The 71,883-nt window shown below is 44.8% G+C and overlaps 2 protein-coding genes and 1 pseudogene across 2 annotated transcripts; 1 reads left to right on the plus strand and 2 right to left on the minus strand.

Annotated features, from left to right (window-relative positions):
* The first annotated feature begins 19,615 nt into the window (after positions 1 to 19,615).
* Positions 19,616 to 23,318, plus strand: LOC133051709 (doublesex- and mab-3-related transcription factor C2-like). Its single transcript, XM_061136297.1, has 5 exons — positions 19,616 to 19,830; positions 19,914 to 20,071; positions 20,725 to 20,861; positions 22,154 to 22,301; positions 23,272 to 23,318. The coding sequence occupies exons 1-5, from the start codon at positions 19,616 to 19,618 to the stop codon at positions 23,316 to 23,318; spliced, it is 705 nt and encodes a 234-aa protein (XP_060992280.1).
* A 10,321-nt stretch (positions 23,319 to 33,639) lies between these two features.
* On the minus strand, positions 33,640 to 37,342 carry LOC133052231 (doublesex- and mab-3-related transcription factor C2-like). The gene is made up of 5 exons (XM_061137004.1): positions 37,128 to 37,342; positions 36,887 to 37,044; positions 36,097 to 36,233; positions 34,657 to 34,804; positions 33,640 to 33,686 (listed from the first exon to the last, which is right to left on the minus strand). Exons 1-5 carry the CDS (start codon positions 37,340 to 37,342, stop codon positions 33,640 to 33,642), a joined length of 705 nt encoding a protein of 234 aa, XP_060992987.1.
* Positions 37,343 to 65,202: 27,860 nt separating this feature from the next.
* LOC133052750 (elongation factor 1-alpha 1-like) lies at positions 65,203 to 66,775 on the minus strand (annotated as a pseudogene).
* Positions 66,776 to 71,883: the final 5,108 nt, after the last annotated feature.

A 71,883-nucleotide genomic window follows, 5' to 3' on the forward strand; every position in this document is an offset into this window, starting at 1 on the left:
TGTATGTAGAAATATAAAGTGAAACAGCATATGTATCCACTCCCAAGTGGCATGGAATTTTGTTGATTTCCTCTGTCATTGCAAGCATATTTAGGTAGCTTTCTACCATCCCATCAGCTCTGTGAATTTTAGTAAGAGTCTAAGTCTAGACCTGATGTCTTCCGCCTCTCACTTGTGATCCTTAGCTTTGGTGAATGGCAACCCCAGAGCACAGGTCACTCAAGCTGGAGACCTGGGTATCAGCCTTGGCCCCTCTTTGTCCCTCCACCCTGGTCCACCTAAGACTATCTGTCCTGTGTAAAACATATCTCAAATCATGTCACTTCCCTCCACTCCCTTGTCCACTACTTCCAGCACACATTTAAATTCCAACAAGTGAGTAGGGGCAGTTTCTCTGTCTGCCTGTCTTTTGTCTGTGGTTGAGACCAGGAGTGTCTGAGGATGGGCAGTGAAGAACAAAATCGACTGGCAGGGTTGTGGATATAAGTAAATCCCACCTTGGCCCCCACTGGCAGGATGTCAGTACATTTCCTCACACCGGAGTCACAGAAAAAGAGAGTCCCTCTTTATGCTTGGCACAGGGAGGATGGGCCAGCCTTTTGTGGTTGTGGTCCTCAAGAGTGTGCTCTCAGGGAGGTGGGAGGGGGCTTCAGGATGGAGGGGACACATGTAAACCTGTGGCCAGTTCATGTTGCTGTATGGCAGAAAAGCATCACAATATTGTGAAGTAATTATCCTCCAATTAAAAAAAATTAATTAATTTAAAAAAGAAAAAGAGTGTGCTCTCCATTGAATGATTGAACTCCCTGCCTTGGGAAACTGAGGACCGCACACTGGGGGGTCTCAGTGAGATGCAGCTTTCCCCATACTGTAAGAAAATGGAAGATTAATATGATTTGATGGGGACCTCAATGAGGCCCACCCTCTTATTATTCTGTGCTTGAAAGGCCCACCATTAGACTCCAAATTTTGCACGAGATCTGTGGTTTTCAGAGCACTCTGAGGTGTGCCCCAGAGGTCTGTGGAACTGCCTCAGGGAGCAACAGGTAAAGGGTACAGCAGATGTTGTTTCTTTTTCCATTGGATTACCATCATCATTCTATTAACATAAATAATCCCCCAGTGTGGTGTGGCGTGGTGTGGTGTGGTGTGGTATGGTATGAGATTGGACCTTGAGTAGTGGCAACTGTCTCCAGGTGATCCAGTCACCTAGGAATGCTGACCCTCTAGTGTTTTAGCTTTCTTGGGTGTAGGACTGCAAGTACAGAATCACTGTCCCTCAGAGGATGAACCATGATACAGAGCAGACTGGCAGCCCAGGGCTCCTAGCTGGGGACAGTGGGATCCAGACTGCATTGCTGTAACGGAGGGGCCCTTGCTCCAGATCAGCCAGGGACAGAATTCTGACTCTGCCCCTTGCTGGTGAGGTGATCTCAGAATGGAGTTCACACAACTCCCCTTGTTTTGGAAGACCGGAGAGTAAACTGAATACATAGGAAGCCCCTGTAATGCAGCAGGCTGTGTAATGTTTGGCAGAGCTGAAGAAAAATGTTGCTCCCTTCCTAAGGTTGACCAGGATTCACTGGGATGTAGCACCAGAGGGAATGAGGGTGGATGGGTAGAAAAAAGAAGAAAAAGAAAAAAACTCAAACAAACCATGCTTAATCTCGTCCTCACTCATAGGCTCCAATGGTCATCTGTTCACCATAAGAGCCAGGAGATCCTGCTGACCCCACACTGTCTCTTGAGGAACTGCCCACTTTCTTCACCTACCTGAGCTATCCCCAGGGTTCAGGGATTGTGTCACGATGCATTTGGGGGTCAGAGGGATGAATACAAAGGAGGAGAGCTCAGTCATGTTTCAGAAACAAAGATGGAAAACTGATGACCCACACCTCTCCCTAATGCTGACCTGTCTGTCCACTTCCTCCACGCAGTTGTCCTGTGTGTTCTGATGGTTCATCTGACTGTTCAAGGGGTAACAGGGCCCCTCTTGAGATGCACAAGTTCACTCATTCCTAGTCATGGCTGACAGGAGGAAGAGTTGTATTTGGTGATTTCCAGTTGATTCTGAGCCCTCCACAAACAGAGAAGGACCAGAAGTCTTAAGGATGCACACAGCTAGGAGAAACATGACTTAGTGAAAATCCAGGCAAACATTTCTTTAAGTGCCAAGCCCAAACGGGAGGAAGGACTTGCCCAAGGACTTGCAAGAGAGACTATGGTCCTCCCAGGTAGGGAGAAGAGAGATGCTAATGGGGAGGCATATGGGGCAACTGCCTGTGAGTCTGGGGTCCCGGCAGAGGAAATGACCTCTTGCTGTGAGGCTGCAGAATCCAAAGGCCTGTACAAAGTGGGAGGCAGGTAGGGCCACATGGTGCATCAAAGCCAAGAGGGGCCGAGAGGGGTGATGGCAGCCTGAGGTAAAATCAACAGCAGAGGTGTTCCTTTCAGAAGATGATGTACATAGTGTTGTATATGGGTGTCAGTCGGTGTCTGGCCAGTAGTCGGCAGATGGCTCTGGGCCTAGAGGGCTTGGAAAATGTTAGGGTCAGATTCGAGAAACCCAGCCAGGGTGGGGTTGTGCCAAGGATGAGGAAGAGAGGTGAGGACTCCTTGGTGCCATGTCCTGCTATATAAAATCTCTGTTGCTTGGGTTTCCAGTGGGGCTGCTGAGCCCTGCCCTGTGTTTACCCACCAGATTTCACCATGTAGTTCCTTGTTTCTACAAATATTCACATCTTAAACACACACACATACACAAACACACACATGGACACAGACACACACTGTAAGCCTCAGTGGTGTCCAGTGACTGACGTGAGAAGTTAACAGCAGCTACAAAGGAGCAAAAGCCCAGCAGGCTCCCCAGACCCTGGAAGTTGGAGCTTCTCACGTCTTTTGGACAGGATAGAGCCCCAGGATATGAGATCTCAGCTCCTTTGGGAGAAGCAGCAATATGGAACTGAGCACCCCCATGAGCTAGGGCCCAGCCCAGGAGAACAGAGCCATGTGGGGAAATGGGTGGATCGTAGGCCACCAGGAATAGCTGCTGAGCCACTAGACCTAAAGCAAACCAATCACACTATGATTCTATATCTGTGGGTTCCACCTTGGCTGTCCCCCAGGGATGTAGGAAAAGGGCTATGCAACAGCTATCTATCAGACTCCCAAATGTTGTTTCCTACCAGAGCCTTATACCACCTGGGATTCATTAGTGCTCAAAGGCATTGGGCCTCTAAACAACTAAAGGACAATTACTTCACATAGCAGGTGCTGTTCAAGCACTTTTTTCCCCACTCCTGGCCTTGAATAGGGGACTACGTGAGTTAAGAGAAAAGAATATTTGTACATATACACCATGGAATATTACTCAGCCATTAAAAAGAATTCATTTGAACCAGTCCTAATGAGATGGATGAAGCTGGAGCCCATTATACAGAGTGAAGTAAGCCAGAAAGATAAAGAACATTACAGCATACTGACACATGTATATGGAATTTAGAAAGGTGATAACGATAACCCTATATGCAGAACAGAAAAAGAGACACAGAAACACAGAACAGACTTTTGAACTTTGTGGGAGAATGTGAGGGTGGGATATTTGAAAAGAACAGCATGTATACTATCTATGGTGAAACAGATCACCAGCCCAGGTGGGATGCACGAGACAAGTGCTCCGGCCTGGTGCACTGGGAAGACCCAGAGGAATCGGGTGGAGAGGGAGGTGGGAGGGGGGATCGGGATTGGGAATACATGTAAATTAAAAAAAAAAAAAAATACAACAAACTACTGCCTGTAAAAAAAAAAAAAAAAAAAAAAGAAATGGGAAAGTCTTTAATAAGGACAATAAATTCAGTGATATATAAAAAAAAAAAAAAAAAGAATATTTGGCATGTGCCAGTTATCCTCTTTGATATTGAAGAGCACATCCTACATGTTTATCTGCTGCCTGGTGATTTTTGGTGTTGCAACACCTAACAGGCCCTTCATATGTTGTTGGGTTAAAAGGGACAAATATGTTCCAATCCCTGGGACAGACTTGCCCTGCTGATATTACGTTGTAATACATATCAAGGTCACCTTAGGAAGGAAAAAAAAAAAAAACTTCATCATGTGAAAATGAATAATCTGCAGTTAAGGACGAAGTTGCCTGTTGGAGGGGCTGTCTTGTGTAGAGTGGGTGTGCTTGAGAGTTGACTCTATGTATGTGGGGCTAAGAGTTTTTCTTTGGATCTAGAGATTTTTTTTCACGTGTACCTCCCCCATCCCCTTCCATATAACCACTGTGCAGTTATTCTCAGACATGAAGACTCATGTGGTGTCAAGAGAAGAGAGATGTTACTCCTTTCTCATTCCTGGCTTAGTCCTTGCCCCATGAGGGTCAGAGCTCTCTGCTGTGGAAAATTCACTCTTTATTGGCTGAAGTCTATTGTAACCATGACTGAGGAACCAGTGGCACTGCCCCAAGGAGGAGCTAGTACAGCCTTAAAGGGCTAAGTGAGATGCTATCTCCCACCCTTCACCACCCCACCACCACCACTGACGACCCCCAATCCACCTGAGGCTGGAGCCAGTGTCGAAAGCTTCATAGCTATAAAGGTGAAGTGAAAACAGTCCAGTGTGCCAGTATTTACTTCAGGCCCAGTGACCGAGAAACTGGGGAAAGTAGGGATAGGTGGCAGCCGAGGGAGCTTGGTCACCGTTCATGAGTCTGTGTCTGTAGGACTTGAGGTCTCAGCTTCCCAGTGTCTGATATCCTCCCCTACAAAGGAAAGCGGAGTGACAGTTGAACCCTTGGGAACCCTGGGGGAAGGCAGGCCTGGCCTGGGGGCTCTCTAGGTCAAGCAGGAAGGGGAAGCATGTTGGCTTGGCTGTGAGCAGCGAGAGAGGCAGAGGCTGGCTCTGAGCCTCTCACCTGAAGGACTTGGTGAAACAGGTGAGGGCTCTCTGGAACTGGCCTCTCCAACACCCTTGGGGACTAGCAGGCTCCCTGAGCAAGCTTGTGTCATTGGATGGGTTCTACATGGTGTCAGACAAAACCACAAATTCCTCAGTGTCTTTAAGCTGGCTCTTCATGTTCTGCAGGAAAAGAGACAGAGAGGGTGAGAGAGGAGAACGGCCTCATCCTAATCTCCCTGCCTTCCCTGACATTCATTGCCTCATTCAACAAGTAGTATGTGCGCTGCGACACTGTTCCAGATGCTGGGGATACAACAGTGACCTCTACAGACCACATCCCAGCCCCAGGGGCTGACATTCCATGACACGAGAGGGAAAGCAGACTTGCCAGGTCAGGAGGTGGAAGGAAGGGAATGAAGATCCTGCTTCTAGGAAGGTGTGATGTGTGTGTAGTGACCAACAGGACTTCTTTGAAGAGACCAGCTAAGCTCTTGACTCTGCTGTGTGCAAAGAGGCTGAGGAGCTGGCTCCTCCACATCCTTCCAGCCCCTCTGGCCCCGCCCTGTCTTTCCTCCCTCCTGCAACCCAGTGCAATGTGCTCAAGCAGTGGATACATTTCTGGTATGTGACATCCCCTCTGTTGTTGTGTCTCTTACCCCCACCCTTCCCTTCTCTCTGTCTCTCTTTCTTCTTTCCGCTGAACCTCCCAGCAGGCTCAAGCCAGGTTTCAGACTGCTGAAGAAAAAAAGCAGATGGTGAGTTGTCATTTGGTGGGGATGTGATAGGCAGGGGTGTGCATGTGGACCCTCCCCACATTTACATTCATAGGATTGTGTACCTAGAAGCCCCGGGGAGGTATATGGGTCCAAATGGGTTATCAAAGAAAGGAGGGTAAACTTCGTGATGGCATCCACAGTCCAAATCAAGAGCAGAGTTGTTCCTCTCGGGGTAGGGGGGGCGCCGATTATGTGAGATGCCATGTCTGTGAGACAGCCAGCATCTGGTGGGTAGTGGACAGGTGATTTGGGGCCTGGTGGGTGGGGGGAGGGCTTGGAAAATGTGAGGGACAGAGGGGAAGGGGAAGGGCCTGGCCTGGACTAACCTGAAAGCAGAACAACTGAGGTGAGAGCTCCTTGTTACCTAGTCCTATGTTATATGAGATTCCATCATTGACACTTGGATTTTAAGAGAAATCTGCCTAGTTGTGGCCCCTGTTTATCACCTAGAACTATGAGGCTTTGCTCCACTGACTTCAAGGGAGCCCCCTGCAAATAGTAACTGGAAGGAAAAGAGGATGTAGGTGGCCTAAGTGTCTTGATCTGGTGTTTGAAATAATGGTGTTGCTTAGGAAGACATCTTTTATATACATGTGAGGATACAGGACTGATTGATTGTCTCCAGGAGTCTACCACAGGTCATGGTCTGAGGTTATAGAAATGGATGAGGTTCTGTTACTACTTCAAGTCATTCAGTGGGAGAGAAGCCAAAAAAAAAAAAAAAAAAAAAAGCGAGAAAGAAAAAAACCCAGGATGATAACAATAGAGGGAGATGGCTATGAGAAGATGGAGGAGGGGCAGCCACCAGCCTTGAGAGTTGGAATGGAGTCTTAGAGATTTCCCAGAGAAGGCATGCCTGAAATGAGTGAAGAAAGAAGTTGGCCAGGAGATAGAGAAAGGGGAGAGCTTTGCAAGCAGTCGCCCGAGACAATAAAGTGCAGATTTTGCAACTGAAAATAAGTAGATTCAGATTTCTCTTCTAGGGTTTCAGTAGAAGGTCAGTCATGCGGCTTAAGTATAGGGGTAAAAAGTGGTGCCACACAGAGATACAGAGCCCTGGATTTTGAGAAGCAAAAGATTTTGAGTATTGTTAACTTTCATGATGGTCTGTTGATTATTTATCCTTTATGACTCAGTTTTTGAATGAAAGGTCTACCTAAGATATCTTTGCCTAACCTCATGGCACAAAGGTTTTCTCCCATATTTTCTTGTAAGTTTACAACTTACACTTAGCTCTATTATTTATTCCGAGGGTTTTTTGCATGCAGTGTGAGGTATTGACGTTTATTGGTGGTTTCCATTCGGAGAGTCCCTTTCTCCAGCTCTATTGGTTAATTATCAGTTAATTTAATTATCTTAGCACCTTTGTCACAAATCAACTGACCATATTTTTGCATATGTCTGTTTCTGGGCTTTCTATTTTATCCACTGATCCATACATCTGGTTTTATGGTAATACCACACTGTCACGACTACTATAGGTTCACATTAAGTCAGGGAATTTGGTACCGTAAGTCCTTCATCTTTGTTCTTCTCCAAGTGGCTTTGGCTATTCTATGTCCTTTGCATTTCCATATAGGTTTTAGAAATAACTTTTCATTCTAATTATGGTTATGGCAAATCGATAGATGGATTACTAGAGACTTGACATCTTAAACCTTCTGGAGTCTTCTGATCCATGAACATAGTATATCTCCATTTAATTTGCATCTTCTTTAATTTTTCTCAACAATATTTTATAGGTACCTGTATATGAGTCTTGCACATACTACATTAAGCTTCTTAATAGGTATTTCATTTATTTTAGTGCTGTTGTAAGTGATATTTAAATTTCTTCCATCTCCAATTATTTGTTCCTGGTATGCTGAAATAGAGAGGACTTTTTCCCATTGAGTTTCTGTCCTGTAACCAGGTTAAATTACATATCAGGTCTGAGAGATGATTTTGTTTTCTGTAGACTACTAAGTATTTTCTAAGTATTACTCAGTATGATCCCTTTAATGTATTGTTGGATTCAGTTTGTGCCTCTAGGTGTTCTTGACAAATGCCATCAGGGGAAAAGGATTTCAAACTGGGTAAGCTCTGAGTCAGAGAAAGCCGCCCAAGTGGGGTCTTCTAGGGAACTACTAGACAGGACAACTAACGACCTGGGAACGTTATCTGGGAACAAGGCTCTGCAGGAGTCCTGTCCCATTTCTGCTCCCTCTGGTGGCTGTCAGGCTGCCGGTTTTCACCATGATTGCAGGCTGTTAGCATTCAAAGCTGAGCTTCCCTTGTGGCTCAGCTGGTAAAGAATCCGCCTGCAATGCAGGAGACCTGGGTTCGATCCCTGGGTTGGGAAGATTCCTTGGAGAAGGGAAAGGCTACCCACTCCAGTATTCCGGCCTGGAGAATTCCATGGACTATACAGTCCACAGGGTCGCAAAGAGTTGGACATGACTGGGCGACTTTCACTTTCAGCATTCAAGGCTACCACAGAGTTGGATAGAGCGGCATGAGAACAGGACTACTTGAAACGCCACCTAGCTCACTCTTCCTACTGAGATTAGGCTGTTTTTCTAGAATAAACATACCTAAGGGTGTTGCATACTCTTGGTGAATTTTTAGAGTTCTGCCAACATTGATTCTGAACCTCTTTTCCAGTTTTCTCATTGCTTTCAGAGAGGAGAGAATTTTCAGCAGTCCTTCTTCTGACATTTTGGCTGACTTCCTGTACAATCTTTCACTGTGCTTACCTATCAGTGTGTTTGTCGCTGTGCAGTACACTGTGCTTGTACTTACATGTCTCTCAAGAAATAACTTTTTGGGCCACCAGCCATGTGAAAGGCTCCACAACAGAAGGTCAAAGCAAAGATGTCTAAGACATCATCTTTGATTTCAAAGCTGTCACTCTCAAATAGATTCCATTTAAATAGAACATTTGAAGCATAATGATTGCCAAGCTTACGTCTGATCACCAAATTATATCCTAGTTCAGTTCAACGGGAATTATTTTTGGCCACCGTGCCTTAACTATAACCAGGCTTTCACCTAGATATTTGACAGCAAGCCTGACTAACATCTCTGGTCACTGCTAATTTCACCTCCAGTCACTTCAGGAAGCTGAGAGCTTCAAGGGGATAAGAGTGCAGATGGGGAGGGGAGTGGCTGCCGCTATCACCCATATGAAGAATTGGAAACAGAGATTCATTTGAACAACCAGTCTTGGTTTTCATAATTGCATAGCACCAAGTCAGTATCTTCCACTGAAATGGCTTGTTTTTATATTGATGGAGCCCACTGTCCTTTTGGCTATTGATAAGAGTTTTGGGTTTCACCCAAAAGTAGGAAGGACCCAAGAGACCACTCTTCACACCATGGTATGGAAATATAGCTCCACCCTTCTCCTTTTGAATCAGTCTCTGCATATCTGACATGGTCATCGATCAAAGATCCTCAATGGCAGTCTAAAACCCCAGTTTACATGCAATATGTGTGTCTGTAAAACCCTTTGAACCACAGGAGGTGCCTGCTAATGTATGCACAGCCAGTTTGTTCAGGGCTTGATTTCTGAAGATATCCTGGTGCCTTTGATAAATATGTCTGGAAAGAGCCCCCCACCCCCAATGACAATAGAATATTTAAGAGAGACGATTTTTAATTGGAAACTTGGCTCTGCCACTTCTTAGCTGTGTGACTTTGGGCAAAGTACTTAAGTCTCTCTCAGCCTCAGAGTCCCAGTTGGCCAAACTGAGGATAATAACAGGGGAGTGGGGGAGGGGGGGTTGCAGGGATTAAACGTGGCAAAGTTTGTAAAGCATTTAGTTTACTATCTACACCAATTAGCAATAAGCTAATGCCCCCTCCTCCCACAAATGTTAGCTTTAATTACCGTCGATCAACCTCTGAAATGCCATGAACACACAAAATCTGTAAGAGTGACCCACATTAAGAGGTTCATAATCCATTTGTCTCATTTGTCTCATTTGGCCAACAATGAGCTCCCCGCCACCACCCCCCCCCCCCAACCCCCGGCATGCATTTTCACAGATGAACAGTGGCCTGGAGAGAAAGAGAGCGGAAGAGAGAGAGAGAGAGAATCCCTTTGTCTAGGATTTTCCCTGTTATGCTTTGTGATGGTGGGTGACCACAAAACTTGCGTCTCTCCTAAAATTAGTGGAGAGGGGGCTTCTCCACTAAAGCCCCTAATATAGCTCAGTTGGTAAAGAATCTGCCTGCAGTGCGGGAGACCTGGGTTCAATCCCTGGGCTGGGAAGATCCCCTGGAGAAGGGAAAGGCTACCCACTCCAGTATTCTGGCCTAGAGAATTCTAGGACTATAGAATTATAGGACTATTCATGGACTATACAGTCCATGGGGTCGCAAAGAGTCAGACACGACCTAGAGACTTTCACTTTCACTAAAATTAGTGAGTTTACCGAGTGACCAATTTGCCACATTTACTGGATTTCTTGATTGTCACGTGAGCAACCTTTATGGGAATAGCTGGGCTTCCCAGGTGGTGCTAGTGGTAAAGAACCTGCTTGCCAATGCAGGACACATAAGAGACATGGCTTCAATCCCCAGGTGGGGAGGATCCCCTGGGGGAGGGCATGGCAACCCACTGTAGTATTCTTGCCTGCAGAATCCCATGGACAAAGGAGCCTGGCGAGCCACAAGTCTATAGGGTCACAAGAGTCAGACGCGACTGAAGTGACTTAGCACACATGCACAGAACAATCATTTTTATTTTAAAGATGAATAATATGTTTCTGAATATTAACTCAACAAAATAGATATACCTTAGACTTTTGGAAAAATACCCAAAATTAGGAACTGAAAACTTTCCCCATGAAAGTATCCTTCTAACCCCAAATTTGGGATTTACCGATGATGAAACCATTTTAATTATTCCTGATTTATCTGGGAATATTCTGAATGTTATTTCCTATCTTTTCAAGCCACATGGATTTTGTGTGTGTGTGTGTGTGTGTGTGTGTGTGTGTGTGTGTGCGTATTTTCAAATGGATTCTCAGATAGAACTGCTTGTTTCTTGCAATTATAATTTTTAATCAAAGATAGGTTAAATTCAAAAAGTATATTTGATTTTAATTTTAAACACTGTTATTTTAAGTTGGACTAAAATTAATTAATTTAAATTGAATTTTAAACTTGAACATGAGCTAAAAGTAAAAATTTATAATTAAGTTCACATGGACAACTCTGCTTCTGGGAAGATAGTGTGGATGAGCGTTTCCTATTCTTCCCACTAAGTACCACTTAAAACCCTGGGTGCCATATATAAAATAAACATAAGGCTCTGCAATGCGGGGAGGAGAAGGTGGATCAACTGAGGATCTCAGAACCTGAGAAAGGACACGGTGGTGAGTTCCCTGGGTTTTCTTTCTGCATCATATATCCCAGGCTTGGAGCTGAAGAAGCCAGCTACTGAGAGAAATGCTGAAAGGTGGAGACAAAACAACAGTGATAACAGCAGCAGCAGCAATGAAACCCAGCTGAAACAGAAAGAAAAGTCTGCTCTCTCTAACGTAAGGATCAAGAACGACAAGACAGAAAAGGTTTTGTGCATGACTGCTCTACTCCAGCCAAGCAATATGGAAAGGGGGGCGGGGGGAAGGATTGTGGCCTGCCAGCCCCCTCGCCACCTCCCCAGCCCTGCCGCCCTCCCCCACCCACCACCAAGCCAGCGAAGGTCTAGCGGGGAATCCATAATTCCACGTTTTACTGGTGGAAACAGGAGCCATCTTCCCCTCTTCACCACATCAGTGGAACTCAAACACATGGAGACTCTGGAATTATACCTCCACTTGTCAGTAAGATGGCAACCCTCCCCATCCCTGCTTGGATGATTTCAGTACTTTCACCACCACTCAGTAGTAAGGAGGCCGCTCATTCCGTGGGCTAAAGAAAAGTTTTCCAGCACATTAAGAAATGTTTTGAACTGAATGGAGATGGTTACAAACCATACCCAAATTTGTGGGATGAAGCTAAAGCATTGCTGGAAGGGAAATTTACATCAGTAAAGGCTTGCATTATGGAAAGGGAAATGCACCAAGTCAATAATCTAAGTTCTCACCTCAGGAAACTAGAAGAAGCAGCAAAATAAATCCAAAGCAAACAGAAGGAAGGGGATACAGAAGATGACCCCAGTAATCAGTGAAATTGAAAACAGAAAAACAACAGAGAAAATCAATGAAACAAAAATCTCGTTCTTTGAAAAGCTCAATGAAACTTCCAAACCTCCAGCGAGCCTGACAAAATAAACCCGCAGTGATTCACTGCATTTGCTGAATGACTTCAGTGACTATGTTCGTGAAATAGTCTATTTTAGAAACCACGTGTAAAATAGATAAACCAGTGCAAGTTTGATGCATGAAGCAGGGCACACAAAGCCACTGTTCTGTGACAACATAGAGGGATGGGAGGGGGGCAGAGGTGGGAAGGGTGTTCAGGATGGAGGGGGCACACCTATGGCCGATTCATGTTGATGTATGGCAAAACCCGTCACAATATTGTAAAGTAAATTTCCGACATAGCAGCTGGATTGATGTCCTTCATACAGAAACTATTTTGGGGTAACCTTTTTTTGTAATTAGCTCAAATTCTTTTCTAAGTGATAGAAATGATTCCCTGATATCTACTCCACAAGTTCAAAATTTTTAGGCTATAATCACATCTTTGCAGATTGCAAAGTCCTTGGAGAAAAAAAATGTACCTAGAATATTAATCGGCCAAGGTTTCATGCAGCATGACTCATGAGAAGAAGGTATTTGAAAAGTAAGGTGTTTGAGCTTTTTTCATGGTTTGAATCAATCGCTCTTTCATATTGTTGGAAAGGTCCTGTATTATATGGGCTTAGTTGCAGATCTTAGGCTTTTCGTAAAATGATGGATATGGTCCTGCAATTCTCTGACATACATTCTGTAACTGTAATAATAATGTATTTACTTTTATTTTTTTCTATGTGCTGTGCTTAGTCACTCAGCCATGTCTGACTCTCTGCAACGCATTGGACTGTAGCCCGCTGGGCCCCTCTGTCCATGGGGTTTTTCAGGCAAGAATACTGGAGTGGTTGCCATTTCCTCCTCCACGGGGCCTTCCCAACCCAGGGATCGAACTCGTGTCTTCTGTGTCTCCTGCACTGCAGGCGGATTGTTTACCTGCTGAACCATTGGGGAAGCCCTATTTACTTGTTTATTTATTGTTTTACTATATCTCCATTTAAAATGTCTGTGTGTGAGAGACAGAGTGAGTGCATATGTGTGTGCGTGTGCCCAAGATCCAAGCTACTTTATAGCTGGCCAAATTTATAACCCAGGTTCTCTTAATAATTGTTAAAAAACTGTTTCTAGTTGTTGCTGAACAGTTACTTCCGATTTCAGGCAACAGATTTTGTCATTCTTCTTGGACTGTTAGAGGAAATTCTTTTTTAATTCGTCTTATATTTGCTTACATTTCTCTTCATATCGTTCACTTTGCTTTCTTCATATTTCTTTGAACACAGCAAATAAATAGCTTTTCCTCTTTATTTTTTGTTGCAAACACAGCAACAGCAGCAACAACAACAATGGAAGGGGTTGGGAGGCTGAGGTGCTCAACACTACAGCAAAATGCCCACTAATTAAAAATAGAAAGGAATTTCTAGAAAACAGAAATAGAGAATCACCATGTTTCCGACCACCAAAGCAATAATCAAACCAGACCCAGAGCCCTGAATAAAAGCTAAGGCCAAGAGGTGAGAATGTTTTTGGAGAACAGACTACCCACATGGTATCAAAATATCATGCCACAGACTGCTTATAAATCAAAAAGGTACCTTTACCATGAAATGATCTCTACAACAACACCTTAAATAAGTGATCAAACTCAGTAATGCCAACTGTAGCAATGACAGCTAGACAACCTGAACTTGGGGGCCTACAGATGTGAGGCTCACGACCTATTTAATATCCTTGCCAAGAATATTAAACCTGAAGATATAAATCTAAACAAGAGGAAAATATCAGGCAAACGCATACTGTGGACACTTTACAAGCAAACGAGCCTAGGCTCCATGACATGAAGATGCCATTGCCGTGGAAGATTTAAGTTGAGGGACTGTTTGGGACTGCAGGATACTAAAGAGACATGACAACTGAATGCAGTGTGTGATACTTGATTGAACTGTGGATCCTCAAAAGGATATTATTGGGACAATTGGGGAAATTTGACTATGGACTCTATATGGACTTAGATAACACTATCACCTCACTGTTAAATTCCTTCGACATGATAACAGTACTGTGGTCAGACGGGCGAGTATCCTAGTTCTTAGGAGACAAATTCCGAAGTAACTGGATGAAGTGTTTGGAACTGTTATGCGGTTAAGCAAAAAGGAAGAAGAAAAACAGAGCGAGAAAGCAATGGGATAGTAGGAACCTAGGTAAAAGAATGCTTACTCTTTATGCATTTTCAAAATAAAAAGCTGAGGAAAATGGATTGCTCATATTTTAGAGTCATGCATTGAAATAGTTCCCAATAAAATAAGAAAATTTCTGATGCTTTCTTGAAAATAGTCGGGGAGAGGGGTAGGGGAGAAGATATGTGCGAATCGAGTTTGGCTATAAGTTGTTGCTGGTTGCGGTTGGGTGATGGGATAATCGGAGGTTCCTTCACTCTTCTCTCATGTACAGTGGTTCTCAAAGTGTGGTTCCCTTCCAACAGCATCTGCATCACCAGGGAACTTGTCAAAAAAGCAAACTCTGGGTCCCACTCCAGGACGTTTAATCTGAGACTATAGATGTGGAGCTCAGCAATCTGTGCTTTAACAAGCTCTCTGTGTGATGCTGCTGCAAGCTCACATTCCAGGACCACAACTCTACTGTCATGAACTTGGAGATTGAAAATTTGTATACAAGTTCTATTTGCAAATGTTTGAAATAATCCACAGTATAATTTTTTTAATTAATTTATTTTTTATTGAGGGATAATTGCTTTACAGAATTTTGCTGTTTTCTGTCAAACCTCAGCATGAATCAGCCATAGGTATACATATATCCCCTCCCTTTTGAGACTCCCTCCCATCTCCCTCCCCATCCCACCCCTCTAGGCTGATACAGAGTCCCTGTTTGAGTTTCCTGAGCCATGCAACAAATTCCTGTTGGCTATCTAGTTTACCTATGGTAATGTAAGTTTCCATGTTACTCTTTCCATACATCTACCCTTTCCTCTCCTCTCCCCATCACAGTATAGTTTTTTTAAAGTAAATAAAACAGCTGTCCTAGCTTAGTGGTCAACCTAGTTTAGTAGTCAAGTTTTAATGAAAAGTTTCAAGACAGATAATACTAATCTTACATGAACACTGCCAGAGGATAGCAAAGAGGGCAACTAAGTTGCTCAACTTAGTCTATGAGACTAGAAAACCTTGACCCTGGATCCAGCAATTATGCTATGAGGAGGGAAACATCAAGTCAATCTTGCTCATGAACAGAAGACAGGCAAATTCTAGGCAAAACTTTAGCAAACTGAACCCACCAGTGTACACAAAAGATGCTACACTGTGATGTATAGCTACGTCTATCCTAGGAGAGCAAATATGGTGGAAGGAGGCACGAGAGAGATTTGGGTGTTGCTAATATATTCTGCTGCTTGCTCCAGGTGCTAACTGAATGCGTATGCTTAATTTTTGAAAACTCACTAAGATGCACACTTATGATTTTGATTCTTTTTTGATTATAAGATATACTTCACTAAAACTTTTGAAAGAAATCTCATAAATAACCCTCATTATATTAACAGATCCAAATGAATAGAGTCCTGGTCATTTCAATAGAGGCCCCAAAGTTAAAATCCAATGATCTATTCATGATTTTTAAGACAAACTTATTAAATTAGAAATATAAGGGATACTCCTTAAACTGATAAAACAAAAGAAGGAAAGAAAAAGAGAGAGGAGAGAGAGAGGAAGAAAGAAGAAACAAAAGTGAGAAGAAAAAAATAAAGAAGGAAGGGAGGAAAGACAAAAAAAAGGAGAAAGAGAGAATGCAAGAGAGAGAGAGCAAACAATGAAACAAACACAGAAAGCCCGTTTTAATATGGAAATGTTGGCAACATTCTGTTTAATGTTAGGAGCAACCCAAAGATGCCCAATTTTGCCATCTCCATTTGACCTTGTAGTGGATGTCCTAGCCAGCCAGTAAGAAACTTGTAAACTGATTATCTTACTTCTGTTACTCACAGATTCACAGAAAACTGCAGACCACCTATAGACACATGATAAAATGTCACAGAGTTTAGCATGGTGGCTGACTTTAAGATCAATATATTCTTTTAAAAGTCAAATGGATTTTTATAAATTAGATAGGGATAGAAAAATGTCATTTTGAACAGATATCAAGCACCAGAGCAACACGATTCCAGAGTATCCTGAAAGTGTAAGTTGCTCAGATCATGTCTGACTCTTTGCGACCTCATGGACTATAGCCCGCCAGGCTTCTCTGTCCTTGGGATTCTCCAGGCAAGAATACTGGAGTGGTTTGCCATTTCCTTCTCCAGGAGATCTTCCTGACCCAGGGATTGAACCTGGGTCTCCTGCATGGCAGGCAGATTCTTTACTGTCTGAGCCGCCAGGGAGTATCTTGGAATAAATACAAAAAGGATGTACAAAATCTGAATGTAAAAAAGATAAACACTAAGCTGAAGGATTCCAGTGTTAAAGAAGACCCACAAAAATAGAGAGCCATTCCATGTTGGTGACTAGGAAGGCTGAGTATCATAAAGATAGTCAATTCTCCCTTAACTGATCCACAGATTCAATGAAAATGTAACCCAAATCTACCGCAAATGACTTTTCAGGGAACATGACATGCTGATCCTGACATTTACATTTTTGAGTTTAGGAAGGACAACAGGCAAAGGATAGCAAAGACACGCCTGGAAATGATGAATAAGGTGTGAGGACTTGTCCCACCAGAGATCAAGATGTCTTACTAACAGATAAAAAGTAAGAGAACGTAGTACTGGCACAGGAATAGATCGACTTATCTGCGGAACAGAACAGGGAACTCAGAGACACGAATGAAGACCAAAATGACTCCACACACTGCCAGTTGTTCCCTGGGGCTGCAAAATTGGATTTCGAATTGAGAGTCCCTGACACAGGGATACGGAGGGATCTTAAAAACACAGGCTGATTTTGTAAAAGTAATTTACAGAATACCAAGGATGCCTGTTTAAAATGCTTGCTGGGGAAGGAAATGGCAACCCACTCCAGTGTTCTTCCCTGGAGAATCCCAGGGATGGGGTCGCACAGAGTCGGACACGACTGAAGTGACTTAGCAGCAGCAACTATAGTAGCTTTGAGTGGAGAAGCTGTAACGAATTTTGTTCTTTCAATTCTTGTATTTACTGCATTCTCTGTGAGCAGAATATACTGGGTTTCTCTGGTGGCTCAGACAGTAAAGAATCTGCCTGCCAGTACAGGAGATGCAGGAGACAAGGTTTTGATCCTTGGGTCGGGAAGACTCCCTGGAGAAAGGAAAGGCTGCCCACTCCAGTATTCTTGCCTGGAGAATCCCATGGTCATAGGAGCCTGGTGGGCTACAGTCCATGGGTCACATTTTCTATGAGAAGAATATATTAGCTTATATTTTGTAATATATAATAGGACTCATAAACAATCACTGTTATGTCTGGGGCAGTAGGGAAATCTCACAGTATAATAAGCACATGCTTATTATAGATTTCCAGTTTTCTGAGTTTAATGAAATTCAATACAAACTTTTGAGCCAATTGTGACGGTTTCGCCAATTCCTTCTAGAACTATTAATAAGAGCCGTCAGAAGTCGAGTATATAAAAAAAAGTTTGACTTGCTTGGTGCTTCAGTGCTATAAGACATCTGATGATTAGTTGCAGCTGAGGAGGAAAAAGCATCTTTTAGAAAAACTAAAACTCTATCAAAATTTCCTAATGGTAATTTTTTGCTTGTTCGTTTGCTAAACTGCTTGTTCTGAATATAAGAATAATAAATTCTTGTTATAAACAAAATAAAAATAAAATGCTTGCATATACAGTATTTCACAGGGCTTCCCAGGTGCCACTCGTGGCAAAGACTCCTCCTGTCAATGCAGGAGACTTAAGAGACATAGGTTGGATCCCTGGATCGGGAGGATCCCATGGAGAAGGAAATGGCAACCCACTCCAGTATTCTCACCTGGAGAATTTCATGGACAGAGGAGCCTGGCGGGCTATAGTCCACAGGCTCGCAAGAGAGTCGGACGCGACTGAAGCAACTTAGCACACAGCATTTCACATCCAAAAAGCAAAGAGTTTGGGAAACAAGGTTTGGGGAGCACAAAGTTCCACTCCATTTCTGGAGTCGAACGGCAGGCCCAGTAAAGCCACCCAGCGGGAGGAGAAGTGCGAGGGAAGTGAAGAGAACGGCGGGCGGGGCTTTTGCCGTGACCTTCAGACGAACCTGAAGCTCATTGGTCACTGACCACAGCGGTGGGAGGTGAAAAGCAGAGCCGGAAGCTCGTTGTCGGTTGAAGGAAGGGCGGGAAAGGGGCCGAGAGCTGGGTCTTCCTTCGGGCCTCCTGTCGCAGTACCTTCGATCCTGACCTGCTGGAGGCTGGGGTAACCATAGACTGGCATCAGGAATAGGACCCTCATTCTCCGCACCTCTTCTTTCCTCCCTCCCCGCCCCGCCCTGCCCCGCCCCCACCCCCCGCTCCCGAGCCCCAGTCCCTTCTTCTCTCCTCCACCTCCTCAGGGTACCTCAGGATACGAGGTATACCTCGTATACGGTATACGGGTATACCTCGTATCCTGAGGTACCCCGCCCCACCCCACCCCTCCCCCCACTCCACACCCCACACCCCACCCCTCCTTCGCTGAAGTCCTGTGGGATGATCGCTTGCTCCAGACTCCTGACCCCTCGCCTCTGGCCACTGGGGCAGGGCTTATGTCCCCCCACCCCCACCCCCGCCCACCTCATGATTCTGAGGTGGGGGTGACAGGGAACGGTTGGGTAGCCTGAGAGGAGGGAGGTGGTGAACTCTGGATTTGGGAGGAGGGGAAGCTGTGCCCAAGCATAATTGTTGAAGTTGTTGGGGAGGAGCATGGAAGACTGTTGGGAGGCTGTGGAGGGAATGCATGGGTTTGCGTGAGAGCAGAGAGAGTGTGCTGGTGCAAGAGAACAATTAGTGCAGTGAGGAGTTGGCTGTTGACTAGGTCAGGGTCTGGCGTTCAATAGGGGGCTCAACAAACATCTACTTGGTAAATCAATGAGGGGATGAATGAAAGCAATCATTGAAAGAAGGGCTTGAGATGCAGCGGGACTATAGGATTTCATGATATGATATGATTTCAGGGTGTCAGTTTAAAGAGGGAGCAAGAAAATAATTAAGATTTTGATAGAGTGCAAGAAAAAAGTTGGAATGGAAGATGAGAGGAAAATTGAATGTAGGGCATACATGAGACCAATAATAGAATTGAGTGCAGGACATAAGAATCATGAGTAGGGAGTGGATGAATGCAGGAGGTGAGGAAGACAATTGTGGAAAGGGATGCCAGGAATAATAGTTGGGCATAGCAGAGTACAGGGTGATAAACATGAGAAAGGGAAGTAGTAATTGTTGAAAGAGGCACGAGAGTGCATGTGTATGCCCGAAGGGGTCAGGGGTCCATGTGAAGTGAAGGTAAGCAGGGGGAGTAATAATTGGACTGGAAGTATACAGGACCCATGCCCAGAGTTTCTTGGAACTGGCCTATATGTGAGTGGGGCTTCCTGGGAAGGAGACTACAATGAGCAAGAAGGGAGGGTGCAATCTCATTTCAGCAGTGAGCTGGGTGGAGAAGAATCCAGCCACCTCAGATGGGGTTTCCCAGGGGCAGAGGAAGTATATAGGGGGTAGGGGATCATGTGGCCACCCGGACCTCCACTCCTTGTCCTAGAACCATGGATCGCAATGAAATGCCTGCTATGCCCGGCTGCCCCCCCGACTCCACCACTGGACTTGAGACCGGAGCCCCACAGGCGATTGAACTTGGCCCCAGAAGATCTACGCGTCGCTGTGCCCGCTGCCACAACCATGGCATCACTGACCAAACCAAGGACCAGGAGCACCTCTGCCTCTTCCAGGCTTGCGAGTGTCACAAGTGTGTTCCCTTCTCGTGAGTATGGCATCTGACAAGGGGAGGGGAGTAGGCCTCCTCTAAAGGTGACTGACCTTAGACCCGCAATCCTCCTGCTTTAGGGAACACTACAGCAGCTTGCCTGCTGAACGTGACTTGAAGATGGAGCAGGGGCCATACCTAAAGAGGCGCCCGACTCGAGGACGGATGAGGAGTGGGACCACCTCTCCCAGAGCGCACGGCCGTGCCAAGAAGTTGGGCACTCAAGCAAGAGTCCCCAGTGAGTGTCTCTGGCCAGGGAGGGAGTTGGAGTTTTGGGTGTAGGGAGCATGAGCAGTTCTGTCACCAGTCCTACCACCCAGTTTCTATGTGGCTTTACTCCTTGGGAAAGTTACTCTTCAGGCCTTAGCTTCCCCAGCTATAAAATGCCATCAGTATTATCTACCAAGTGTTGGTGGGAAGGAGAGATCTGGGAAATCAAAAAGGGTCTAGAGTGGGACAGGTTCGGGGTGAGGTAGAGTGGGATGGGATCAGGGGGTAAGGCTCACCTAAGCTGTCCCCAGTGTCTCACAGTTGGGAAGGAGAACATCACGCCTCAGCTCGAGGCTCATCCCTGTGCAATCCCCGAGGAGGAGTCTGGGGCCAGTGTGGGAAGCTCTGACCTCAGCCACTGCTCAGAGCCCTTCCTGTGTCCTGAAGACCTGGGTACCATCTCTAACCCTACCACAACTTGCCATATGACCCCGGGGGAAAACGACTTCTCTATGGGTCTCATAGTCCTCAGTCCCAAAATGAATAAGAGGACTAGGTGGTCTTGAAGGTCTTCTCAGCTCTGGCATTCTGGACTCCTATCCTTGTCCCAAAACATGCCCACATCTCCTCTCCATGGCCGGCTTGGTTCCTGACTCCAACCTGTGCTCTCTGTTCCCACAGACAATTTTCCAAGGCCCTCTGCTGCTCGGTCAGGTCGTGGGATCTTTGTCTCTGTCCTGGACTCCAGCACCCTTGAAGAAGCAACTAACAATTTCTCTTTCGAGGAAGTCACACAGATCCCTTGCCCTGCCGAGCAGGTGAGTAGAGTGAGAAAGACCATGGAGCTACTTGTATATTGTGTTACTGAGTGTCCAAACCTTCTGCTTAAGGCTCTGGAGCTAGAAGGAGGAGATGGAGGCAGTACAGGGCAACTCGGGGCAGGGGGCGAGGTGGAGGAAGGGGAGGAGGAGCAGGCATCTCAGACTTAGGGGCAACGACAGGGCTCTCCCAGCTTTGCCATTTCCAATTTGTGAGACTTTGGACAAGTGACTTTACATATCCGAGCCTCCATTTCCTATCAGTGTCCTGAGAGGGGACAGTATCCTACACCTATAGAGAACTGCCGACTCATTGGAAAAGACCTTGATGCTGGGAAAGATTGAGGGCAGGAGAAGGGGGTGACAGAGGATGAGATGGTTGGATGGCATCACCAACTCAATGGGCATAAGTTTGAGCAAACTCGGGGAGATAGTGAAGGACAGGGAAGCCTGCCATGCTGCAGTCCATGGGGTCACAAAGAGTCAGACATGATTTAGCAACTGAACAACAACAACAACATAGCATTGAAAAGAGGACTAGCACAAGGCCTGCCACATCACAGGCCTTTGACAACTGGAGGTTGTTATTCCATATGAAACAAACGGATGGGATAGAAGCTTCTGCTGAGAAGGGGAGCCATAATGGAGAGGGACACCAACTTGCCCAGGCCAGAGTCTAATAACCATCAGAGAAAGTGTCCTGGAGATGAGTCAAGCTGGCCCTTCAAGCCCCTTTGGGGATTGGGGAATATAGGGGCAAGAACCAGTCCCGGGACAGGAACAGTAATCACATCTCTCCAGGTGCCTTTCAGATTAAAATGCAGACGCCTCTGATTTCCCATAATCTTTACTGTTGCTCCAGGATTTTTAAAAAAAAAGCTGAGAGGAATTGGTGTTTCAGGAAAGATACAGAAAAAAAAAAAAAAGGAAACGAAGACAGGCCAGGCAGGGGAAGGGACTTGTCTAAGCCACAACACCTAATGGCCATTCAGATATTGTAAAATCTTGGCCCCCCTTCCCCCTGGTAGTATGTACCTGCCAAAGGGATAAATCCCCTGATCTCTCCTTTCCTTGTTCCTAGACACTCAACTCTGATCCTCCAGCCCCATGCCACCCTTAATCCCATTCTACTGCAGCCACAGACTCTGGGGAGATTGTGGGGTCCAGAACCCTGGCAGGGGCCAAGCTTAGTGAAGGAGAAGAGCAGAAGGCCTCAGGGTAGCCGGGGACTGAAGGGGCATGGAGGGAGTGTGGGTTCCCAGCTCCCATTCTCTCACATCCTCTGTTTTCAGGCTCCCGAAGCTTCCAACCAGGCCTTGGTTTCTGCCTCCTCAGAGTGGCAGCGAAAACTGGAAGCAGCCGAGGCTCTGCTGGCTCTGAGAGAATCTTCCCCGGCCCCTTCTGGCTGCATCTCTCTGCTCCAGCCCTGCGTTGCTCCAGGTAGCCTGGTCTTTGAAAGGAGATCAAGGGGTTGGGGACAGTTGGCAAATGGAAGGCCGTTGTGGTAAGCAGGGCCTAACTGGGAAGTCAGAGTTGGAGGGAGGTAGGGGGGTTGAACTTCTTTGGACCCAGGCTGCCAAGCTTCTCAGTCGGACTCTCGAAGTGGCAGTAGATGGTTGTTCAGAGAATCACTGAGCGTTTATTGAGCATTGTGCTCAAAAGCAAATGTTCACTGCCCTGATGTCAAGAAATAAGGAAACTGAGTCCCTGAGAATGGCAGGGACTTACCAAGGGCATGCAGCATATCAAGTGGAAGAATCAGGTCTCCTGACTCCCAGTCCAGAGCTTTCTACCCAGACTCCTGCAGTCTGCTGTGATCTGGGGAGGACATGTATAGGTGATAAGTGTCTAGTAGAGAAGGAGATCTGGTTCCTGCCTTCAGGGAGCTTCCAGTCTTGATGTGGAGCCTGGATGCCTCCACAAGTCATGTTTTGGGGCTGAATCTCAATGTTGAGCCTGGAGAAGAAGGACGGAGGAGAGCTAGACACCTGGGAAGGCTGAGGGGGAAGGCTGGGCACTACCAGATCAATATGGAGTGTGAGTAAAGCAGGCAACCCTGGAGGAACTGCTAGAACACGATGGAAGAGATGAGCGGGGAAGAGGCTACCAGTCACGGAGGTCTGCATGCCAGGCTTAAGAGGTTTGGCCAGCAACTGTGGGTGATGAGGGACCAAGGAATGTCTGAACTAGAGAGGAGCATGTTTGGAGATCCTGGGCTTGACAAAAAGAAGTGTGGTTGCTGTGATGGAGGGATTGGAGGAAGCAAGAATTGAGATGGGCAAATCAAGGAAGAGTTCTGTGCAATATAGTCCAAGGTGACACAGCTTTGACTGGGTGGAACAAAAAGAGGGGAGAGCTGGGAGGACAAATGGATGTGACCTGGCCCTGACCTTTTCTTTTGTGTTGACAGCTCCTGATGGAGATAAAGGACTTCAGCCTTCTAGCCCCTCTGTTTGACCCAGGCCGGCCAGCTCCATTTCTCTGCCTATTGGTCACCTGGGGTGCGTCTCCCTCTTGAACTAGAAGCCCAGAAGCGGGCAATTCACTAGAATGCTGTCTATTTATGCGTTTGCAAAGTGCTTAATGTCCAAAATTCTTACTGTATTAAAAAAAAAGCATATAGGCTCTTTTATAGGCTTTTTATTATATGGGGGCAATTCCTTGACTGAGGGTGGATATTCCTCTCCCTCCATCCTTTACTCTCTTGGGTCCTGGGGCCTTATAATGTCTCTTATGAAAACAGGGTTTTGCAGTCTAAGCTGATCAGTCTCTAAGTAGGGTTCTGTGTGAGTTCATCTGTTCATCTGCCAGAGGTTATTTTGATTCATGATTGCAAACTTACCAGCATACTCATGTACTTACCCATGCATGTGAAAATCTGAGGATGTTTTCATTTTGGGTCTAGGTTTGTGTATGTGAGCAAATAATAAACCTTCTTTGTAAGCCACTGAAATATAGGTGTTGCTTGCTACCACAGTATAACCTAGAGTACCCTGAGTTTACCATATTCAATTCACTTCTCAAAGGGACAATCACTTTCCTCAATAACTGGGATTTCTTAACATGGCTTGATAAGGAAATGGTCGAGAAAAAAAAGGGTAGGAGATTCACTCATTCAGCAAGCAAGTGCCTGCACCCTGCCTGGCATTGACTGCTTCCAGTTGTCCAGAAGGCCACAAATTCAGATGTCTGCAGGATCAAGCAGATTATATAAATGAGTAGAGCAAGCCAGATGGAGTCTGGCCAATTGAGAGTGCATGCTCTACCTAAGGGGGCAGCTGTCACTTGGCTCTAGCCAATTGTTGCCATGCAGGAATGCAGACTCATTGTTGCCACATCTCTTGATTTTTAAAGATAAGATGAAACTCTAGATTTCTATGCAAAATATCTCAATTTTGAAATATTGGCTCTGGTTTCCTCTAAACTCTTTAAACGGGCCAAACAAAAACTTCCAAGCAGGCCAACTTTGGCCAATAGAATGCTGGTTTGATCCTAGTCCAATACGTATTTTACAGTGGGGAGAAACTAAAGCCAATCTGGACAAGAAGACTCAAAGAGGGGAAATTAATTAGATCTGGGACCTATTTTGAAGGACCCAGGAGATATAAAGAAGAATCATTATCATTTGGTTAGTCTGTGTTCACTGAACACTAAGCTCATATAACCTCACAGTAGTTCTGTAAGCTCAGCGTAGGACTTCCCTGGTGGCTCAGACGGTAAAGTGTCTGCCTACAATGCAGGGAGACCCAGGTTTAATCCCTGGGTCGGGAAGACCCTCTGGAGAAGGAAATGGCAACCCACTCCAGTACTCTTGCCTGGAAAATTCCATGGACGGAGGAGTGTAGTAGGCTACAGTCCGTGGGGTTGCAGAGTCGGACACGACTGAGCAAATTCACTTTCACTTTCACACATCAGGAAGTGTGCTCAAAGAGGAAAAGTAACTTGCACAAGTGCTTGAAGGGAAATTTTAAGGCAAAGGTGGTTGGGGGGAGGGAGAGACTCCTTTCTCTTTGATTTGCCTTAAATTAGCTAATAAATTTACTTTTCTTTTTTTTTTTTAACAAAGTGTCCAGTGAGAGGTTCGAAACTTGAAGCGGCAAAACCACTACAATATTGTAAAGTAATTAGCCTCCAACTAATAAAAATAAATGGAAAAAATAAATAAAATAAAATAAATAAAAAGCAGAGACATTACTTTGCCAAAAAAAAAGAAAGAAAGAAAGAAAGAAACTTGAAGCAGCAGACACCCAGCTAAGAGGGTCTTTCAAAAGCCATCCCTTTATTTTGTACTCAAAGTAACAGTCTGTGGTAATCGATCAAATCTTACTTTACCTGTTTCTCAGTCCTCTGCTGATGTTCAAGATCCTGCCCACCCACCTTCACCATACCCCCACACATGTTGAGCTATACTTTTTAAAAAAGTCTCTGAATGGCATAGTATAGGCATCTTAGGATATTGTTATAAATGTTAGACATCAAACGTCTTTTGTGAACTGTCCTTTGGTCACTACTCCAGTTCACGTGTTTAAAATATCACTTTACATAACAGTGTGAATTAGCTCTGGACTCTGATATGTTGTATGACAGCATTGATTAGGTCTGAGGATATCCATCACACCAGAGCATCTGCAGAGTGGATTAGTCTCAATCAGTGCCACGCAGGTAAATGATTAACAACAGGCACTGGGGGGAAGAAGGAGGATTGCAAGAATCACCCTGTGTTGTAGCATTTGCCAATTTCAAGCTACCAACGAGATGTCCTTTGATGCAGAGTTGGGAAGAGATGCATTTCCATCATTCAATTACAATAAATATACATAATCTCAAGAGCACAGATAATAGTAAAACGTAGGGAAGTAATTAGAAATCGATGACTTTTGATCATATATTATGTTCATTTTCAGTATATTGCATATGCGATGCATTTGTTACTTTATACATTTAGTTTTAATAACAGCTGTGTTTAACAGCTGGCTCACGAAATTCCTGACAATGTGATAGTCACCTCTTATGTTCCAGTAAGAGTCCTCTCCAGCACTCTACTGCTTTCAGCTCTTGCCCAGAAAGGCATCTCTTTCAAATCAGGTCACACTAACACTGCAGGGCTGCTGCCACTGGTTTCTGACCAAGAACAGCCTAAAGTGAGGGGAAAGTATTCGTTATTGATTTTTAAAAATCGAGTGATCTGGAATGAATATTGAGCAAAAATGAGTTGTCAGCATTGTTTATGAGCAAACATGCCTTGTCTGGTAAAGGCCGGAACAAGCAAGACTCATGCAGGGATGTTGTTAACAGATTTCTTAAAGGAATGGGGCAACTGGTGTTCCCTGGCCATGGGATCTGTATCTCTCATCAAGAGACAGACATTCATTACACTCCCTCGTCTTTCTCAGATGAATGCTGCATAATCTACACAAACTTCTCCACCTTGCCTTTTTTCACTTAAAAATATGCCCTTTGGCGTTGAGTACAGGCACCATGTTACACAGCAGATCTCCAGAACATACTCATCTTATACAACTGTAACTTTACATTCGCTAAACAACTACTCTCCGTAGCCCCCTTCTCCCATCCCCTGGAAACCACCATCCTATTTTCTGCTTCTGTACGCTTGACTATCTTCGATGCTTCGTGTAAGATGAATTGTGGGCTTCCCACGTGCCACAGTTTTAAAGAAACCGCCTGCCAATGCAGGAGACACAAGAGACACAGGTGCCATCCCTGGGTTGGGGAGAACCCTTGGAGAAGGGAATGGCAACCCACTCCAGTATTCTTGCCTGGAAAATCCTATGGACAGAGAAGCCTGCCAGGCCACAGTCCAGGGGGTTGTTGAGTTGGACACGACTTGTGTGACTGAGTATATATGCACCCTACTATTCAAATATATCTACAGTGAAGAGACTTGTGACATCATCTTATACAGTTTTTATCAGTGTGTCTTTCAGTTTGATCCTGAGATATACTATTGCTGAAGAAAGGGTGTAAAGAAAGCATATATAATCTTGCTCATTACTGCCATATTCTCCTTCAGAAATGCTGTACCTATTGCCTTTTCTTCATCAGTATATGAGAGTGCCAATTTCCCTGAGTTTTACCAGTACTGTTGCCAGAGTTTTGAATTTTGCCAATCAGATAGCAGATAAATGGTATATCAGTGTATGTTTTAACTTACATTTCCCTTAATGTGGACAAGTTTGCATGTTTTTTTTTTTTTTGTATGGTTAAACCCACTCCTCTTTCCGTCTTCTTTCTGTACTATAAACTGTCATTTTGGGCCCAATTTCTATAGGGTTTTTTACTTTTTCTTCTTTTCAAAAAAAGTTTGCAACCCTATGGACTGTAGCCTGCCAGGTTCTCCTGTCTGTGGGATTCTCTAGGCAAGAATACTGGAGTGGGTTGCCATGCCCTCCTCCAGGGGATCTTCCTGACCAAGAGATCAAACCCACGTCTCTTATGTCTCCTGCATTAGCAGGTGGGTTCTTTACCACTAGCATCACCTGGGAAGCCCTCTTTATATCTTAGGGATATGCTACAATCTTGCCCTTTTTGTCTCTGATAGAAGTGGAAAATATTTTTCCCAGTTGTTATGCATTTTTTTTTTGCTAAGTTTATGCTATCTTTAGGGAAATTTTGCCATAAAGAAGTAGTTAATTCTTAGACAGCCAAATTTATCCATATTTTGCCTTATTTGTTCTGGATTTTCATCCATAGGCAGATTTTCCTCATTCTTAATGTATAGAGGATTTTTTTTTTGTATAGAGGATTTTTTTGGTGGTACTGAAATAATTTTGAATTTTATATTCTAAACTCTGTTCCATTTGAAATGCATCTTCATGTACAGTGGAAGAAAGAGATGCAGTTATGCAAACATCACCTGTTAAAAAAGTGCATCTTGGGAGTGACTTCATGAAGATGGTAGGGTGGGAAACTGCAGGCTCTCCTTCCTCCCACAGAGATATTGGGTTACCAGCAATGTATGTATGGAATAGAATAACTCTGTGAGAATCCTAGACACTAGTTTAGAAGCTATAGCACTCAGGACATTGTAAACCATAGAAAGTGGTATGAATATTCACTCTGTTTGGTGACCTGCTTGACTTCCTTCCCTTATGCTGCATGGCATGGAGTAACCAGAAGGAAATGCTCCATATGGGGGCCTCAGTATGGGGAAGAAACAAAAAAAGTGGACTATGTGCCCAATGTCTGGCTTGTTCAGGGGCTTCCTGAAGGACTGATTCCTGTCTTGCCTGACTCAGAGCACAGAAGAGACTGGTGCTATTAATAGAATTTGGAAGTTGCTGAAAACAGAGGCCAGTAGCGCATTAGAGCTACAACTCCATAGGCAAACTCCAGGGGGAGCAGGAGATGCGAAAAGGTTTGAAAGATCCTAGAACCTCTAGCTGGGCTGATTGGTGATGGCCTTCCCATGTACAAAGCCAGTATGTAAAGGCTGGGAGAGGTGGTTGTTTTTTCCAAAATGCCCGAATTCCAGCAAAAGGTTACAAGACATACAAAGGAAAAGACAAACATGGCCCAATCAAAGGAACAAAATAAAACTCCAGAAAACAACCCTAATGAAACTCAGCTCTACAAGCTGTCAAAGAAAGAATTTTAACCGACTGGCATAGAGATACTCAAAGAGCTAAAAGAAAACACATAGACCACTAAACAATAATCATGGAAAAGATGCCTGAACAAAATGAAAATAGCAATAAAAATAGAAACTACAAAAAGGAACCAACTAGAAATTCTTGGGGGTGAAAAATACAATAATCGAACTGAAAATTTCGTGAAAGCAATTCAACAGCAGACTTGAGTAGAGAGAAGAAAGAATCAGTGAAATTGAAGACAATTCATCTGAAATCATTGAGTCAGAGGAAGAAATAGAAAAAAAAAAGAATTAAGACAAGTGAAAAAAAAGTGAGGAAAGCCTATGGGGAGCTATCAAAAAGACTGTTATAAACATGATGGTATTCCAAGAAGAGAGAGACAGGGATGTAAACACAAGGACTGGAGACCAATCCCAGGACAAGGATTGCTGTTGACTGCAGGGAGGTGGCCCAAGTGGATGGGGTGGAGGAGTTCATAGTGGAGGAAATCTGGGCAGCCATGGAGGCAGGGTGCTACTGCTGAATCATGTGCAGGGGGTGGAGCCATCACTGTGTGGTCCCCACACACTGGAACCAGCAGCTGACCAATAGAGAAAGACCACAGAGGGAGTGGCCCTTTGAGTGCCTGATACACCAAGCAATAGAGAGGGACCCTGGCCAGGGTGTTGCTTTCAATGCTTGCTCTGCCAAGCAATAGAGAAGGACCAGCCAGGGAGGCCCTTTGAGTGTCAGCTTCCAGAAGCTAGAAAAGGATTATAATAGCGCCATATCTTCTGTGCCCATGGCCACTGGCTTCACTACATACCTGGTGCCACTGGGATCTCCACTATCCAAGCAGCCATACTGTCTCCATGCTCAATCCTCATGGGGCAGAGACGCCAGAAGCAAGGAAAAAAGCCTAATAGCACCATATCACTTGAGCCCATGATGGCTGGCTTCCCTGAACACCTGGTGCTGCCAAGGTCCCTGCAATCCAAGCAGACATGTCTCCTCCACACCCAGTCCTCACTGGGGCAGACCCAAGTCCTCCAGGGCAGCCTCAGAAGCAACTCCTGTGGATGACCCACATGTAGAGTTGGGGATAAAACCACAGTTGAGCTCCAGGGGTGGAATAGTTAAGTAAGAGGATTGAAAATCTTTTTGCCAGCTGTACAAGCTGCAGTTTAAATCCACATGATCAACTAGGTAAACTTTGTGTCTATGCAATGTATAAAAGGAAACTGAGTGTTTCCGCAAAAGAAAATGCCCTAATTCTGACAGCTGTGGACACTGGAGGCAAGAATACACAGGAGTAGGGCCAGATTAGAGTCTGAGCTATCACCACATCAGGTTCAGAGACCAGCAGCCCCCAGTATTGGAGGGCTTCCTAGGGAGGTGGAGGTGGGCTGTGGCTCATAGCAGGGAAAGGACACTGACAGCTAAGATATGAGAAAAACATTTGTAATTATTTTTATATTTTTATTAATTCTATAATTGGTTCTGGATTTTTTCCTCCTTTTTTTTTCTCTGTTGCTGTGGTTGTGTTATTATTATCTCTATCTAAGATTTTAGAACTTTTTAAAGTCACACTTTTTATTTCCTTTATGTACTTCTAAGTTGGCTTTCTGTGGTTCTGTGGTCTTTTGTTGTTGTTTTGTTTTGTTTTGAGTTCTGTTCTTTTCTTCTTGTAGTCATTCTTTGATACGTAAATTTTTATATGCTTCTATTTAACTTTGCTTCTCTGTTTCTTTTCTTCTTTTTTCACCATATTTGTCAGTTTATTTTGTTTTGTTTGCTTTATTCCTCAGATGGCAGTCTGCTTTGCTCTTGTTTTGTGTTTTACTTAGTTTTGTTTCTAATTCGTTGTATCATTTTTTCCAGGCAAGAATACTGGAACCCTTCTCCAAGGGTTCTCCCCAACCCAGGGATGGCACCTGTGTCTCTTGTGTCTCCTGCATTGGCAGGCGGTTTCTTTAAAACTGTGGCACGTGGGAAGCCCACAATTCATCTTACACGAAGCATCGAAGATAGTCAAGCGTACAGAAGCAGAAAATAGGATGGTGGTTTCCAGGGGATGGGAGAAGGGGGCTACGGAGAGTAGTTGTTTAGCGAATGTAAAGTTACAGTTGTATAAGATGAGTATGTTCTGGAGATCTGCTGTGTAACATGGTGCCTGTACTCAACGCCAAAGGGCATATTTTTAAGTGAAAAAAGGCAAGGTGGAGAAGTTTGTGTAGATTATGCAGCATTCATCTGAGAAAGACGAGGGAGTGTAATGAATGTCTGTCTCTTGATGAGAGATACAGATCCCATGGCCAGGGAACACCAGTTGCCCCATTCCTTTAAGAAATCTGTTAACAACATCCCTGCATGAGTCTTGCTTGTTCCGGCCTTTACCAGACAAGGCATGTTTGCTCATAAACAATGCTGACAACTCATTTTTGCTCAATATTCATTCCAGATCACTCGATTTTTAAAAATCAATAACGAATACTTTCCCCTCACTTTAGGCTGTTCTTGGTCAGAAACCAGTGGCAGCAGCCCTGCAGTGTTAGTGTGACCTGATTTGAAAGAGATGCCTTTCTGGGCAAGAGCTGAAAGCAGTAGAGTGCTGGAGAGGACTCTTACTGGAACATAAGAGGTGACTATCACATTGTCAGGAATTTCGTGAGCCAGCTGTTAAACACAGCTGTTATTAAAACTAAATGTATAAAGTAACAAATGCATCGCATATGCAATATACTGAAAATGAACATAATATATGATCAAAAGTCATCGATTTCTAATTACTTCCCTACGTTTTACTATTATCTGTGCTCTTGAGATTATGTATATTTATTGTAATTGAATGATGGAAATGCATCTCTTCCCAACTCTGCATCAAAGGACATCTCGTTGGTAGCTTGAAATTGGCAAATGCTACAACACAGGGTGATTCTTGCAATCCTCCTTCTTCCCCCCAGTGCCTGTTGTTAATCATTTACCTGCGTGGCACTGATTGAGACTAATCCACTCTGCAGATGCTCTGGTGTGATGGATATCCTCAGACCTAATCAATGCTGTCATACAACATATCAGAGTCCAGAGCTAATTCACACTGTTATGTAAAGTGATATTTTAAACACGTGAACTGGAGTAGTGACCAAAGGACAGTTCACAAAAGACGTTTGATGTCTAACATTTATAACAATATCCTAAGATGCCTATACTATGCCATTCAGAGACTTTTTTAAAAAGTATAGCTCAACATGTGTGGGGGTATGGTGAAGGTGGGTGGGCAGGATCTTGAACATCAGCAGAGGACTGAGAAACAGGTAAAGTAAGATTTGATCGATTACCACAGACTGTTACTTTGAGTACAAAATAAAGGGATGGCTTTTGAAAGACCCTCTTAGCTGGGTGTCTGCTGCTTCAAGTTTCTTTCTTTCTTTCTTTCTTTTTTTTTGGCAAAGTAATGTCTCTGCTTTTTATTTATTTTATTTTATTTATTTTTTCCATTTATTTTTATTAGTTGGAGGCTAATTACTTTACAATATTGTAGTGGTTTTGCCGCTTCAAGTTTCGAACCTCTCACTGGACACTTTGTTAAAAAAAAAAAAGAAAAGTAAATTTATTAGCTAATTTAAGGCAAATCAAAGAGAAAGGAGTCTCTCCCTCCCCCCAACCACCTTTGCCTTAAAATTTCCCTTCAAGCACTTGTGCAAGTTACTTTTCCTCTTTGAGCACACTTCCTGATGTGTGAAAGTGAAAGTGAATTTGCTCAGTCGTGTCCGACTCTGCAACCCCACGGACTGTAGCCTACTACACTCCTCCGTCCATGGAATTTTCCAGGCAAGAGTACTGGAGTGGGTTGCCATTTCCTTCTCCAGAGGGTCTTCCCGACCCAGGGATTAAACCTGGGTCTCCCTGCATTGTAGGCAGACACTTTACCGTCTGAGCCACCAGGGAAGTCCTACGCTGAGCTTACAGAACTACTGTGAGGTTATATGAGCTTAGTGTTCAGTGAACACAGACTAACCAAATGATAATGATTCTTCTTTATATCTCCTGGGTCCTTCAAAATAGGTCCCAGATCTAATTAATTTCCCCTCTTTGAGTCTTCTTGTCCAGATTGGCTTTAGTTTCTCCCCACTGTAAAATACGTATTGGACTAGGATCAAACCAGCATTCTATTGGCCAAAGTTGGCCTGCTTGGAAGTTTTTGTTTGGCCCGTTTAAAGAGTTTAGAGGAAACCAGAGCCAATATTTCAAAATTGAGATATTTTGCATAGAAATCTAGAGTTTCATCTTATCTTTAAAAATCAAGAGATGTGGCAACAATGAGTCTGCATTCCTGCATGGCAACAATTGGCTAGAGCCAAGTGACAGCTGCCCCCTTAGGTAGAGCATGCACTCTCAATTGGCCAGACTCCATCTGGCTTGCTCTACTCATTTATATAATCTGCTTGATCCTGCAGACATCTGAATTTGTGGCCTTCTGGACAACTGGAAGCAGTCAATGCCAGGCAGGGTGCAGGCACTTGCTTGCTGAATGAGTGAATCTCCTACCCTTTTTTTTCTCGACCATTTCCTTATCAAGCCATGTTAAGAAATCCCAGTTATTGAGGAAAGTGATTGTCCCTTTGAGAAGTGAATTGAATATGGTAAACTCAGGGTACTCTAGGTTATACTGTGGTAGCAAGCAACACCTATATTTCAGTGGCTTACAAAGAAGGTTTATTATTTGCTCACATACACAAACCTAGACCCAAAATGAAAACATCCTCAGATTTTCACATGCATGGGTAAGTACATGAGTATGCTGGTAAGTTTGCAATCATGAATCAAAATAACCTCTGGCAGATGAACAGATGAACTCACACAGAACCCTACTTAGAGACTGATCAGCTTAGACTGCAAAACCCTGTTTTCATAAGAGACATTATAAGGCCCCAGGACCCAAGAGAGTAAAGGATGGAGGGAGAGGAATATCCACCCTCAGTCAAGGAATTGCCCCCATATAATAAAAAGCCTATAAAAGAGCCTATATGCTTTTTTTTTAATACAGTAAGAATTTTGGACATTAAGCACTTTGCAAACGCATAAATAGACAGCATTCTAGTGAATTGCCCGCTTCTGGGCTTCTAGTTCAAGAGGGAGACGCACCCCAGGTGACCAATAGGCAGAGAAATGGAGCTGGCCGGCCTGGGTCAAACAGAGGGGCTAGAAGGCTGAAGTCCTTTATCTCCATCAGGAGCTGTCAACACAAAAGAAAAGGTCAGGGCCAGGTCACATCCATTTGTCCTCCCAGCTCTCCCCTCTTTTTGTTCCACCCAGTCAAAGCTGTGTCACCTTGGACTATATTGCACAGAACTCTTCCTTGATTTGCCCATCTCAATTCTTGCTTCCTCCAATCCCTCCATCACAGCAACCACACTTCTTTTTGTCAAGCCCAGGATCTCCAAACATGCTCCTCTCTAGTTCAGACATTCCTTGGTCCCTCATCACCCACAGTTGCTGGCCAAACCTCTTAAGCCTGGCATGCAGACCTCCGTGACTGGTAGCCTCTTCCCCGCTCATCTCTTCCATCGTGTTCTAGCAGTTCCTCCAGGGTTGCCTGCTTTACTCACACTCCATATTGATCTGGTAGTGCCCAGCCTTCCCCCTCAGCCTTCCCAGGTGTCTAGCTCTCCTCCGTCCTTCTTCTCCAGGCTCAACATTGAGATTCAGCCCCAAAACATGACTTGTGGAGGCATCCAGGCTCCACATCAAGACTGGAAGCTCCCTGAAGGCAGGAACCAGATCTCCTTCTCTACTAGACACTTATCACCTATACATGTCCTCCCCAGATCACAGCAGACTGCAGGAGTCTGGGTAGAAAGCTCTGGACTGGGAGTCAGGAGACCTGATTCTTCCACTTGATATGCTGCATGCCCTTGGTAAGTCCCTGCCATTCTCAGGGACTCAGTTTCCTTATTTCTTGACATCAGGGCAGTGAACATTTGCTTTTGAGCACAATGCTCAATAAACGCTCAGTGATTCTCTGAACAACCATCTACTGCCACTTCGAGAGTCCGACTGAGAAGCTTGGCAGCCTGGGTCCAAAGAAGTTCAACCCCCCTACCTCCCTCCAACTCTGACTTCCCAGTTAGGCCCTGCTTACCACAACGGCCTTCCATTTGCCAACTGTCCCCAACCCCTTGATCTCCTTTCAAAGACCAGGCTACCTGGAGCAACGCAGGGCTGGAGCAGAGAGATGCAGCCAGAAGGGGCCGGGGAAGATTCTCTCAGAGCCAGCAGAGCCTCGGCTGCTTCCAGTTTTCGCTGCCACTCTGAGGAGGCAGAAACCAAGGCCTGGTTGGAAGCTTCGGGAGCCTGAAAACAGAGGATGTGAGAGAATGGGAGCTGGGAACCCACACTCCCTCCATGCCCCTTCAGTCCCCGGCTACCCTGAGGCCTTCTGCTCTTCTCCTTCACTAAGCTTGGCCCCTGCCAGGGTTCTGGACCCCACAATCTCCCCAGAGTCTGTGGCTGCAGTAGAATGGGATTAAGGGTGGCATGGGGCTGGAGGATCAGAGTTGAGTGTCTAGGAACAAGGAAAGGAGAGATCAGGGGATTTATCCCTTTGGCAGGTACATACTACCAGGGGGAAGGGGGGCCAAGATTTTACAATATCTGAATGGCCATTAGGTGTTGTGGCTTAGACAAGTCCCTTCCCCTGCCTGGCCTGTCTTCGTTTCCTTTTTTTTTTTTTTCTGTATCTTTCCTGAAACACCAATTCCTCTCAGCTTTTTTTTTAAAAATCCTGGAGCAACAGTAAAGATTATGGGAAATCAGAGGCGTCTGCATTTTAATCTGAAAGGCACCTGGAGAGATGTGATTACTGTTCCTGTCCCGGGACTGGTTCTTGCCCCTATATTCCCCAATCCCCAAAGGGGCTTGAAGGGCCAGCTTGACTCATCTCCAGGACACTTTCTCTGATGGTTATTAGACTCTGGCCTGGGCAAGTTGGTGTCCCTCTCCATTATGGCTCCCCTTCTCAGCAGAAGCTTCTATCCCATCCGTTTGTTTCATATGGAATAACAACCTCCAGTTGTCAAAGGCCTGTGATGTGGCAGGCCTTGTGCTAGTCCTCTTTTCAATGCTATGTTGTTGTTGTTGTTCAGTTGCTAAATCATGTCTGACTCTTTGTGACCCCATGGACTGCAGCATGGCAGGCTTCCCTGTCCTTCACTATCTCCCCGAGTTTGCTCAAACTTATGCCCATTGAGTTGGTGATGCCATCCAACCATCTCATCCTCTGTCACCCCCTTCTCCTGCCCTCAATCTTTCCCAGCATCAAGGTCTTTTCCAATGAGTCGGCAGTTCTCTATAGGTGTAGGATACTGTCCCCTCTCAGGACACTGATAGGAAATGGAGGCTCGGATATGTAAAGTCACTTGTCCAAAGTCTCACAAATTGGAAATGGCAAAGCTGGGAGAGCCCTGTCGTTGCCCCTAAGTCTGAGATGCCTGCTCCTCCTCCCCTTCCTCCACCTCGCCCCCTGCCCCGAGTTGCCCTGTACTGCCTCCATCTCCTCCTTCTAGCTCCAGAGCCTTAAGCAGAAGGTTTGGACACTCAGTAACACAATATACAAGTAGCTCCATGGTCTTTCTCACTCTACTCACCTGCTCGGCAGGGCAAGGGATCTGTGTGACTTCCTCGAAAGAGAAATTGTTAGTTGCTTCTTCAAGGGTGCTGGAGTCCAGGACAGAGACAAAGATCCCACGACCTGACCGAGCAGCAGAGGGCCTTGGAAAATTGTCTGTGGGAACAGAGAGCACAGGTTGGAGTCAGGAACCAAGCCGGCCATGGAGAGGAGATGTGGGCATGTTTTGGGACAAGGATAGGAGTCCAGAATGCCAGAGCTGAGAAGACCTTCAAGACCACCTAGTCCTCTTATTCATTTTGGGACTGAGGACTATGAGACCCATAGAGAAGTCGTTTTCCCCCGGGGTCATATGGCAAGTTGTGGTAGGGTTAGAGATGGTACCCAGGTCTTCAGGACACAGGAAGGGCTCTGAGCAGTGGCTGAGGTCAGAGCTTCCCACACTGGCCCCAGACTCCTCCTCGGGGATTGCACAGGGATGAGCCTCGAGCTGAGGCGTGATGTTCTCCTTCCCAACTGTGAGACACTGGGGACAGCTTAGGTGAGCCTTACCCCCTGATCCCATCCCACTCTACCTCACCCCGAACCTGTCCCACTCTAGACCCTTTTTGATTTCCCAGATCTCTCCTTCCCACCAACACTTGGTAGATAATACTGATGGCATTTTATAGCTGGGGAAGCTAAGGCCTGAAGAGTAACTTTCCCAAGGAGTAAAGCCACATAGAAACTGGGTGGTAGGACTGGTGACAGAACTGCTCATGCTCCCTACACCCAAAACTCCAACTCCCTCCCTGGCCAGAGACACTCACTGGGGACTCTTGCTTGAGTGCCCAACTTCTTGGCACGGCCGTGCGCTCTGGGAGAGGTGGTCCCACTCCTCATCCGTCCTCGAGTCGGGCGCCTCTTTAGGTATGGCCCCTGCTCCATCTTCAAGTCACGTTCAGCAGGCAAGCTGCTGTAGTGTTCCCTAAAGCAGGAGGATTGCGGGTCTAAGGTCAGTCACCTTTAGAGGAGGCCTACTCCCCTCCCCTTGTCAGATGCCATACTCACGAGAAGGGAACACACTTGTGACACTCGCAAGCCTGGAAGAGGCAGAGGTGCTCCTGGTCCTTGGTTTGGTCAGTGATGCCATGGTTGTGGCAGCGGGCACAGCGACGCGTAGATCTTCTGGGGCCAAGTTCAATCGCCTGTGGGGCTCCGGTCTCAAGTCCAGTGGTGGAGTCGGGGGGGCAGCCGGGCATAGCAGGCATTTCATTGCGATCCATGGTTCTAGGACAAGGAGTGGAGGTCCGGGTGGCCACATGATCCCCTACCCCCTATATACTTCCTCTGCCCCTGGGAAACCCCATCTGAGGTGGCTGGATTCTTCTCCACCCAGCTCACTGCTGAAATGAGATTGCACCCTCCCTTCTTGCTCATTGTAGTCTCCTTCCCAGGAAGCCCCACTCACATATAGGCCAGTTCCAAGAAACTCTGGGCATGGGTCCTGTATACTTCCAGTCCAATTATTACTCCCCCTGCTTACCTTCACTTCACATGGACCCCTGACCCCTTCGGGCATACACATGCACTCTCGTGCCTCTTTCAACAATTACTACTTCCCTTTCTCATGTTTATCACCCTGTACTCTGCTATGCCCAACTATTATTCCTGGCATCCCTTTCCACAATTGTCTTCCTCACCTCCTGCATTCATCCACTCCCTACTCATGATTCTTATGTCCTGCACTCAATTCTATTATTGGTCTCATGTATGCCCTACATTCAATTTTCCTCTCATCTTCCATTCCAACTTTTTTCTTGCACTCTATCAAAATCTTAATTATTTTCTTGCTCCCTCTTTAAACTGACACCCTGAAATCATATCATATCATGAAATCCTATAGTCCCGCTGCATCTCAAGCCCTTCTTTCAATGATTGCTTTCATTCATCCCCTCATTGATTTACCAAGTAGATGTTTGTTGAGCCCCCTATTGAACGCCAGACCCTGACCTAGTCAACAGCCAACTCCTCACTGCACTAATTGTTCTCTTGCACCAGCACACTCTCTCTGCTCTCACGCAAACCCATGCATTCCCTCCACAGCCTCCCAACAGTCTTCCATGCTCCTCCCCAACAACTTCAACAATTATGCTTGGGCACAGCTTCCCCTCCTCCCAAATCCAGAGTTCACCACCTCCCTCCTCTCAGGCTACCCAACCGTTCCCTGTCACCCCCACCTCAGAATCATGAGGTGGGCGGGGGTGGGGGTGGGGGGACATAAGCCCTGCCCCAGTGGCCAGAGGCGAGGGGTCAGGAGTCTGGAGCAAGCGATCATCCCACAGGACTTCAGCGAAGGAGGGGTGGGGTGTGGGGTGTGGAGTGGGGGGAGGGGTGGGGTGGGGCGGGGTACCTCAGGATACGAGGTATACCCGTATACCGTATACGAGGTATACCTCGTATCCTGAGGTACCCTGAGGAGGTGGAGGAGAGAAGAAGGGACTGGGGCTCGGGAGCGGGGGGTGGGGGCGGGGCAGGGCGGGGCGGGGAGGGAGGAAAGAAGAGGTGCGGAGAATGAGGGTCCTATTCCTGATGCCAGTCTATGGTTACCCCAGCCTCCAGCAGGTCAGGATCGAAGGTACTGCGACAGGAGGCCCGAAGGAAGACCCAGCTCTCGGCCCCTTTCCCGCCCTTCCTTCAACCGACAACGAGCTTCCGGCTCTGCTTTTCACCTCCCACCGCTGTGGTCAGTGACCAATGAGCTTCAGGTTCGTCTGAAGGTCACGGCAAAAGCCCCGCCCGCCGTTCTCTTCACTTCCCTCGCACTTCTCCTCCCGCTGGGTGGCTTTACTGGGCCTGCCGTTCGACTCCAGAAATGGAGTGGAACTTTGTGCTCCCCAAACCTTGTTTCCCAAACTCTTTGCTTTTTGGATGTGAAATGCTGTGTGCTAAGTTGCTTCAGTCGCGTCCGACTCTCTTGCGAGCCTGTGGACTATAGCCCGCCAGGCTCCTCTGTCCATGAAATTCTCCAGGTGAGAATACTGGAGTGGGTTGCCATTTCCTTCTCCATGGGATCCTCCCGATCCAGGGATCCAACCTATGTCTCTTAAGTCTCCTGCATTGACAGGAGGAGTCTTTGCCACGAGTGGCACCTGGGAAGCCCTGTGAAATACTGTATATGCAAGCATTTTATTTTTATTTTGTTTATAACAAGAATTTATTATTCTTATATTCAGAACAAGCAGTTTAGCAAACGAACAAGCAAAAAATTACCATTAGGAAATTTTGATAGAGTTTTAGTTTTTCTAAAAGATGCTTTTTCCTCCTCAGCTGCAACTAATCATCAGATGTCTTATAGCACTGAAGCACCAAGCAAGTCAAACTTTTTTTTATATACTCGACTTCTGACGGCTCTTATTAATAGTTCTAGAAGGAATTGGCGAAACCGTCACAATTGGCTCAAAAGTTTGTATTGAATTTCATTAAACTCAGAAAACTGGAAATCTATAATAAGCATGTGCTTATTATACTGTGAGATTTCCCTACTGCCCCAGACATAACAGTGATTGTTTATGAGTCCTATTATATATTACAAAATATAAGCTAATATATTCTTCTCATAGAAAATGTGACCCATGGACTGTAGCCCACCAGGCTCCTATGACCATGGGATTCTCCAGGCAAGAATACTGGAGTGGGCAGCCTTTCCTTTCTCCAGGGAGTCTTCCCGACCCAAGGATCAAAACCTTGTCTCCTGCATCTCCTGTACTGGCAGGCAGATTCTTTACTGTCTGAGCCACCAGAGAAACCCAGTATATTCTGCTCACAGAGAATGCAGTAAATACAAGAATTGAAAGAACAAAATTCGTTACAGCTTCTCCACTCAAAGCTACTATAGTTGCTGCTGCTAAGTCACTTCAGTCGTGTCCGACTCTGTGCGACCCCATCCCTGGGATTCTCCAGGGAAGAACACTGGAGTGGGTTGCCATTTCCTTCCCCAGCAAGCATTTTAAACAGGCATCCTTGGTATTCTGTAAATTACTTTTACAAAATCAGCCTGTGTTTTTAAGATCCCTCCGTATCCCTGTGTCAGGGACTCTCAATTCGAAATCCAATTTTGCAGCCCCAGGGAACAACTGGCAGTGTGTGGAGTCATTTTGGTCTTCATTCGTGTCTCTGAGTTCCCTGTTCTGTTCCGCAGATAAGTCGATCTATTCCTGTGCCAGTACTACGTTCTCTTACTTTTTATCTGTTAGTAAGACATCTTGATCTCTGGTGGGACAAGTCCTCACACCTTATTCATCATTTCCAGGCGTGTCTTTGCTATCCTTTGCCTGTTGTCCTTCCTAAACTCAAAAATGTAAATGTCAGGATCAGCATGTCATGTTCCCTGAAAAGTCATTTGCGGTAGATTTGGGTTACATTTTCATTGAATCTGTGGATCAGTTAAGGGAGAATTGACTATCTTTATGATACTCAGCCTTCCTAGTCACCAACATGGAATGGCTCTCTATTTTTGTGGGTCTTCTTTAACACTGGAATCCTTCAGCTTAGTGTTTATCTTTTTTACATTCAGATTTTGTACATCCTTTTTGTATTTATTCCAAGATACTCCCTGGCGGCTCAGACAGTAAAGAATCTGCCTGCCATGCAGGAGACCCAGGTTCAATCCCTGGGTCAGGAAGATCTCCTGGAGAAGGAAATGGCAAACCACTCCAGTATTCTTGCCTGGAGAATCCCAAGGACAGAGAAGCCTGGCGGGCTATAGTCCATGAGGTCGCAAAGAGTCAGACATGATCTGAGCAACTTACACTTTCAGGATACTCTGGAATCGTGTTGCTCTGGTGCTTGATATCTGTTCAAAATGACATTTTTCTATCCCTATCTAATTTATAAAAATCCATTTGACTTTTAAAAGAATATATTGATCTTAAAGTCAGCCACCATGCTAAACTCTGTGACATTTTATCATGTGTCTATAGGTGGTCTGCAGTTTTCTGTGAATCTGTGAGTAACAGAAGTAAGATAATCAGTTTACAAGTTTCTTACTGGCTGGCTAGGACATCCACTACAAGGTCAAATGGAGATGGCAAAATTGGGCATCTTTGGGTTGCTCCTAACATTAAACAGAATGTTGCCAACATTTCCATATTAAAACGGGCTTTCTGTGTTTGTTTCATTGTTTGCTCTCTCTCTCTTGCATTCTCTCTTTCTCCTTTTTTTTGTCTTTCCTCCCTTCCTTCTTTATTTTTTTCTTCTCACTTTTGTTTCTTCTTTCTTCCTCTCTCTCTCCTCTCTCTTTTTCTTTCCTTCTTTTGTTTTATCAGTTTAAGGAGTATCCCTTATATTTCTAATTTAATAAGTTTGTCTTAAAAATCATGAATAGATCATTGGATTTTAACTTTGGGGCCTCTATTGAAATGACCAGGACTCTATTCATTTGGATCTGTTAATATAATGAGGGTTATTTATGAGATTTCTTTCAAAAGTTTTAGTGAAGTATATCTTATAATCAAAAAAGAATCAAAATCATAAGTGTGCATCTTAGTGAGTTTTCAAAAATTAAGCATACGCATTCAGTTAGCACCTGGAGCAAGCAGCAGAATATATTAGCAACACCCAAATCTCTCTCGTGCCTCCTTCCACCATATTTGCTCTCCTAGGATAGACGTAGCTATACATCACAGTGTAGCATCTTTTGTGTACACTGGTGGGTTCAGTTTGCTAAAGTTTTGCCTAGAATTTGCCTGTCTTCTGTTCATGAGCAAGATTGACTTGATGTTTCCCTCCTCATAGCATAATTGCTGGATCCAGGGTCAAGGTTTTCTAGTCTCATAGACTAAGTTGAGCAACTTAGTTGCCCTCTTTGCTATCCTCTGGCAGTGTTCATGTAAGATTAGTATTATCTGTCTTGAAACTTTTCATTAAAACTTGACTACTAAACTAGGTTGACCACTAAGCTAGGACAGCTGTTTTATTTACTTTAAAAAAACTATACTGTGATGGGGAGAGGAGAGGAAAGGGTAGATGTATGGAAAGAGTAACATGGAAACTTACATTACCATAGGTAAACTAGATAGCCAACAGGAATTTGTTGCATGGCTCAGGAAACTCAAACAGGGACTCTGTATCAGCCTAGAGGGGTGGGATGGGGAGGGAGATGGGAGGGAGTCTCAAAAGGGAGGGGATATATGTATACCTATGGCTGATTCATGCTGAGGTTTGACAGAAAACAGCAAAATTCTGTAAAGCAATTATCCCTCAATAAAAAATAAATTAATTAAAAAAATTATACTGTGGATTATTTCAAACATTTGCAAATAGAACTTGTATACAAATTTTCAATCTCCAAGTTCATGACAGTAGAGTTGTGGTCCTGGAATGTGAGCTTGCAGCAGCATCACACAGAGAGCTTGTTAAAGCACAGATTGCTGAGCTCCACATCTATAGTCTCAGATTAAACGTCCTGGAGTGGGACCCAGAGTTTGCTTTTTTGACAAGTTCCCTGGTGATGCAGATGCTGTTGGAAGGGAACCACACTTTGAGAACCACTGTACATGAGAGAAGAGTGAAGGAACCTCCGATTATCCCATCACCCAACCGCAACCAGCAACAACTTATAGCCAAACTCGATTCGCACATATCTTCTCCCCTACCCCTCTCCCCGACTATTTTCAAGAAAGCATCAGAAATTTTCTTATTTTATTGGGAACTATTTCAATGCATGACTCTAAAATATGAGCAATCCATTTTCCTCAGCTTTTTATTTTGAAAATGCATAAAGAGTAAGCATTCTTTTACCTAGGTTCCTACTATCCCATTGCTTTCTCGCTCTGTTTTTCTTCTTCCTTTTTGCTTAACCGCATAACAGTTCCAAACACTTCATCCAGTTACTTCGGAATTTGTCTCCTAAGAACTAGGATACTCGCCCGTCTGACCACAGTACTGTTATCATGTCGAAGGAATTTAACAGTGAGGTGATAGTGTTATCTAAGTCCATATAGAGTCCATAGTCAAATTTCCCCAATTGTCCCAATAATATCCTTTTGAGGATCCACAGTTCAATCAAGTATCACACACTGCATTCAGTTGTCATGTCTCTTTAGTATCCTGCAGTCCCAAACAGTCCCTCAACTTAAATCTTCCACGGCAATGGCATCTTCATGTCATGGAGCCTAGGCTCGTTTGCTTGTAAAGTGTCCACAGTATGCGTTTGCCTGATATTTTCCTCTTGTTTAGATTTATATCTTCAGGTTTAATATTCTTGGCAAGGATATTAAATAGGTCGTGAGCCTCACATCTGTAGGCCCCCAAGTTCAGGTTGTCTAGCTGTCATTGCTACAGTTGGCATTACTGAGTTTGATCACTTATTTAAGGTGTTGTTGTAGAGATCATTTCATGGTAAAGGTACCTTTTTGATTTATAAGCAGTCTGTGGCATGATATTTTGATACCATGTGGGTAGTCTGTTCTCCAAAAACATTCTCACCTCTTGGCCTTAGCTTTTATTCAGGGCTCTGGGTCTGGTTTGATTATTGCTTTGGTGGTCGGAAACATGGTGATTCTCTATTTCTGTTTTCTAGAAATTCCTTTCTATTTTTAATTAGTGGGCATTTTGCTGTAGTGTTGAGCACCTCAGCCTCCCAACCCCTTCCATTGTTGTTGTTGCTGCTGTTGCTGTGTTTGCAACAAAAAATAAAGAGGAAAAGCTATTTATTTGCTGTGTTCAAAGAAATATGAAGAAAGCAAAGTGAACGATATGAAGAGAAATGTAAGCAAATATAAGACGAATTAAAAAAGAATTTCCTCTAACAGTCCAAGAAGAATGACAAAATCTGTTGCCTGAAATCGGAAGTAACTGTTCAGCAACAACTAGAAACAGTTTTTTAACAATTATTAAGAGAACCTGGGTTATAAATTTGGCCAGCTATAAAGTAGCTTGGATCTTGGGCACACGCACACACATATGCACTCACTCTGTCTCTCACACACAGACATTTTAAATGGAGATATAGTAAAACAATAAATAAACAAGTAAATAGGGCTTCCCCAATGGTTCAGCAGGTAAACAATCCGCCTGCAGTGCAGGAGACACAGAAGACACGAGTTCGATCCCTGGGTTGGGAAGGCCCCGTGGAGGAGGAAATGGCAACCACTCCAGTATTCTTGCCTGAAAAACCCCATGGACAGAGGGGCCCAGCGGGCTACAGTCCAATGCGTTGCAGAGAGTCAGACATGGCTGAGTGACTAAGCACAGCACATAGAAAAAAATAAAAGTAAATACATTATTATTACAGTTACAGAATGTATGTCAGAGAATTGCAGGACCATATCCATCATTTTACGAAAAGCCTAAGATCTGCAACTAAGCCCATATAATACAGGACCTTTCCAACAATATGAAAGAGCGATTGATTCAAACCATGAAAAAAGCTCAAACACCTTACTTTTCAAATACCTTCTTCTCATGAGTCATGCTGCATGAAACCTTGGCCGATTAATATTCTAGGTACATTTTTTTTCTCCAAGGACTTTGCAATCTGCAAAGATGTGATTATAGCCTAAAAATTTTGAACTTGTGGAGTAGATATCAGGGAATCATTTCTATCACTTAGAAAAGAATTTGAGCTAATTACAAAAAAAGGTTACCCCAAAATAGTTTCTGTATGAAGGACATCAATCCAGCTGCTATGTCGGAAATTTACTTTACAATATTGTGACGGGTTTTGCCATACATCAACATGAATCGGCCATAGGTGTGCCCCCTCCATCCTGAACACCCTTCCCACCTCTGCCCCCCTCCCATCCCTCTATGTTGTCACAGAACAGTGGCTTTGTGTGCCCTGCTTCATGCATCAAACTTGCACTGGTTTATCTATTTTACACGTGGTTTCTAAAATAGACTATTTCACGAACATAGTCACTGAAGTCATTCAGCAAATGCAGTGAATCACTGCGGGTTTATTTTGTCAGGCTCGCTGGAGGTTTGGAAGTTTCATTGAGCTTTTCAAAGAACGAGATTTTTGTTTCATTGATTTTCTCTGTTGTTTTTCTGTTTTCAATTTCACTGATTACTGGGGTCATCTTCTGTATCCCCTTCCTTCTGTTTGCTTTGGATTTATTTTGCTGCTTCTTCTAGTTTCCTGAGGTGAGAACTTAGATTATTGACTTGGTGCATTTCCCTTTCCATAATGCAAGCCTTTACTGATGTAAATTTCCCTTCCAGCAATGCTTTAGCTTCATCCCACAAATTTGGGTATGGTTTGTAACCATCTCCATTCAGTTCAAAACATTTCTTAATGTGCTGGAAAACTTTTCTTTAGCCCACGGAATGAGCGGCCTCCTTACTACTGAGTGGTGGTGAAAGTACTGAAATCATCCAAGCAGGGATGGGGAGGGTTGCCATCTTACTGACAAGTGGAGGTATAATTCCAGAGTCTCCATGTGTTTGAGTTCCACTGATGTGGTGAAGAGGGGAAGATGGCTCCTGTTTCCACCAGTAAAACGTGGAATTATGGATTCCCCGCTAGACCTTCGCTGGCTTGGTGGTGGGTGGGGGAGGGCGGCAGGGCTGGGGAGGTGGCGAGGGGGCTGGCAGGCCACAATCCTTCCCCCCGCCCCCCTTTCCATATTGCTTGGCTGGAGTAGAGCAGTCATGCACAAAACCTTTTCTGTCTTGTCGTTCTTGATCCTTACGTTAGAGAGAGCAGACTTTTCTTTCTGTTTCAGCTGGGTTTCATTGCTGCTGCTGCTGTTATCACTGTTGTTTTGTCTCCACCTTTCAGCATTTCTCTCAGTAGCTGGCTTCTTCAGCTCCAAGCCTGGGATATATGATGCAGAAAGAAAACCCAGGGAACTCACCACCGTGTCCTTTCTCAGGTTCTGAGATCCTCAGTTGATCCACCTTCTCCTCCCCGCATTGCAGAGCCTTATGTTTATTTTATATATGGCACCCAGGGTTTTAAGTGGTACTTAGTGGGAAGAATAGGAAACGCTCATCCACACTATCTTCCCAGAAGCAGAGTTGTCCATGTGAACTTAATTATAAATTTTTACTTTTAGCTCATGTTCAAGTTTAAAATTCAATTTAAATTAATTAATTTTAGTCCAACTTAAAATAACAGTGTTTAAAATTAAAATCAAATATACTTTTTGAATTTAACCTATCTTTGATTAAAAATTATAATTGCAAGAAACAAGCAGTTCTATCTGAGAATCCATTTGAAAATACGCACACACACACACACACACACACACACACACACACACACAAAATCCATGTGGCTTGAAAAGATAGGAAATAACATTCAGAATATTCCCAGATAAATCAGGAATAATTAAAATGGTTTCATCATCGGTAAATCCCAAATTTGGGGTTAGAAGGATACTTTCATGGGGAAAGTTTTCAGTTCCTAATTTTGGGTATTTTTCCAAAAGTCTAAGGTATATCTATTTTGTTGAGTTAATATTCAGAAACATATTATTCATCTTTAAAATAAAAATGATTGTTCTGTGCATGTGTGCTAAGTCACTTCAGTCGCGTCTGACTCTTGTGACCCTATAGACTTGTGGCTCGCCAGGCTCCTTTGTCCATGGGATTCTGCAGGCAAGAATACTACAGTGGGTTGCCATGCCCTCCCCCAGGGGATCCTCCCCACCTGGGGATTGAAGCCATGTCTCTTATGTGTCCTGCATTGGCAAGCAGGTTCTTTACCACTAGCACCACCTGGGAAGCCCAGCTATTCCCATAAAGGTTGCTCACGTGACAATCAAGAAATCCAGTAAATGTGGCAAATTGGTCACTCGGTAAACTCACTAATTTTAGTGAAAGTGAAAGTCTCTAGGTCGTGTCTGACTCTTTGCGACCCCATGGACTGTATAGTCCATGAATAGTCCTATAATTCTATAGTCCTAGAATTCTCTAGGCCAGAATACTGGAGTGGGTAGCCTTTCCCTTCTCCAGGGGATCTTCCCAGCCCAGGGATTGAACCCAGGTCTCCCGCACTGCAGGCAGATTCTTTACCAACTGAGCTATATTAGGGGCTTTAGTGGAGAAGCCCCCTCTCCACTAATTTTAGGAGAGACGCAAGTTTTGTGGTCACCCACCATCACAAAGCATAACAGGGAAAATCCTAGACAAAGGGATTCTCTCTCTCTCTCTCTTCCGCTCTCTTTCTCTCCAGGCCACTGTTCATCTGTGAAAATGCATGCCGGGGGTTGGGGGGGGGGGTGGTGGCGGGGAGCTCATTGTTGGCCAAATGAGACAAATGAGACAAATGGATTATGAACCTCTTAATGTGGGTCACTCTTACAGATTTTGTGTGTTCATGGCATTTCAGAGGTTGATCGACGGTAATTAAAGCTAACATTTGTGGGAGGAGGGGGCATTAGCTTATTGCTAATTGGTGTAGATAGTAAACTAAATGCTTTACAAACTTTGCCACGTTTAATCCCTGCAACCCCCCCTCCCCCACTCCCCTGTTATTATCCTCAGTTTGGCCAACTGGGACTCTGAGGCTGAGAGAGACTTAAGTACTTTGCCCAAAGTCACACAGCTAAGAAGTGGCAGAGCCAAGTTTCCAATTAAAAATCGTCTCTCTTAAATATTCTATTGTCATTGGGGGTGGGGGGCTCTTTCCAGACATATTTATCAAAGGCACCAGGATATCTTCAGAAATCAAGCCCTGAACAAACTGGCTGTGCATACATTAGCAGGCACCTCCTGTGGTTCAAAGGGTTTTACAGACACACATATTGCATGTAAACTGGGGTTTTAGACTGCCATTGAGGATCTTTGATCGATGACCATGTCAGATATGCAGAGACTGATTCAAAAGGAGAAGGGTGGAGCTATATTTCCATACCATGGTGTGAAGAGTGGTCTCTTGGGTCCTTCCTACTTTTGGGTGAAACCCAAAACTCTTATCAATAGCCAAAAGGACAGTGGGCTCCATCAATATAAAAACAAGCCATTTCAGTGGAAGATACTGACTTGGTGCTATGCAATTATGAAAACCAAGACTGGTTGTTCAAATGAATCTCTGTTTCCAATTCTTCATATGGGTGATAGCGGCAGCCACTCCCCTCCCCATCTGCACTCTTATCCCCTTGAAGCTCTCAGCTTCCTGAAGTGACTGGAGGTGAAATTAGCAGTGACCAGAGATGTTAGTCAGGCTTGCTGTCAAATATCTAGGTGAAAGCCTGGTTATAGTTAAGGCACGGTGGCCAAAAATAATTCCCGTTGAACTGAACTAGGATATAATTTGGTGATCAGACGTAAGCTTGGCAATCATTATGCTTCAAATGTTCTATTTAAATGGAATCTATTTGAGAGTGACAGCTTTGAAATCAAAGATGATGTCTTAGACATCTTTGCTTTGACCTTCTGTTGTGGAGCCTTTCACATGGCTGGTGGCCCAAAAAGTTATTTCTTGAGAGACATGTAAGTACAAGCACAGTGTACTGCACAGCGACAAACACACTGATAGGTAAGCACAGTGAAAGATTGTACAGGAAGTCAGCCAAAATGTCAGAAGAAGGACTGCTGAAAATTCTCTCCTCTCTGAAAGCAATGAGAAAACTGGAAAAGAGGTTCAGAATCAATGTTGGCAGAACTCTAAAAATTCACCAAGAGTATGCAACACCCTTAGGTATGTTTATTCTAGAAAAACAGCCTAATCTCAGTAGGAAGAGTGAGCTAGGTGGCGTTTCAAGTAGTCCTGTTCTCATGCCGCTCTATCCAACTCTGTGGTAGCCTTGAATGCTGAAAGTGAAAGTCGCCCAGTCATGTCCAACTCTTTGCGACCCTGTGGACTGTATAGTCCATGGAATTCTCCAGGCCGGAATACTGGAGTGGGTAGCCTTTCCCTTCTCCAAGGAATCTTCCCAACCCAGGGATCGAACCCAGGTCTCCTGCATTGCAGGCGGATTCTTTACCAGCTGAGCCACAAGGGAAGCTCAGCTTTGAATGCTAACAGCCTGCAATCATGGTGAAAACCGGCAGCCTGACAGCCACCAGAGGGAGCAGAAATGGGACAGGACTCCTGCAGAGCCTTGTTCCCAGATAACGTTCCCAGGTCGTTAGTTGTCCTGTCTAGTAGTTCCCTAGAAGACCCCACTTGGGCGGCTTTCTCTGACTCAGAGCTTACCCAGTTTGAAATCCTTTTCCCCTGATGGCATTTGTCAAGAACACCTAGAGGCACAAACTGAATCCAACAATACATTAAAGGGATCATACTGAGTAATACTTAGAAAATACTTAGTAGTCTACAGAAAACAAAATCATCTCTCAGACCTGATATGTAATTTAACCTGGTTACAGGACAGAAACTCAATGGGAAAAAGTCCTCTCTATTTCAGCATACCAGGAACAAATAATTGGAGATGGAAGAAATTTAAATATCACTTACAACAGCACTAAAATAAATGAAATACCTATTAAGAAGCTTAATGTAGTATGTGCAAGACTCATATACAGGTACCTATAAAATATTGTTGAGAAAAATTAAAGAAGATGCAAATTAAATGGAGATATACTATGTTCATGGATCAGAAGACTCCAGAAGGTTTAAGATGTCAAGTCTCTAGTAATCCATCTATCGATTTGCCATAACCATAATTAGAATGAAAAGTTATTTCTAAAACCTATATGGAAATGCAAAGGACATAGAATAGCCAAAGCCACTTGGAGAAGAACAAAGATGAAGGACTTACGGTACCAAATTCCCTGACTTAATGTGAACCTATAGTAGTCGTGACAGTGTGGTATTACCATAAAACCAGATGTATGGATCAGTGGATAAAATAGAAAGCCCAGAAACAGACATATGCAAAAATATGGTCAGTTGATTTGTGACAAAGGTGCTAAGATAATTAAATTAACTGATAATTAACCAATAGAGCTGGAGAAAGGGACTCTCCGAATGGAAACCACCAATAAACGTCAATACCTCACACTGCATGCAAAAAACCCTCGGAATAAATAATAGAGCTAAGTGTAAGTTGTAAACTTACAAGAAAATATGGGAGAAAACCTTTGTGCCATGAGGTTAGGCAAAGATATCTTAGGTAGACCTTTCATTCAAAAACTGAGTCATAAAGGATAAATAATCAACAGACCATCATGAAAGTTAACAATACTCAAAATCTTTTGCTTCTCAAAATCCAGGGCTCTGTATCTCTGTGTGGCACCACTTTTTACCCCTATACTTAAGCCGCATGACTGACCTTCTACTGAAACCCTAGAAGAGAAATCTGAATCTACTTATTTTCAGTTGCAAAATCTGCACTTTATTGTCTCGGGCGACTGCTTGCAAAGCTCTCCCCTTTCTCTATCTCCTGGCCAACTTCTTTCTTCACTCATTTCAGGCATGCCTTCTCTGGGAAATCTCTAAGACTCCATTCCAACTCTCAAGGCTGGTGGCTGCCCCTCCTCCATCTTCTCATAGCCATCTCCCTCTATTGTTATCATCCTGGGTTTTTTTCTTTCTCGCTTTTTTTTTTTTTTTTGGCTTCTCTCCCACTGAATGACTTGAAGTAGTAACAGAACCTCATCCATTTCTATAACCTCAGACCATGACCTGTGGTAGACTCCTGGAGACAATCAATCAGTCCTGTATCCTCACATGTATATAAAAGATGTCTTCCTAAGCAACACCATTATTTCAAACACCAGATCAAGACACTTAGGCCACCTACATCCTCTTTTCCTTCCAGTTACTATTTGCAGGGGGCTCCCTTGAAGTCAGTGGAGCAAAGCCTCATAGTTCTAGGTGATAAACAGGGGCCACAACTAGGCAGATTTCTCTTAAAATCCAAGTGTCAATGATGGAATCTCATATAACATAGGACTAGGTAACAAGGAGCTCTCACCTCAGTTGTTCTGCTTTCAGGTTAGTCCAGGCCAGGCCCTTCCCCTTCCCCTCTGTCCCTCACATTTTCCAAGCCCTCCCCCCACCCACCAGGCCCCAAATCACCTGTCCACTACCCACCAGATGCTGGCTGTCTCACAGACATGGCATCTCACATAATCGGCGCCCCCCCTACCCCGAGAGGAACAACTCTGCTCTTGATTTGGACTGTGGATGCCATCACGAAGTTTACCCTCCTTTCTTTGATAACCCATTTGGACCCATATACCTCCCCGGGGCTTCTAGGTACACAATCCTATGAATGTAAATGTGGGGAGGGTCCACATGCACACCCCTGCCTATCACATCCCCACCAAATGACAACTCACCATCTGCTTTTTTTCTTCAGCAGTCTGAAACCTGGCTTGAGCCTGCTGGGAGGTTCAGCGGAAAGAAGAAAGAGAGACAGAGAGAAGGGAAGGGTGGGAGTAAGAGACACAACAACAGAGGGGATGTCACATACCAGAAATGTATCCACTGCTTGAGCACATTGCACTGGGTTGCAGGAGGGAGGAAAGACAGGGCGGGGCCAGAGGGGCTGGAAGGATGTGGAGGAGCCAGCTCCTCAGCCTCTTTGCACACAGCAGAGTCAAGAGCTTAGCTGGTCTCTTCAAAGAAGTCCTGTTGGTCACTACACACACATCACACCTTCCTAGAAGCAGGATCTTCATTCCCTTCCTTCCACCTCCTGACCTGGCAAGTCTGCTTTCCCTCTCGTGTCATGGAATGTCAGCCCCTGGGGCTGGGATGTGGTCTGTAGAGGTCACTGTTGTATCCCCAGCATCTGGAACAGTGTCGCAGCGCACATACTACTTGTTGAATGAGGCAATGAATGTCAGGGAAGGCAGGGAGATTAGGATGAGGCCGTTCTCCTCTCTCACCCTCTCTGTCTCTTTTCCTGCAGAACATGAAGAGCCAGCTTAAAGACACTGAGGAATTTGTGGTTTTGTCTGACACCATGTAGAACCCATCCAATGACACAAGCTTGCTCAGGGAGCCTGCTAGTCCCCAAGGGTGTTGGAGAGGCCAGTTCCAGAGAGCCCTCACCTGTTTCACCAAGTCCTTCAGGTGAGAGGCTCAGAGCCAGCCTCTGCCTCTCTCGCTGCTCACAGCCAAGCCAACATGCTTCCCCTTCCTGCTTGACCTAGAGAGCCCCCAGGCCAGGCCTGCCTTCCCCCAGGGTTCCCAAGGGTTCAACTGTCACTCCGCTTTCCTTTGTAGGGGAGGATATCAGACACTGGGAAGCTGAGACCTCAAGTCCTACAGACACAGACTCATGAACGGTGACCAAGCTCCCTCGGCTGCCACCTATCCCTACTTTCCCCAGTTTCTCGGTCACTGGGCCTGAAGTAAATACTGGCACACTGGACTGTTTTCACTTCACCTTTATAGCTATGAAGCTTTCGACACTGGCTCCAGCCTCAGGTGGATTGGGGGTCGTCAGTGGTGGTGGTGGGGTGGTGAAGGGTGGGAGATAGCATCTCACTTAGCCCTTTAAGGCTGTACTAGCTCCTCCTTGGGGCAGTGCCACTGGTTCCTCAGTCATGGTTACAATAGACTTCAGCCAATAAAGAGTGAATTTTCCACAGCAGAGAGCGCTGACCTTCATGGGGCAAGGACTAAGCCAGGAATGAGAAAGGAGTAACATCTCTCTTCTCTTGACACCACATGAGTCTTCATGTCTGAGAATAACTGCACAGTGGTTATATGGAAGGGGATGGGGGAGGTACACGTGAAAAAAAATCTCTAGATCCAAAGAAAAACTCTTAGCCCCACATACATAGAGTCAACTCTCAAGCACACCCACTCTACACAAGACAGCCCCTCCAACAGGCAACTTCGTCCTTAACTGCAGATTATTCATTTTCACATGATGAAGTTTTTTTTTTTTTCCTTCCTAAGGTGACCTTGATATGTATTACAACGTAATATCAGCAGGGCAAGTCTGTCCCAGGGATTGGAACATATTTGTCCCTTTTAACCCAAAAACATATGAAGGGCCTGTTAGGTGTTGCAACACCAAAAATCACCAGGCAGCAGATAAACATGTAGGATGTGCTCTTCAATATCAAAGAGGATAACTGGCACATGCCAAATATTCTTTTCTCTTAACTCACATAGTCCCCTATTCAAGGCCAGGAGTGGGGAAAAAAGTGCTTGAACAGCACCTGCTATGTGAAGTAATTGTCCTTTAGTTGTTTAGAGGCCCAATGCCTTTGAGCACTAATGAATCCCAGGTGGTATAAGGCTCTGGTAGGAAACAACATTTGGGAGTCTGATAGATAGCTGTTGCATAGCCCTTTTCCTACATCCCTGGGGGACAGCCAAGGTGGAACCCACAGATATAGAATCATAGTGTGATTGGTTTGCTTTAGGTCTAGTGGCTCAGCAGCTATTCCTGGTGGCCTACGATCCACCCATTTCCCCACATGGCTCTGTTCTCCTGGGCTGGGCCCTAGCTCATGGGGGTGCTCAGTTCCATATTGCTGCTTCTCCCAAAGGAGCTGAGATCTCATATCCTGGGGCTCTATCCTGTCCAAAAGACGTGAGAAGCTCCAACTTCCAGGGTCTGGGGAGCCTGCTGGGCTTTTGCTCCTTTGTAGCTGCTGTTAACTTCTCACGTCAGTCACTGGACACCACTGAGGCTTACAGTGTGTGTCTGTGTCCATGTGTGTGTTTGTGTATGTGTGTGTGTTTAAGATGTGAATATTTGTAGAAACAAGGAACTACATGGTGAAATCTGGTGGGTAAACACAGGGCAGGGCTCAGCAGCCCCACTGGAAACCCAAGCAACAGAGATTTTATATAGCAGGACATGGCACCAAGGAGTCCTCACCTCTCTTCCTCATCCTTGGCACAACCCCACCCTGGCTGGGTTTCTCGAATCTGACCCTAACATTTTCCAAGCCCTCTAGGCCCAGAGCCATCTGCCGACTACTGGCCAGACACCGACTGACACCCATATACAACACTATGTACATCATCTTCTGAAAGGAACACCTCTGCTGTTGATTTTACCTCAGGCTGCCATCACCCCTCTCGGCCCCTCTTGGCTTTGATGCACCATGTGGCCCTACCTGCCTCCCACTTTGTACAGGCCTTTGGATTCTGCAGCCTCACAGCAAGAGGTCGTTTCCTCTGCCGGGACCCCAGACTCACAGGCAGTTGCCCCATATGCCTCCCCATTAGCATCTCTCTTCTCCCTACCTGGGAGGACCATAGTCTCTCTTGCAAGTCCTTGGGCAAGTCCTTCCTCCCGTTTGGGCTTGGCACTTAAAGAAATGTTTGCCTGGATTTTCACTAAGTCATGTTTCTCCTAGCTGTGTGCATCCTTAAGACTTCTGGTCCTTCTCTGTTTGTGGAGGGCTCAGAATCAACTGGAAATCACCAAATACAACTCTTCCTCCTGTCAGCCATGACTAGGAATGAGTGAACTTGTGCATCTCAAGAGGGGCCCTGTTACCCCTTGAACAGTCAGATGAACCATCAGAACACACAGGACAACTGCGTGGAGGAAGTGGACAGACAGGTCAGCATTAGGGAGAGGTGTGGGTCATCAGTTTTCCATCTTTGTTTCTGAAACATGACTGAGCTCTCCTCCTTTGTATTCATCCCTCTGACCCCCAAATGCATCGTGACACAATCCCTGAACCCTGGGGATAGCTCAGGTAGGTGAAGAAAGTGGGCAGTTCCTCAAGAGACAGTGTGGGGTCAGCAGGATCTCCTGGCTCTTATGGTGAACAGATGACCATTGGAGCCTATGAGTGAGGACGAGATTAAGCATGGTTTGTTTGAGTTTTTTTCTTTTTCTTCTTTTTTCTACCCATCCACCCTCATTCCCTCTGGTGCTACATCCCAGTGAATCCTGGTCAACCTTAGGAAGGGAGCAACATTTTTCTTCAGCTCTGCCAAACATTACACAGCCTGCTGCATTACAGGGGCTTCCTATGTATTCAGTTTACTCTCCGGTCTTCCAAAACAAGGGGAGTTGTGTGAACTCCATTCTGAGATCACCTCACCAGCAAGGGGCAGAGTCAGAATTCTGTCCCTGGCTGATCTGGAGCAAGGGCCCCTCCGTTACAGCAATGCAGTCTGGATCCCACTGTCCCCAGCTAGGAGCCCTGGGCTGCCAGTCTGCTCTGTATCATGGTTCATCCTCTGAGGGACAGTGATTCTGTACTTGCAGTCCTACACCCAAGAAAGCTAAAACACTAGAGGGTCAGCATTCCTAGGTGACTGGATCACCTGGAGACAGTTGCCACTACTCAAGGTCCAATCTCATACCATACCACACCACACCACACCACGCCACACCACACTGGGGGATTATTTATGTTAATAGAATGATGATGGTAATCCAATGGAAAAAGAAACAACATCTGCTGTACCCTTTACCTGTTGCTCCCTGAGGCAGTTCCACAGACCTCTGGGGCACACCTCAGAGTGCTCTGAAAACCACAGATCTCGTACAAAATTTGGAGTCTAATGGTGGGCCTTTCAAGCACAGAATAATAAGAGGGTGGGCCTCATTGAGGTCCCCATCAAATCATATTAATCTTCCATTTTCTTACAGTATGGGGAAAGCTGCATCTCACTGAGACCCCCCAGTGTGCGGTCCTCAGTTTCCCAAGGCAGGGAGTTCAATCATTCAATGGAGAGCACACTCTTTTTCTTTTTTAAATTAATTAATTTTTTTTAATTGGAGGATAATTACTTCACAATATTGTGATGCTTTTCTGCCATACAGCAACATGAACTGGCCACAGGTTTACATGTGTCCCCTCCATCCTGAAGCCCCCTCCCACCTCCCTGAGAGCACACTCTTGAGGACCACAACCACAAAAGGCTGGCCCATCCTCCCTGTGCCAAGCATAAAGAGGGACTCTCTTTTTCTGTGACTCCGGTGTGAGGAAATGTACTGACATCCTGCCAGTGGGGGCCAAGGTGGGATTTACTTATATCCACAACCCTGCCAGTCGATTTTGTTCTTCACTGCCCATCCTCAGACACTCCTGGTCTCAACCACAGACAAAAGACAGGCAGACAGAGAAACTGCCCCTACTCACTTGTTGGAATTTAAATGTGTGCTGGAAGTAGTGGACAAGGGAGTGGAGGGAAGTGACATGATTTGAGATATGTTTTACACAGGACAGATAGTCTTAGGTGGACCAGGGTGGAGGGACAAAGAGGGGCCAAGGCTGATACCCAGGTCTCCAGCTTGAGTGACCTGTGCTCTGGGGTTGCCATTCACCAAAGCTAAGGATCACAAGTGAGAGGCGGAAGACATCAGGTCTAGACTTAGACTCTTACTAAAATTCACAGAGCTGATGGGATGGTAGAAAGCTACCTAAATATGCTTGCAATGACAGAGGAAATCAACAAAATTCCATGCCACTTGGGAGTGGATACATATGCTGTTTCACTTTATATTTCTACATACATGATAATGCACATAATAAGTGTGTTATGTTTTGGTGTATGGTGTGAGGGTGGGGTTCAAACTCAGTGGTAACACTACCAGGCATATGATCACCAGTGGGCATTTAATAATGAAGAGTTGTAACAGTTACCGTCCATTGCAATGGACTAAAAGCAGCTCCGTTTCTTCTGCCATTGACTGAACTGGGTTGGACTTGTACCACTCTCAGTGCTTTCTAATATCTCCCAGTGCTGTTGGATTTACCTCGTCAGTATCCACAGCATTCCTGAAGGGTTGACAGGGACTTTGGGGTGGGGGTGGGGTGGGGAATGATGAGTCCAGGGACTTACTGGGACAACAGCTTCTGTCTCACAGAGAGGCTGTAAGGATTAAGTGGGATGCCCTTTCCACAGAGCAGCTGGTGTTGAACCAGGCCCAGAGCCAACAGAGCAGTTTCTTTGAGGTCAGGCACTTTGGGCAGGCTCTGGATCACATTTGTACCCCCATTCCCCGCCCCCAACCTGTCCCAGCAGCCAATAGCCTGAAAATCATGAATACACGCAATAGCTGAGAGCTTGCAGTGAGGAGAGCTATGGGTTGCCGGAACGATTGCTGGAGATATAACACATCTCCTTCCCTTCTAACCCAGCTAAGGTCAAAGATCTCCCCCCAACCCAACTCTGTGAAATGAGGGCCAGAACTATCATTTTGGTTTTAGAGAAGTGACCAGGAGAGAATCAGCTACTTAGCCAAAGTCACAGTCAGGGATGGGTCTGGTCCTGGCCCCCATATCTCCTTCTGTTCAGCAGGCCTGTTATCATGTCCCATTCTTCTGAGATACCTTGTCTCGGAGGTTTAAGTAGGCATGCCCCTCTACGGGTAAAAGGCTCTAGTCTTGCTGTGTGCTTTATTCCTTCTATGCCTGGGAGGAGGCAGGTGTGAAGGGGCTTTAGTGTTGGCTGACAACCTGTCATGGGCCCAACTCATTACACAGCTTTTGATTCTTGCACACACGTAGGCGAGGATCTCAGGTTGGCATCAGGGAGCAAATCACTGCACCTTCTCAAGGACTTGTTTTCAGTTATTGACAATTGGGGTGAGTCTTACCAACCTTGCGTGGCTGTGGTGAGGACTAAATAAAGCAGCCAGTACGTATACCCCAAATGAAAAGCCATGTGAGAAGACACAGGAAACAAAATGAAAAGAGAAGTGAGAGGCTGGGAGTAAACACATTCTTCAGTCATAACACACTAAAGAATCATAGTTACATTATACAGAGAACTCTCATGGAACAACTCGAGAAACACATACCCACAAACAAATAACAAAAGGAAAGTTAGCAGAGAACCTGAACAAGCTGTTTACAGACATACAAATGTCGATATGAAAGAAATAGGAGCTCAACACCACAAGAAATAATGGAAACAAAATAACAATGGGGTTACACTATTCAAACTGCAAATTGGTAAAAATTAATGATATCAAAAGGGTAACATACACTGATGTTGGGTGTGTGAATTGGTGCAGATTGTTTGAAGAGCCCTTTAGCAGGGACTGGTCAACCGTAATCTCTTGGCCCTGCTATGCGTCTCCACATTTTCCTTCTTCCTCCTGCCACAGACGAGAGATAGAAACAGACTGGGACAACTGATGCTCCCTAGACCAGAGCCCTAGGGGCTCAGGTGTCACGGCCATAAGACCCATCTCAGTGTTCTACAAAACCTATTTCAAGCCCTGGACACACCCTTGGGCATCCTCAAGGTCTGGACCTTGTGAGGGTCCCAAGGGCTGGTCCTGAGCCTTACCGGAGCAAGCAAGCAGCCTGACTTGCAAGAATTACGGCCAAAGTTCTTCAGGTCTCAGAAACACCAGTTTCCAGATCCGTGCTTCCCTCAACTGCCCTACCTTGGCTTCCACTACCTCGGAGAAGAGAAATCTGGAGTTTGATTGTGCATCCCCAGCAGGGCTGTGGCTCTACTCTCTGCAAATTCAAGGGCAGTTTCAGGGATTTGGCAGTGCCTTCTCGTTTACAAACTGAGTTTCTCGATACAAGGATAGGTCTGGTGAAGGGAAGTACAATTGACAACTACCTGGATTTGAATAAAATAAACAATGTGCAAGTTAGTCTTTCTATAAGTCTTCAGGCTTATGTATTCACATACAGAGTAACGAAAAAAATGGGGGCCATCACTCTCAGTTAGTCATGTAAGCATCTGTGTTAAAGTGGAATGGTGGGGCTGGAAGCCTGATTAGAGTGGGTTTAAGGGAGAGTGAGGGAGAAGAAAGGGAAACTATGATAGTAGTCAATGAGGCATCTCAGTACTGGGAGGAGTGCCGGAGAATGTATCAACTACTTGAACACAGTGTACTTCTCTCCAGGGTAGGGTAGTGGAAATCCAGGCCAGGGAGGCAGGGATGGGATTTCAAGGAGGGGACAGGCCCTTAGCCTCTTTCCACCCAGCAAAATGATGAAGAGCTCTGTTGGCCTCTGACAATAAGCCCTTTCAGACATGACATGCCCACTGCACGTCACAGAAAATGTGAACTCCACTGGCATCCAACCTGGTGACTGTGAGTTCTCTCCAGCACCCCAGATCATCAGCTCCAGAAAGACTGGGATTTAAGTCTCTAGAGTTCACTGTTGTATCCCCAGTGCCTAGAAGTAACCCTGGTGTGCACACAGTAGGCCCTCAACAAACACTTGCTGAAAGAAGGAATGATTGTTAGTGCTGGCCAGGATGTTTTTTCTCTCTTTTCTAGAACAGGACTGGCTCAGCTAAAGGCACTGAGCCCTTCACGTGTTTTGTCAGCACCATGGAGAATCCATCCAAACCTAGGCACAAGTTTACCTAGGGAGCCTGCTAGAGGAGCCAGTTCCAGAGAGCCCTGGCCTGTTTTACCAAGTCCTTCAGGTGAGAGGCTCAGAGCCAGCCTCTGCCTCTCTCACTGCTCACAGCCAAGCCAACATGCTTCCTCTTCCTGCTTGGCCCAGAGAGCCCCCAGGCCAGGCCTGACTTCCCCCAGGGTTCCCAAGGGTTCAGCTGTCATTCTGCTTTCCTTTGTAGGGGAGGATATCAGACACTGGGAAGCTGAGGCCTCAGGACACAGAGACACTTGCCCCATCTCCCCAGTTTCTCTGTCACTGGGCTTAAAATGAATGTGGCGCTCTTGATTCTTTTGGCTCCATGATACTTATTGTCCCTTTCTACATCGATATCCACCTCCTGTGGTTATGGCTTGCCTCTGTTGGTGGGGGGATGGGGGGACATGTTGGAGGAGGGAGCTAGCCCATTACTTAGCCGTAAGAGTCAGTACTCCTGTACCTAGAGCAGAACTGCTTATTTCTCAGTCACTGCTGGGATAGGAATGTGTTTGATGGACAGTAATCGTTCTACTAGTTTCAAACTTTTCAAAAAGGGTGGCTGTTGGGTGTGACTGAGTGATAGCCATTGGGGTGGGGGTGGGGGCATGGTGGGACCGCAAGGATCATGAGTAAATGGACAGGGTGGCTGGGACAAAAGGATAGAAGATGTCACAGAACTCAAGACTTTTAGAGGCATTAGAGCCACTGATCCCAAAGACCCCCACCCCACCCTTAGAAAGAATCCCTCCGGCACATGATCTCATCTATAACCTCAGGTTGTTGATCACATAATATGATGCCATGTCCTTTTGTAAGCTGCTCTTGGTATGTACTGCAGGAAAACAGCAGTAGGGGAAGAGCTGTGTTTGGTGAGTGCTTCCCAGAACTGAGAAGAGCCTGGGCTCTTCAGGGACTATTCTGCTCCTGGCTTAGTCTCTGCTAGGGAAGTCCAGCCCTAAGGCTTCCATACTCCCATGGCCTAAGAGAACCATTTGTTTCCTTGGAAACTCCCAAGTCCTCCAGGCCCCTTTGACTTGCTGTGCTTGGCTCTGAGCCACATCAAAGACATGTGGGATGCAGGGGCTCTGAGAGTTTCTCCTCAGCTGTTTTCCACTTTTTGGAGTATTTTCTATTGTAATATTTCAAATCTGCAGAAAAATAGAGAGACTAGTACAAGAGCTACCACCCCTATTTAATAATATTTTCCCATAAGCGCTTTAGAACTCTCTCTAGTTTTGAATTAGATATCTTGAACACACATCCCTGACTCATACTCACTCATGTCCTCCCTGAAGTAGGTCCCCCTCCCGGGCGTTTGAATAACCCTATGTCTATGCAGCTTCACAGCCGTTCTGCATCTTCTATGCGTGACTCCCTATCGCCTTGGAAATGGTCCCCTGATGCCTCCTGGTGAACTTGGAAGACTCTACAACCCTGAATCTGAAGTCAGAGGGTAAAAACGAGAACATCTCAGCAGCTTTCACAGATAATCCAGGACTCAGCCCTCTCCCATCTATAAATTTCTTCTCTTGAAGTGGGCCCTATCTCAGTGGTAGAGCTGAGCTCTTCATTTGTTTTACCAAGAGAGGCCAAGAGCACCAACCTGAGTCCCAGCCTTGCTCAAGTGATAGAAGTGTTCCATTCACACAGAGGGCTGGTCCCTTGTCAGCTGCTATCACACCCCCTGGGCTCAGTGACCAGGTATGACTGATGGGGATGGGGAGGAAGGCAAGACTATGCAGATCTGAGTCCTGGTGAGACTCATCCAATGGGTCTACTGGAAGCCGGCTAGGATCACCAGACCACACAGCACTCTACAAGGTGACCCATCAAACATTTTCCACATCAAAGCTGCTGATACCTGCAGGGGCTCACTATACTGAGCTGGATACAGAGAGCAAGTGTGGTAGGCAGCCTTCTAAAATGGCTTTGCAGACCCTTGCATCCTGGCACTCCTGCCCCTGTATAATCCTTCCCTTTGAGTGTGGACTGGGCTTAGTAACTTGCTCTTAATCAACAGAATTTGGCAAAAGCAATGACATGTTATTTCTGAGGTTAGATTATACCAAGACTGTGACTTCTGTCTTGCTGGCACTCATTCTCTGTCTCTCTCTGTCTCTGTCTCTGTCTCTCTCTCTCTCTCTCTGGTTCAGATTGCATTTTGCATTCTTGCTCTGATGGAGTGGACCACGTAGCAAGGATCTGATGATAGTCTCTGGCCAACGACAGACCAGAGAGGAGCTGAGGCCCCCAGTCCGATAACGCACAAGGACCTGGATCCTACCAATAGCCACATGAGTGAGCTTGGAGGTCGACCCTCCCCAAGTCACACCCTCAGATGAGACCACAGTTGCACTAATACCTTGACTATGGCCTTGTGAGAGATGGAAAAAGGAGGACCTGGTTAAATCATACCTAGGTCCCTGCTGCACAAACGCTGGAGAAAATAACAGTATCATTTTAGGCCACCACATTTGGGGGTAACTTGTTATGCAGTAGTCAGTAATAATGAAGAGAGCAGGAACCTCTAGGGGCTGGGGGCAGGAGACAGAGGCCTGACCCAGCCTGGGAGAGCTTCTCAGGGGCCAGGGTGGTGAAGGATGTGGCCACACCTTGGGGACTTGTCCCGCTTTGGCACTAATCATCTGTGTCACCTTGGGCAAATCACTTGAAGTCTCTGGCTCAGTTTTGCTCTTCTGTAACACTTAACTGATACTCAACTTACAGGACTGTTGGAAAGATAACTGCCAGTTTATTTGCAACTCACATGACAGGATGTCTGATACATACTAGGCCCTCCGTGAATGGCAGCCGTGAGTATTAACATAGTTGGTTTGGGACCCTGCATCCACCTCACAGAAGCTCCCCAGTGATCCTGGAGGGTCCAGTACTCAAAAAACCAATCCAGGGAAAAGTATCTCCCTATCAAGTAGTACAAAAGCATTTGTTCTCCAGGAAGGGAGGCTTATCTGAACAGATACTTTTATAAAACTTCTGATGTGAGGGAGGCAGGCCCAGTTGGATGCAATTCTGAAGCAATATCCCTTATACAAAGGGACAAATCCTCTCATTTCTCCCTCCCTCCCTCACCCCATTCCTTTTTCTCAGTTGCCCGTTTTCAAGGTCCTGTCTTTGCAGTTCTGCCTCTTTCCCCTGATGTCATGTCTACTAAACATGCAAAACTTCCTTATGTTTTCCTTGTTGTAGTCTGGATAAACTCATATCAACACTCATTATGCACTGGTCTCTGGCTCCCTCAGGCCACAGAGGAAAGTTGCTGGTCACTGGCTTCTGTGGAACAGCTGAGGTGGGAATCACCTTGACATTCCCATTATTCCCTAGAGATGGTGCATTTAGAGGGCCCCATTTATACAGGATAGACATCTGTACAGGACAGCAGCTCAAGGCACATTCCAGACCAGTGGAGTGAAGACTTCTTTCTGGATCCCCCATACCCCAAATGAGATGATTTGGTAAGAGCCCCTTTTCATCCAGGATTTTGTGTCTCATCCCCCAGACCTTCCATCTGAACATCTGAACTCTGCTTTTCTCCTACAGCCTCATCTCTACAGTATGTCTCAAATTTGCCTTCAGTCACCCTCCCCATTCACACACACACACACACACACACACACACACTTTCAATTCTGCCCTGTCTCAAGGCCTTTGCACTTACAGCTCTCCTCTGAAACCACAATTTCCCTGTTTGATCTTCCACTTGTCCTTCTAGTCTTTGATATTCCTACCTCTGTAAGGAACCCTTTCTTGCTCCCAGATCACCCCAGCCCTTGGTCACCCGTCCCCTCTCTGCTGTGCACACAAACATGCCAGGGACTTTTCTCCATCACAGCATTTTGCACAACTGAACTGTCACCTCTGGTAAGTTAATTTGCATGACTGTCCCACCCAGACTCTCACCTCTGGGCAGGAAGTATGCTTTATTGGTTCTGGAACACCCAGGCTACAGTCCGTTGGGTCACAAAGAGTCAGACACGACTTAGCGACTGAGCACACACGCATGTATCTCTGATCTAGGACAATGGTGAGCAGTATCTTTTTATTTCTTCCCGCAGGGAGTCAGTCCAAAGCCTCCCACCCAACAGGAGTTGCATGTTTTCCAAGTCTGGGCTGAGAGAAGTCTTCCTGGAGGTGCCAAAGGCTTTCCTGATATGAATCTGGTCTGGCCAAATATAGGTAGGGCAAGTGGTGTGAGGCCACAAGGGATACAGAGATGAGTGTCAATGCCACCACAGATGACAGATCTCAGGCCCAAGGGGCAAGGTGCTGAGGCTTCCTCTCTCCCTCTTTCATTTCAGGAGAGTTTTTGAAAGGGGACTTCCTGGCTGTGATGCTGCCACTTGCCAACTGATCCAGTGGACAGACAGGGGCATAACTTGGCAAGCAGCACTAGGAATTCTAGTGCCCTGATTTATTTTAACCTACTATATGTGTTCCCTCTTTAGCTCATCCAGCATTTAAGGTGATTGCTTTAAATTTGTCGTCAAGTAAGACTTAAGCATGGATTTTTCATGGTGAGTTACCGGATATTTTTGTTATTCCCTTGAATGGGCCAGGTATCCCTGTATCTTCATATGCTTTGTTATCTTTCAGTGAGAATTTAGGAGGCTGCCTCCTGATCATGGTTCACTCTGCTGGGAAGGTGGCTATGCAAGTGTAAGACAAAATGCCATGGACTTTCCTATCATCCTTAGTGGAATCTTTTTTGAGGAGGTTTACCTTGTTGTTGTAACTCTGTTTTTGGAGTACTTATCGAGATACTTTGGTCTGTATATTGTTGTTTACTTTATATTTCTTTATGGAAGCGATGGGCTAGATTTTCCTAGTCCTGTCCTTTTGTTGACATCGGTCTTTCAGGAACATCTCATTTCAAGAGCCCTATTTAAATCCATTTGCTTTTTCACTGCAAGTAGTTTTGAATAAGAGACGAGCTGTTTCATGAGGTTTATACCGACTTCTTGGAAATGATATAGTGATCTTCTCTGATGGATCAACAAATAGTTCAGAAGTCATCCAAATGTTATTTTCTTTACAAAATGCAAAGCATAGTTCTCAGCAGATGTACACTTCTCACATGTATGGTCCTCTTCCTTGTCTCATTATACTGTCACCTTAAACTCTCTAGCTGAAGCATAACACTCTCTAACCAACCTGGCATGGATCCTAAAGGGCTTTATGAAGGTACCATTTTTTATGTCTAGAGAGCTAAATATTTTCTTTTCTCGATAGCACTTTCCTCTAATATCTTTTTTATTTTTTAGCTCCTAGCATCTTTTATTCTTACGAGACTCTAGATACAATTAATTCTAGCAGGGCAGTGCTCAATTCTGTTTAAGCCTCACGTTTGAGATTAATTACTTAAATATTGTAAATGGAATGCACATTCTCAAAGCCAGGAAACTAAAACTTGACGTAACTGATTTACTCAATATTTACATAACCATAAAAGATTTTATATGCAACATGAGCTTTCGTGTTATAAAATTTGACCTTCTTACAAACTTGCTTTCATATAAAACATAGTAGCTCTTTGCTCATCTATCCTAACCTATGAATTGTCACTCCAACACTTTTTAAGATGTACTTAAACAGATGAGTTCTCCTTATACAAGGTTAAGAAACCTGAAGCTCCAACCCAGAAATATAAAATTCTTTTGTTTCACCAGAGATAGATTATGGGCAAATCTTACCTAAGTAGCACTATAGGCAGTTACAGTGTTGACCAAAAGGAGACTCAAGTTTTTCAACCATTGTTTTTAGTGGGTCTCAAAGCCTGTGACAGATTTTTGGTCAAATTGTTTCTATCGAAAAGTTCTGATTTTAAAAACTAATCACTTAAAACTGCCACACACAAAACGCATGGTCCACAAAACGTTCACCTCTCCTTCTGAAGGTTTTGTGATGTATTGTTATAATCAACCAGTCTTTTACATTAACCTTACATGGCCAATTGAGGCAAACAGTTCTGAGACCATTCTTCCACCACTAAGACTGGGTTGGCAGGTGTTAGTGATAATATTGATCTAGTCTTCTGAGCTTGTCTGGCAGACTTGGTGACCTTGTAAGCTCCAGCTGCCCTCTTGTTCACTGCTTTGATGACATCCACAGCAATCACCTGTCTCATGTCACGAACAGCATAATGGCCCAGAGGAGGATAGTCAGAGCAGCTCTCAACAGGTGGGCTTGCCAGGACCCATGTCAATGATTGGCGGCATCAAGAATTTGGGGTCATCTTCAGAATGACGATCAGTCTTCTCGTTCAGCTCAGCAAAATTGCAAGCAATGTGAGCTGTTTGACAGTCCAGCACAGGTGCATATCCAGCACTGATTTGCGATGGATGGTTCAAGATAACCACCTGAAATGTGAAGCCAACTTCTTCCATCAGTGGGTCATTTTTGTTGTCACCAGCCACATTGCCATGACGAACATCTTGGACAGACACGTTCTTTTTTTTTTTTTTACTTTTTTTAATTATTATTATTATTTTTTTTTCCAGTGGGTTTTGTCATACATTGATATGAATCAGCCATGGATTTACATGTATTCCCAATCCCGATCCCCCCTCCCGACAGACACGTTCTTGACACTGAAGCCCACATTGTCCCCATGAAGGCCTTTACTCAGTGCTTCATGGTGCATTTCAATAGACTTCAGTTGTTACGCTGACTGGAGCAAAGGTGACCTGACCACCAAGCCAGGTTTGAGAACACCAATCTCCATTTGATCCACAGTGACAGTATCAGTGCCACCAATTTTGTAGATGTCCTGGGGGAATCAAACACAAAAGAGTTTGTCAGGTGAGTTGGTGGCAGGATGCAATCCAGAGCTTCAAGCAGTGTGGTTCCCCTGGCATTGCCATCTTTACTGGTGACTTTCCATCCCTTGAATCAAGGCATGTTAGCACTTGGCTCTAGCATCTTGTCACCATTCCAGTCAGAAACTGGCACAAGTGCTACTGTGTCAGAGTTGTAGCCACTTTTCTTAATGTAGGTGCTGACTTCCTCAACAATTTCCTCATTTCTCTTCCGGCTGTAGGGTGGCTCAGTGGAATCTCTTTTGTTAGCTCCAACAGTTAGTTGTTTCACATCCAGAGTGTAAGCCAGAAGGGCATGCTTGTGGATCTGCCCATTCTTGGAGACACCTGCTTCAAATTCACCACCACCAGCAGCAATCATCAGAACAGCACAGTCAGCCTGGGACATGCCTGTAATCATGTTTTTGATGAAGTCTCTGTGTCCTGGGGCATCAGTGATGGTCACATAGCCCTTACTGGTCTTGAATTCCCACAAGGAGATATCAATGGTGATACCACACTCATGTTCAGCTTTCAGTTTGTCCAAGACCCAGGCATACTTGAAGGAGCCCTTTCCCATCTCGGCAGCCTCCTTCTCAAACTTTTCAATGGTTCTCTTGTCGATCCCACCACATTTGTAGATCAAATGGCCAGTAGTGGTAGACTTTCCACGTGCCCGATGACAACAATGTTGATGTGGGTCTTCTCCTTTCTCATTTTTGCTTAGGTTTAGCGGTGGTTTTCACAACACCTGTGTCCTGGTGGCAAAATTGTTGTGAGAAAGCTATCTTTTAATCTTAATGATTTATTTTGTTTATGGCTTCCCTCTCACTCCACTAGGATGTAAGCGCAATGAGGGCAGTGATTTGTGTCTGTCTTGTTTTGTGCTCTACTCAAATGGTTAGAAGCATGCCTAAAACACAGAAGACCTCAAAAGGTATCTGCTGTACTGAGCTGGGCTGATACATGCTGACACCTGAGGCTATCGTCAATTAAAGATTCACCACTGATCCCTTCGCCTGGATGCTCCAAAAGGCCAATGTTCAAGAGTGCCAACTTTGCTGTATTTATTAACTTCATCCCCACAGAAATCCTAAGATGTTGGTAGTTTTGTTATCCATATTTTGGAGATGTAGAAACAGAAGAGTGGAGGAATAAGTAACTAGCCAATCTACACCGCTAGTGAGTGGCAGACCCTGGTATTTCAGCACGGGCACCTCAGCTCTAGCATATGTGCATCGTAACACTACACTGCAGCTTCCCTGGTGGCTCAGTCAGTATAGAGTCTGCCTGCAATGCAGGAGATCTGGGTTTGAACCCTGGGTTGGGAAGATCCCCTGGAGAAGGGAATGACAACCCACTTCAGTATTCTTGCCTGGAGAATCCCATGGGCAGAGGAGCGTGGCAGGCTACAGTCCATGGGGTCACAAAGAGTTAGACACGACTGAGCGACTAAACCTACCTACCAAAACACTACACTGTACTGCCCCTCTGGAAATATACCAATGGCTAATCCTAAAGGAGACCTTCCTTGGTGGCTCAGTGGTAAAGAATCCACCTGCCAATGCAGGAGACAATGGGCAGAGGAGCCTGGCAGGCTACAGTCCATGGAGTCGCAAAACAGCCAGACACAACTTAGGGACTAAAACACAGCAACAATCCTAAAGAAATCTTCAACTGGTCAGTTAGGTTACCTGGATGGAAATATCAGAATCCATGAGTTAACTGCCTTTCAAATGACAAAATACTGAATCCATTTCTGTTAAAAAAAAATTTAAGTGAGAAGAATACTCTTTGTTTTAGGCATCTTGACAACATCAGAAGTCAAGAAAGAAAAAAAACAAAACCAGCTCTTTCCTTGGATAGCCTCAGAGTCTATTGCCAGTCCCCAATTACATCACCTTTCCTCTGACCATAGTGTGTCATGCATACATGTGTGACTTCACCCAACACCACTTCTTGCCGATGGTGACAATGGAGGCCCCATATGTCTCTGTGGACTGAGAGGTCTCATTTGGTTGCTATAGGACCCATATGCCCTTCAGAAAGAACATCTTAAAGAAAAGTGCATCAAACATACATGCAGAAAATACCTTAGATAATTCTTGGCTCGGGCATTGCCTAGCTCTGGATAAATTTGGGTAAACTGCTTCATCATCACTGACCTCAGCTTCCTCATTAGGAGAATGCGAAGTGAAGTGAAGTTGCTCAGTTGTGTCCGACTCTTTGCGACCCCCATGGACTGTAGCCTACCAGGCTCCTCAGTCCATGAAATTTTCCAGGCAAGAGTACTGGAGTGGCTTGCCATTTCCTGCTCCAGGGAGTCTTCCTGACCTAGGGATCGAACTTGGGTCTCCCGTGTTGCAGGCAGAGGCTTTACCATCTGAGCCACCAGGGAAGCCCTAAACCCAGTAGATTGGGTTCTTATGAGGAGTAATTGAGGTCATGCAGGAAAAAAGAGATCACACAGTGCCTGAAACCTTGTAGGTACCTAATATAGAACTGGTGGTTTGAAATAATAATGTCAGAGTAGATGGAATCTATTTCCTCCACTCAATACCATGTAATGTGCTTTACTCTTTCTTTTAAAATTTATGCAATATATAACCAAAGTTTGGGGACCTGCTGCTGACTTAACCTGTAAATAGTTTGGGTGCATACTTACATCTACAGATGAGCCCTGATTTTACAAGAGAGTTGGGGCAGGCTGTCTGGGTCTGGCTGCCTTTTATCTGGGAGAAAACGAAATAATGTTCTACATAGTCATTCTGACTGCCATGTAACTGCCTTGAGAGGAGAGCTGGGACATAAGGAATTCAGAAAGCTGATCAAGTTGTGGATTTATCCAAAACATGTATATCTTGGGCTTCACTTTAGTGCCTGCCAGAGGGACAGGTATAATGTTAGCATACGTTTATTTTGTTTCTTGTGCTTATATTTTCAAGTTCTTGCTTTGCTAACTCTGGTATTTAGTTCAGACAAAAACTATGTGAGAGGTACAAGACAGGACTGGAAGCAATGATATTTCCTGAAGGGTTGCTATGTGCCAGACATTTTACACAGCAATACCTTGGAAAGAAACAGAGATTGCAATAACCAGGAGGTCAATTATAGGGGGAATTGTCACTCTGTATTTGTTGCCCATTGGTATAGTTTTGAGCCATGGCTGATTCACGTCAATGTATGGCAAAAACCACTACAATATTGTAAAGTAATTAGCCTCCAACTAATAAAAATAAATGAAAAAAATAAACAATTTGAGCATAACAAAAAAAATAAAATAAATAAAGAATGGGAATATATGAGCTCCTGTGCATGTCTATGATTTTCTGGAGAGAAAATATAGATATTCCTAATTCAGACTCATCTGGTACAGAATGATCAATGGCTATTGAGTATAGGAATACTTGATTGTTATGGTCACAACAGAATGAGAATATACATGTTAAACCAAACAGAAGATATTATATATATATTGTTTGTGATACTAGCTCCAAGAATCTATCACCTATATAGAGAGCTGATCATTAAAAATTCATATTATCATGGGATTTACTTCCATTGGGAAAGCTGATGAGGGACAATTAGTATGAATGAAATACCAAGAAGTGTATTTAACAGTTCATTTGTGATAACCAGGAATTGAGATCTGTATTAGGGATCTCCAGAGAAATAAAACCAATACTGTCTCTCTCTCTGTCTTTATAGATATAGATATAGATACACAGATATAAATAGATATCAGACATAGATAGATATAGGTATCAGTTCAGTTCAGTCGCTCAGTCATGTCCGACTCTTTCCGACCCCATGAACCACAGCACGCCAGGCCTCCCTGTCCATCACCAACTCCCGGAGTTTACCCAAACTCATGTCCACTGAGTCGGTGATGCCATCCAACCATCTCATCCTCTGTCGTCCCGTTCTCCTCCTGCCCTCAATCTTTCCCAGCATCACGGTCTTTTCCAATGAGTCAGCTCTTCGCATCAGGTGGCCAAAGTACTGGAGTTTCAGCTTCAACATCAGTCCTTCCAATGAACACCCAGGATGGATCTCCTTTAAGATGGACTGATTGGATCTCCTTGCAGTCCAAGGGACTCTCAAGAGTCTTCTCCAACAACACAGTTCAAAAGCATCAATTCTTCTGTGCTCAGCTTTCTTTATAGTCCAACTCTCACATCCATACATGACTACTGGAGAAACCATAGCCTTGACTAGACAGACCTTTGTTGACAAAGTAATGTCTCTGCTTTTTAATATGCCGTCTAGGTTGGTCAGAACTTTCCTTCCAAGGAGTAAGTGTCTTTTAATTTCATGACTGCAATCACCATCTGCAGTTATTTTGGAGCCCCCCAAAATAAATAGGCAGATATAAATATGTATCTATCTATACAGATTGATTTAATTGATTGACACATACATGGTGGTGGTTTGTCGTGTCTGACTCTTTGCGACCCCATGGACTATAGTCTACCAGGCTCATCTGTCCATGGGATTTCCCAGGCAAGGATACTGGACTGTTGCCACTTCCCTCTCCAGGGGATCTTCCCTCTCCAGGGATTGAACCTGAGTCTCCTGCATTCCAGGCAGATCCTTTAGCAACAGAGAAGCCCTGATATACATACATACAGATATATATTTATATACATATATATATATATATATGTATATATATATATAGTGGTTTAGTTATTAAGTCGTGTCCAACTCTTACGACCCTTGGACTCTAGCCTGCCACGCTCCTCTGTCCATGGGATTCTCCAGGCGAGAATACTGGAGTGGGTTGCCATTTCCTTCTCCAGGGGATCATCCCAACCCAGGAATCGAACGCAGGTCTCCTGCATTGCAGGCAGATTCTTTACTGATTGAGCTACAAGGTTCTGTGAAGGTATCTGTTAGAGAGATTACTGTTTAAATCAGTAGACTTTGAGTAAAGTAGAGTACCTTCCATAGTGTGTGCCTCATCCAATCAGCTGAAGGCTTTAATATGAAAAAGACTGACCTCCCTGGGGAAGATGGAATTCTGCCAGGAGACCGACTGCTTTTGAACTCAAACTGCAACTCTTCCTCATGTCTCCAACCTGCCAGCCTACCCTACAAATTTTGGACTTGCCGGCCTCATAATCACATACGTCAGTGCCTTGAAATCAGTCAGTCAATGTACAAATAGATATCGATTATATATGTAATATATATATTGATATTATATATCATAATATATCGATATATATCAATATATAGTACATATTGATATGTAATACATATTCATATTGATTATATATATAACATATACATTGATGTTATATATAATGCACAATGATATAGATTATATATTGATAGTGATTATATATAATATATTGATATCATATAATATATAGATGTGTATTATATATTGACATTACTTATATATACATGATATATTATATATTATATTATATACATATTATGTATACTTATATATAATTATATATACTATTATATATAATATATACTATTTCTATATCATATATATTGATACTGGCTATATACACATAATATATATTGATATTCTATATATAATCAAGATCAGTATCTTCCTATATTTACAATGACATTGATTTTAAGGAACTGACTTATGCAATTATGAGGCCAGGCAAGTCCAACATTTGCAGGGTAGGCTGGCATGTTGGAGACCTGAGGAAGAGTTGCAGTTTGAGTTCAGAGGCAGTCTCCTGGCAGAATTCCATCTTCCCTAGGAAGGTCAGTCTTTTTCGTATTAAAGCCTTCAGCTGATTGGATGAGGCACACACTATGGAAGGTACTCTACTTTACTCAAAGTCTACTGA

The sequence above is a fragment of the Dama dama genome, chromosome X (genome assembly GCF_033118175.1).
Source record: "Dama dama isolate Ldn47 chromosome X, ASM3311817v1, whole genome shotgun sequence".
NCBI lineage: Eukaryota > Metazoa > Chordata > Mammalia > Artiodactyla > Cervidae > Dama > Dama dama.

Excerpts from the sequence above, each read along its gene's own strand:
- LOC133051709 (XM_061136297.1), top strand. The coding sequence starts at position 19,616 with ATGGATCGCAATGAAATGCCTGCTATGCCCGGCTGCCCCCCCGACTCC. Across the intron at positions 19,831-19,913 it reads CACAAGTGTGTTCCCTTCTC|GGAACACTACAGCAGCTTGC; the intron begins GTGAGTATGGCA and ends CTCCTGCTTTAG. Across the intron at positions 20,862-22,153 it reads TCCCTTGCCCTGCCGAGCAG|GCTCCCGAAGCTTCCAACCA; the intron begins GTGAGTAGAGTG and ends CTCTGTTTTCAG.
- LOC133052231 (XM_061137004.1), bottom strand. The coding sequence starts at position 37,342 with ATGGATCGCAATGAAATGCCTGCTATGCCCGGCTGCCCCCCCGACTCC. Across the intron at positions 36,234-36,886 it reads CACTCAAGCAAGAGTCCCCA|ACAATTTTCCAAGGCCCTCT; the intron begins GTGAGTGTCTCT and ends CTGTTCCCACAG. Across the intron at positions 33,687-34,656 it reads CCAGCCCTGCGTTGCTCCAG|CTCCTGATGGAGATAAAGGA; the intron begins GTAGCCTGGTCT and ends TTGTGTTGACAG.